Here is a 66302-nt window from a genome sequence, read left to right as displayed (position 1 = left end):
TATCTCGTTTTGTCTAAGCATTTATGCTAATAAATTTAACAGATTCCCCAGTACTGCCTGGTCCTTCGTTTTCTTCAGGGGGTCAAAGTGAGAGGAAAATAAAGCAGCATGCAACTAAAGAAAGAAGAAACTGGCACGACCCATTTAGAACACAAATAAAATTACAACACACATAACATCTCTGATTACAGTTAAGGAGGAGCAACCTTCAAAAAGAAAAAAAAAAGTGCCTAGATCCAGATAGATTTCAGTAATTAAGCCGTTTCTCAAAGGCAGAATCACAAAAGTAACAATATTTAGCAAGCTAATTTACTGAGGAATGTTTTGGTCCTACATAATTAAATCCAACACTGAGGAAAAACTGACAACAATTAAACTGAGTGCACTCGGGAGAGGGAAAGGGGATAAGATAAAATCCAATCTATAAAATATATTCCATTATCTTTTATAGGTTTAAAAAACACAAAAGAAATACTTGGAAAGAATCTTCTAAGATGGGAAGATTTTAAGGTTGTGCGAGGATTTTTTTTTTAACAGGTGCAGAATAAGTTCGTGGGTTTTTTTTTTGTTTTTGGGGGTTTTTTTCCTCTTGGTTCTTTCTTTCCCCCATTTTTTTCTCCTGTTGTTTGCAAAGTTGAATCTGGGGTCAGTAGTTCTAATTGTAACCTCAGACTGGAATTCCAGATGGTGCGCTCAGGACTGGAAGCAACTCTCAGCTCATCAATTTCATGGGCCTGCGTATCTGCTCTGGCCACAGCCCGGCCTCCATCCCCACCGTGGCATTAATGCAGAACAAATTGAGACATATCCTCTATATAATTAGTTCCAGAATTTAAAAAGATTTACGGTATAATAATAGAGGCAGCGCCGCGCAATCCTTTCTTTGGGGACTCTCTCGGAGCTCGGGGACCGTCTCGCGGTGGCATCAGAACAGGCGGTTAACCCTGACCGCTCTAGGCACTGCGAGCTGGGGGAAAGGGGGAGTTTTGCTCTGCGCACCTGCTAGTGCGCACCGGTCCTGGCCCCCAAACCAACTGAGTTTGAACCGTAGATGGGGGATTGGCCAAAAAGTAGAGTTAATTTTCCAACGAACAGAGGAAGCCGGGGGTAGACTATACCAAAAGCCCTTCTCTTACTTTTTTTTTTTTTAGTTTAGATAAATGAAACTGGGATTTCTACCACCTGCGCGGGGATGGAAACCAGCCTAAGCGGCTGCCCAGCGGCCCGAGGTAGGCAGAATGCTAAGAGCTGGAGGCGGTGGGGGGCAGAGGAGCAGCGGTCGGGAGCGTGGAGCTCGGACACTGGCCCCTGCGCGAGGCTCTAATCGAGCGCTGGTTTCTCCCGGGCGGCCCAGCACTCCTTTTTGCTGTCTACGGCCCCGGGCGCGGGCAGGCGGCCCCAGCCCTTGACAGATCACAGCGCTACGGTGTGTTTATTCAGTTGTCGGCGCCCGCGGGGTGACGCCCGGAGCGCGGCTCGGGAGTACGCGCTGGTCCCTGGGGCCGCGGCTGCAGGGCCGGGCTGGGCTCTCGGTCAGATGCAGTTGACGGCGCCGGGGTCAAAGTGGGGGGCGGGGGGTAGAGGACCTCACTGCCCCCTCCCACTCAGCTACCATTTTTAAAGCTTGCAATAATTAAGCTCCTTCCAGGCCAGGATGAACTTTACCAGTGATACAAAGCTACATGGGTTTCCAGCGTCTCTCCTCCTCCTTTCCTTTACTCTCCATTCCATTAGCTCTAAAGAAGCGAGGTGTGGTGGGTTAAGCCCAGAGAGAGACCAGGGTTCAGCTCGGTTTTGCCACTAATTTGTTACGTGTCCTTGAACAATAGTAACAAAAATTGTAACGTACATTGAGGGCATAGGCCAACACTCTCTTCCGTCTAATCCTCAGGACCCCTTGAGGTGGGTACTAATATCCCATTCTTCCATGTGACCAATAAGGAAACTGAGACTCGCAGCGGCTGCGGAGCTCGTCCATGGTTGCACAGCTGCTGGTTACCTGGTGGAGCTGAGATTCCTTTCTCTGGCCACCAATCTCTTGCTCTTAACCAGTGCACTCCACAGCTGCCTTTCCTCCCTCTGCCTGGGCCTCAGTTTCCTTTTCTGTAGAACAAGGAGTTTAATTTCCAGCTCTGCCAATCGGTGATTCAGACCACATCCACTGCCACAGGTCTCAGTACTATCGAGGGTGGGAAGGTGATTGAGAGAAAGGAGCGGCCAGTTCTCCGCAGCCCTCAGATCCCTGGGACCTTGGGCCGGTCTCGAGCCACAGGAGGTGCAGCAGAGCGCGCTCTACCTGCTGGGGCGGGCGGAGGTTGGACCTTCTTCCCGGCCAGACTGTCTCCCCCTCTGCCCAGCTCAGGGCGCCGAGGCCAGCAGAGCGGGCGCGTCCGCCTGGGTAACTGCAGATCTCCCGCAGAGAACGTCACCTAGTGCAGGGACAAGTGGGGAGCGTAGGGCACCCCGTGAGCGCAGTAGTGTGCGGGTTCCCCAGGGTTGGCCCCGGGGCACCTGGGCGCACGGGCTAGGGGCGTTCAAAGACCTCGTCTCGGGTGAGGCCCTCTGGCTTCGGCTTCGGACGCGCAGCACTTACTTCTCTGCCCTGAGGGTTGCAGGGAACTCCTCCCACCGCTTCGGACTACAAGGTCTGGGAGAGGGGGTACCCCCAGGGTTGAAATGGGGATCGCACCACTGCTCTTCCCTCCCTCAAGAGTTCTCAGGCGGGGGCTTCCCTGGTGGCGCAGTGGTTGAGAATCTGCCTGCTAATGCAGGGGACACGGGTTCGAGCCCTGGTCTGGGAGGATCCCACATGCCGCGGAGCAACTAGGCCCGTGAGCTACAACTACTGAGCCTGCGCGTCTGTGCTCCGCAACGAGAGGCCGCGATAGTGAGAGGTCCGCGCACCGCGATGAAGAGTGGCCCCCTGCTTGCCACACTAGAGAAAGCCCTCGCACAGAAACTCAGACCCAACACAGCAAAAATAAATAAATAAATTAATAAACTCCTAACCCCAACATCTCAAAAAAGGAGTTCTCAGGCAACAAATGGCGGGTGAGAGAGGAGTGCTAAATTTGCTAGCCCCCTCCTTTCCTCTCACCCCACCCCCAGGCAAAAAAAAAAACAAATTTTTTTTTTTAACTCAGAGAGTTAAGAGCCCTTGCCCTATCTGGGATTCAAAACCGCAAAAGCTCACAATCAAGCCACCTTCCTCCAAATACCCTCCCCCCCAAAATTGCAAAGAAGGATTAAAAAAGAAACAATCTCGACCTTTTTCACTTAGAAGTGGAAATCCCGGGCTTTCATAAAGGGCTCGCCGCCTTTCCTCGTAGCGCTTGAGTGAGTCCTAGTTAAGAAAAACGACTTCGAAGTAGAAATAAAAGTGAAGGGTGTGAGACAGTGGTCTGGGGCGTCCTAGGGACAACTTGGCCTGAGAAGTTTTATCTCGCTGGGCCTTTCTCCACCGAAAATACAAGAAGCGTCTGTCCTCTGCCCAACCCTGGAGCCCCGTGCAGGTTTAGAGATGGGACATGCGGGCGAGGAGTGGGCGGCCCACAGGGAGTGTAGGGGAGAAGCAGCTGGCCTCGAGTGCCTTTTCACTTCTTTTTTTAAAAAGAAAAAGAAAGAAAAAGTTTCTGAGTGAAGACTTCGCAAAGTCAGGCACCAAAGTAGCGCAGAGAAGTGTCCACCACCGTGAAAGCGGTCCGGCGATCAAACGGGTAGAGCCTGTTCCTGACCTTTGCCCTCACGGTTTCCTGCGCCTCCAAGACAAGCGACCCCAAGAGGAGGGAAATGCACTTAGCGTGTAGGTCTTGAGCTGGCACACGCTTCTGGTCCGCAGCGAGAACTCCTGGCTACCGTTTACTTAGTGGAAATTAACTAAAACCAACGCGTAAGAAATTGTGAGTAAATCAAGGCTTTAAAACTTCCGGCTTCTTTATAAAACTGCAACTACCTCGATTGTTGCTTCACATGGGCTTGGCTGAAAAGCTTCGGGCCCCATCCCCGGCCAGCCTCGTGTCAGAGGCCAGGCGGCCACAGGCCGCTTCCCGCCCGGCGCTCCTGGCAGTCCCAGGCTGCGCCGTCGCCGCTGCCTCCTGGGCGTTTCCACGCGCCCCTGAAGCGCATTCCCATTCAGGTTCACGGCTCTTCTAGCCTAGGGTCTGTTTCCCGATAGAAGCCGACTCTTTTGGAAGAACCAAAAGAAACAAAACAAAACCTCAAGCACCTGCTCTGGGGCGCGGGGCTCCCAAAGAATGAATGGGTGGAGGGAGGAATCTGATTTGGCGATGCCAGGCGCTGGGAGCTCTGAACAGTAAGAACCCTGCCTTGGACCTTGGGCCGCTGGAGGCTCTCTTCCGTCCGCGTACCCTGGCTTGCGCCTCCTGATCTGTCACTACGCATGCAGAATGGTACTCCCGACTGGAGTGAGCGGAGGCAGAGCTCAGCAGGAGCGGCTCCAAGAGCCAACCTCGCCCCAAGGACTTCGTATCTTAAACCTTCCCCACCCGCTAACCTGCAAACTCGGCGCCTGGATTCTCCGACCGGAATCTGGGCATTTCCCTAAGGGTTTTCTTCCCTCCCAAACTAGCCGCCGTTTTGTTTTCCCGGTTTCCCCGTAGAAGACTTAGGTGCTCCTCATGAGAAAGGGAGATTAAGTGCCGCTGACACCGATTTTAGGTAGGCGGCAACCGCCCTTCTCTGGGCGCAAACCTCACCATGTCGCCAACTACCAGACGGTGGATATACGCCCCGTTTATCACAAATGATGCAACCTCCAGATGACCCACGTTCGCCTGAGTCTGGCCTCTGGAATCCACAAAAAGCCACCCCGCTCCCCAGTGACCCCAAGATTATGACCACCGGTCCAGTCTGACGGCTCTAGAAGCAAGAGCCGCCGCCTCTTTGAAGTCCGGTAAAGTTCTCTGCGTTATCCTGAAGTTCCCGCCCTCGTGGAGCCCCCTGCCCCTCCCTCCAACCCGCCCTCCCTGATTAACAACCCCTTCCCTACCCCCATCACACAGGGATGCAGAGGGGACATTCAGTGCTCACCTGGAGAGGCTCGCCAGTGCCCCAAGGCGCCCACACTCGCGAAGGCCGAGAAGGGGAGGTGGGGGGAGGATTGTGTCCCACAGGCCTGCGGAGAGCGCGTGGCGGGTAGGAGAGGAGGGTGTCTCCGAGAGGGACGCTCCCTCGGTCCCGCCCCCCACCCCCACTGCGAGGACGCCCCCAAGGAGTCGCGCGCCCTGCCTAATCTGCTAGGGCTGCGGTGTGAATGGAGCCGCCGAGACTCCTGACTCCTCCTCCTCCCCCGCCGCCGGCCCCTCTTATTTGAGCTTTGGGAAGCTGGGGGTAGCCAGGCAGCTGGGGTAAGGAGTTCAAGGCAGCGCCCACACCCAGGGGCTCTCGCAACTCGACCGCCTATCCGCTCCCCCCTTCCCGCCCTCCCTCCCACTCATTCACCCACCCACCCACCCACCCACCCATAGCCGGGACTGCAGCCCAGGAGCCGGGGCCCCGCCGCCTCCTCGCCGCGATCCTGGACTTCCCCCTGCCGCAAGAGCCGGCATCCACGTGTGCCCCGGAGCCAGCGTCTAAGCACACGCTCCGCTCCGGGCCTGGGTGCCTCCAGCAGACCGAGCAGCCAGGGATCCAGGGCCCGGAAAGCATCTGGGCCAAGTTAGGCGCGGCGGAATCGAGCGCCGAGCGTCTGCAAAGCCGGTGGGGCCGCGGAGCGTCCGGGGCTGAGCCACAGCAAATGGGCTCCGACGTGCGGGACCTGAACGCGCTGCTCCCGGCGGTACCCTCGCTGGGTGGTGGCGGCGGTTGCGCCCTGCCCGTGAGCGGCGCGGCGCAGTGGGCGCCGGTGCTGGACTTTGCGCCCCCGGGCGCCTCGGCTTACGGTTCCTTGGGCGGTCCTGCGCCGCCGCCTGCTCCGCCGCCACCACCTCCGCCGCCGCCGCCTCACTCGTTCATCAAACAGGAGCCGAGCTGGGGTGGCGCGGAGCCGCACGAGGAGCAGTGCTTGAGCGCCTTCACCGTCCACTTCTCGGGCCAGTTCACCGGCACGGCTGGAGCCTGTCGCTACGGACCCTTCGGTCCTCCTCCGCCCAGCCAGGCGTCGTCCGGCCAGGCCAGGATGTTCCCCAACGCGCCCTACCTGCCCAGCTGCCTCGAGAGCCAGCCCGCTATTCGCAACCAGGGTAAGCAGACTGGGGAGCGCCCCCTACATGCGGGGCGGTGGCGACGGGGCTGTGGCTGCGCGCGGGCACTCCCCTGTCCTACCCCTTACCTGGCCACAGCTCTTACTCGGCTGCCTCCCCAAGGACTGTGAGGGTAGAGGAAGCAGCAGCTGGGGGAGAGGAGGGCAAGACGAGGGAGTCCAGGGCATGGGCCCCTGACATCCTCCAGAGCGGGGAACCGGACTCTTCGCATGAGCCGGGAGGTCATCTGGGGCTCCTCGGACCTCGGGAGATTCTAAGACTATTCCCCGTGGGAGTGGGAAGCGGGAACCGGTGCAATGCCTGGCTCTGCCTCGGGAAGAGGTTTTGTCGCTCAAGGCACCACCAAACTGTCGCCAGGCATTGGACTTTTTAGACCCTGGATTCAGAGCGGGACCAGCGCAGGGTGAGCAGCCTTTGCTGCCTCTGCCACGGCAAAATGTCCAGGAGCCACTCTAGACCTAAGGGGGGCACAGTAAGCACCTTGGAGCACTAGAATGCGTAAATGAATGAGCTAGAGACAACAGTGGCTTTCCTGGACCCGTGTCCGTGTTCGCTTGTGGCTCCAGCGCATGGTAGTGTATAAGTGGATCTCTCCTGGGTTTCAGCTCAGGTGGCGGCCACGCGGGCTCCAGGGCTGGAAGAGAACCCCGTTTATCTGATTCCAATCTCTGCGGGACCGGGTCCTACCACAGGCGGTGGAATGAGGCCCGAGTGTCGGCCTTCCTTCCAGCCCGCCTCTGGTGCCTCCTTGTCGTTGAACACGGGACTTAGCTGGAGAAAGATTTTTGCAAGACTTGGAGGTTAGAACAAGGACAGGTTTATTTTCCCTTTTCAGTCATTGTACATCGACGGACACAGCCGGTGGTTTTCTCATCCCGCGCCGGCGCCCTCTCACTTCTCTTTCTCAGGGACCAGCGCGGAACCAATCATGCCGAACCTTTGTATTTTCATTTCTAAGTTTATTCTAATTAGACTTGTGCGCTGTTGGGAACCTAAACCAATTCGGGTTGATTTGATATTTTAGGAAATGCTTTAAAAAAGGCGTGGATGCTTTTCCTAGAGCAAAAATTCCCTCGGGCCTAGGGACTGGGATGTTTCTAGAATGCGTGGGCTAGGAGGAGCAGAGTGTGTACTGTTTGCAGGAGGTGCTGCGGCTCCCGAGGCTCAGAAGAAGGGCCCTGTTCTTCCCGCCTTCTCACGCACATTCTAAAACCGTATTTCTAGGCTGTTCGTATCTTACCCCAGCCCCGAGCACCTAGCCCACCCGAAGCCCTGGCAAAACCGAAACCGCCCTCCTCTTTTCGTTCGGGGAACCTGGGATCCATGTTCTGTGGAAGAACCTCAAGCCCATCCATGGGGTCCCTCCACTCTAGGTCTTTCCTAAAGGAAATTCGTGTTTCAAACTCAGGGAGTATTGGAACAGCTCAGTGACTATTACAGATTCTTTTCCTCTGATCGTACCACCTCTAATTAGCAGGCTGGTGTTACCTCTGGCAAATCTCCGGGTCTCAGTTTCCCCATCTGTAAGAGGAGAGCCAAGATGGGCAACCTGGTGTTTGGCTCAGGTTTGAAGTTCTATGCCACAGAAGCAGAAGTCCGACCCTCCCCCCGCAGGGGTTCTAAACACCGAAGGCAGCAGCCACGTAAACTTGGTTGGACCAGAAACGGCAAGACTGGCAGGCAGGTGTGTGACATGAGTGAGTCTCTGTATGGATGCTTGCTATTTGAAGACACCTGAGAAGCTATTTGATCTAAGTACCCCCTGTGCAAAATACTACCATTATCATTTATTTGAAACCATCTAGGTTCTGTCGGGGGTTTTGGAACCTGGACTCTGTGGCTTTGATTGGATCCCTGGGTCCATCCTTCTACAGGGTGCTGGTGCCCAGAATTTCATCAACTCAGCCTCAGGAGTGAGACTGTGGGCGTCCTAGCCAGTGGGCAATATGCTTAAAGGAAAAAATCCCAATTCTTTTCTAGAGGATAGGCCCAGGATGTTAAAGAGAAAAGGGGCTTGGGAGCTGGAGACCGACTAGCAGGTAAAGGAGTCCCATCCTGGGAAATAGCCCAGTAGAGAGGCAGCCCCAGATCCAGGCCACAGCCTGTAAGCGGGTTCCTGTCTTCTTCGGGCTTAGGTTCTCTCTTGTAATCAAAACATAAAGGGATCACACTTGACCAGTCCTTGGGACTCAGTCAGCAGCTGGGAGCTGGGGTCGGATGTCAGAAGCCACTTGTGCCTCAACCCTGGCATTGGCAACCAGAGTGGGCCCTGGGGCCCTGAGATTTCAGATTTATTCTCTCGACTTCTGGGCTTCCTGCAGCTCTCCCAGCAATGTAGAGTCTTGGCAGGAGGCTTAACCAGGGGAAAGCAAGGGCATCAATTCCTTCCCCAAAGTGTGGGAATGGCCATCAGCAGGCCGAGTCAGAGAGGAATCAAGCTTTGAGATCCCTGTCCCCAGGCAGGGCAACCTAGCAATGGCCCAGGGGTGGGGACAATTGCTGGCACTCTTGAACCTCCCCCCACCCCAAGGTATCACACCTCGTTTTTTTCCAATTGCTTAAATATTATAGCTGGTATTCTAATCTTGCTTCTAAATATTAATTCAGGAAACATTTATTGAGCACCTACTCTGTGCCAGGCACTGGGGATTGAATGTTAAGACAATTAAAGTGCCTCAACCTTTGCAGGAAGCTCACAGCCTGACACTGGAGGAGCCTCTTATTTTTGGATGAGGAAATCTAGGCTCTAAGAGATAATGTGTGCAGGAGATCTCTCTGTTGGCAGAACTTGGACTCAAACCCAGACCATTCTAGGTTATTTCTACCTCCTTTCCCAGGGATCTAGGCCCCGCTGTTGAGATGGATTTTCTCTTGCCTGCTGGATGGGCACCCAACCCACTGTAGTCTGTGTGAGGGGTGGGGAATTTGCCGGGGCAGAAGAAGGGCGAGGACTTCGATAGCCCTAGACTAAGTGTAGGGTTTGGGAAGGGAAGACAAAGACTGCTTGACAGTCTGCCTGATTCCCCCAGACCGGCTGGCGCGCAGCACCCTATACCTACAGGAGGCCTTGTTATCACCGGGCCACCCTAGTGTCACGTGGGGACACCAGCTCAGCCCTAGGGCCAAGGGCGCCCCCCTTGGGTCGCATTGAAGAGGGTATTTCGTTGCGGGACAAATTTCCCCGTATGCTGCGGCAGCTGCGGAGTCATGATTTTCAGCCTTGGGACCACCTTCCTGACTGAGCCTACTGTCCACTTCATCCCTCAGCTCCCGCGGGGCCTGGCCCGGCCAGGCGGTTCCCGGGCTCCTCCTCTGCGTCGGGCGGGGGAGAGAGGCGCACAGCGTGTCTCGCCTCTCCCCGCGGTCAAGGTTGCATTCCCTTCCCCGGCCGAGACTAATCGTGGGAAAGGCGCTACCTTGGCCCCTCGAGCCTCTCCCTCTAAGGCCTGTACAAGGAGCCTTTGAACACGCTACCCCTTTCTGCCGGCAGCTGTCCCTCCCCCGGCCTCCGCCCCCGCGCCCTCCGCGCCTGGCTCAGCGCTAGGCCCCGGGACAGCACGCTCTGATCAGTTCCGCATCCGATAAGTTTCTAATTTAAAGAGCTCTCCCTCCTCTCTGAGGGCCCTTTCACCGAAGCCCATCCCCTCTCTGGGGAGGGGGACTGCGAGAGGGGGTTGGAGGCCAGCCTCTGCCCAGCGGTCCGGTGTCCGGTCTGGGACGGGTCCTTGGGAGCCTCGCGGGGCGCGGAGGCGACGCGGCCGGCGCAGGAGCTGCAGCCCGCAACCCGTGGCCTTAGCCGCGCACCGAAGGTTGCGGAGCCCGCCTCCGAGGACAGCACGGTGCCCGGGCCACTGCCTTCGCATCGGCTCAGGAATGGAGAAGGGTTCGTCTAGAGACAACTCCTTTATTGCTTCTGTTTCTCCTCTTTATTTAAAAAATGGTCTTTGAAAATTCGGCCTTCCCTCTGCAAAACTGGGTGCTTGGAGCCAAATTTCGTTTGTCAGCGGACTGGTAGGCCTTAAACACAGCCTGGCCTCCGCTCCCAAAGTGAAGTGCCTGGAAGCCCAAGCGCGCTCCCCCACTCCTGACAGCTAACGGGGCGGGGGTTATCTTTGCCCACTTAGCAGGCCAGAAATGGAGGCCTCTGGGGTCATGTAAATTATAAAAGCTGGTGGCTTCTTAAGTTGTCAACCTGTGGCGCCAATTGGTGCGTGAGACTTGGACTCCCCTGTACAATCCGGTAATGAAGACCTGTTCAAACCCTCCCTCCCACACTGACACACCACATTCCCCGAAGTGGACTGTAGAAGGTCGGTTTTTGTTTTTTTTTTGGGAGATGTGTATTTGAAAGATGTGGGTAATGGCCACCTTTCACTGTTCAATCTGACTCTTCACTGGACACCTGTTGTAGAGTCTTGACCATGTCTGGGGCGAGAGTGGGGGAATGGGGTTCATTTGACTTATCCCACTCCCAAGAATCGAGCGGGGTTTGGAGACTCAGCTCAGTGCCCAGAGGTGGGGCTGAGGGTGGGGGGACTGGGTCCGGCCCAGTAGCCCTGCAGGGAGCCGATGTGAGCGTCTGGACCAATCTGATTCGTCACTTGGTCAGGACCTCAGGCCAGAGACTACTGAGCCTGCGCATAGTCAGGGACCCCACCATTGGGTTCAGGGCTCAGAACTGATCTTTATCTTAGCTGGAGGATACTTTTTCCCCAGAGGCAGCTACAGTTTTGCGGAAGCTAGTGGGGTAAATGTTTAAAGTAATTTAGTGACAATAGTCACAGAAGGAGACTACGTTTCTCAACCAACACGTTTTTGGGGTTTTTTTCCCCCTCACTTTCGGAGAGCTGGGGAAGAATACGGGCGGTATTGCCCTCGGTTTCTCGGCAGGGAAACTGAGGCAGAGGACCAGTGCATACCATGGAGGGAAAGGGAGGTAGAGTCTCAGGCACACTGAAACAAACAGGCTTCCTGGACTGGTGCGCGAGGAAGTCCGCCCCGGCAATGGTGGTCACAGTCCGACCCGCTGGGCGCGAGGTGGGTCCGAGGTAGGAAGGAGGAGGGCGCAGAGTCGAGGCCCGTGGGCCCAACTTGAAAGGCCCCTTCTTTTTCCCCCTCACCAGCTTTCCCGAGGGCCTTGGGTGTCAATGGTGTCGGGTCGCTCGCGCAGCCTCAGACAGATAACATTACTCTGTAATTACTCTCCCCATTTAAAGCCCATGCCGTTTAACTGGCCCCGAGTAATTAATGAAAGTTGGTGCGCGGGCCTCTGATTTACGGCTGCGAGTCAGCGCCGGGTCAGGCGAGCAGATTCATTTCGGTCGCCCGCGCTGCCCAGTTTTGGGGGGAGAACAACTTTCTCCGCCGAGCGGTTGTCGGCTTTCATACTTGCGAGGTGTTCGGTGCAGAAGCGGCGGACACCGTGAAAGACAAGGGCGTAAATAAATTGGGAAATAGTGGGGAGGCCTGGGTTTTACTCGGGAAAGGACAGGGAGCCTGTCGCGAGGTCACATTGGGCCCGGCTTCTCTCTGCAAGCCCTGGGGGCTGAGGCAGCGGGATCCGAATGAGGGGCTGGGCGCTCCTCGCCCGGGTTCTGGTTCAGACACACGGTCCCTGACTCCCCGCCGACGCTGTTTCTCTCTCGGCCGCGCCCGCAGGATACAGCACGGTCACCTTCGACGGGACGCCCAGCTACGGTCACACGCCCTCGCACCACGCGGCACAGTTCCCCAATCACTCCTTCAAGCACGAGGATCCCATGGGCCAGCAGGGCTCGCTGGGTAAGAGGAGGGAATGATGTGGGGTCTTTCTCCTCTTCTTCCATGCTACCCCTCACTCCCCAGGAATTTCCAACCCACAGCAAATTGGGGAAGGGAGGAGAGGATAGCTAAAAGAATTTTAGAAATAATTAGCCTAATCTCACTCAAAAGAAAAGATTGTTTCCCCCCACCCCAAGTATGTTAGCTCCGCTCAGCCGAGACCGCGAATGTCCAGAGGGTCTTTTCGGTGCTCTGTGCCGTGACTGCTAAGGGAATGTGAAGTGAGAGGCTTAGCTCGCTGTGACCTGTAGGCCGTCTCTCTGCACGCCCCGGCATCCAGGCCCCAGGGCCCCCAGCGCAGCCTGGGAGCCCAGCTCAGGACGCTCTGCCCCAGCCCTTGACCGCGGCCTCGCACCCCCAGCCCTTGGTGTGCTGCTCTCACCCCGCTCTCCTGGCTCTCTGCAGGTGAACAGCAGTACTCCGTGCCGCCCCCAGTCTACGGCTGCCACACGCCCACCGACAGCTGCACAGGCAGCCAGGCCCTGCTGCTGAGGACGCCCTACAGCAGGTAGGAAGGCGCTCGGCACCTCATCTAGGTCCTCGCGACCTCGGAGGGGGCGCTCGAGCCAGCGGGCACGGGAACGTCCGACGCGGGGCAGCCCGGATGCGACCGTGCAGGGTCCTGGAGGCAAAGTACGCCTCTAGCCCACTCGTCTCCATAAAGCAAGTGAAAGCCTCTCTCCTGGCTCCTATTTGAAAGAAGTAGCTTTCCCCGTCTCCCGGCGTTCTTACTTTGTGTGTGTACGTTGGTTTTTGGTTTGGGTCGCGCCGCGCGGTATGCGCGATCTTAGCTCCGCGACTAGGGCTCGAACCCGCGCCCCCTGCAGCGGAAGCGCGGAGTCTTAATCACTGGACCGCCAGGGAAGTCCCCCCCCCCCCACCGTGTTCTTACTTGGAATATAAATGAGGGCGATTACTGTTTGGAGATGAAGAAGAAAGAGCGGCGCTTTGAGGAGTATTTTTTTTAAACATCTTTATTGGGGTATAATTGCTTTACAATGGTGTGTTAGTTTCTGCTTTATAACAAAGTGAATCAGTTATACATATACATATGTTCCCATATCTCTTCCCTCTTGCGTCTCCCTCCCTCCCACCCTCCCTATCCCACCCCTCCAGGCGGTCACAAAGCACCGAGCCGATATTGAGGAGTATTTTTTAAAAGGGCTCTTTGCTGGGAGGACTTCAGCTTCCTCGGGATCAAAGATTAAACACGGGGTCCACTCCCACTCGTTTCTTCTCACTCCTCAAGCCTCTCCTCGCGCACTGGCCACACCCGCCAGCCTTCTCTGGGACGAATTCGAGGGCGCGTACACTCGGGCCACAGCCTTCTCCCCACCCCTGTCCCCCAGAGTCTCGGGCTGCAGCACCACTCTGTGGGCGTCGTCCCCAGCGCCCAGCTACCCCGGACTGTGTGCGGGACTGTGGTCGGGCGGCAGCGGTACCTGCGGGGAGACCGCTCCAGCCCGCGCCCGCCCTTCTTCCTGTTCCCGTGAGGCCGAAGACCAGCTTCTTTTCCTTGCAGACTCTTTTCCAGCTCCTCGTGCCTTCTCTAGGTTCTTGCTCCACCCTCCACCTTCTCTCCCCCAAATTACTCTTCAACTTTGGGTGAACTTGGCCGGCATCCCGCGTCACCGATAGGGTTGCCTAGTAACTATACCGGCTGGAGCTGGGCGGGATGGTGGGGCGGAGGGAGGGAAGTGGCAGATCGCGGCCTTGGATGCCGGGGATTGGGCGCGCATTACCTCATATTCCATCCCTACCCCCCACCCAGTGCTGCGGGGATCCTGATACCGACTGCCCCAGACCCATCTCCATCCTCCTCCCCTCTGTTGGAAGACCCGGGGCTGACGTCAAGGGAAGGAGGTAGTGAGGTAATAAAGGAAGGAAAAGCGTCTGCCCTGGGAGATTGGTGGAAGGAATGGCCGCGCCTGGGGGACCTGCAGCCCCACAGGTGGAGGAGGGGAAGGAATGTTCGCTCCTGAGCCCGCAGGCGGCTCATGCCAATGTTCCGACGTGTTTATGAAACCGAGCCTAGGACTGGTCTGATTCTCCCATCCCGGGGAGGGACAGGGTGGAGCCCGTCTACTTCTGTACGCCTACAGTACACAGATTTTGGAAACCTTTCCTTTTGATCGGGAAATCCGGCATATCTAATCTGATCTTGGATTCAAGATAACTTTTTTTCCTCCCTACTCCCCCCGCCTTTTTTTTTTTTTTTTTTTTTTAATTTTAGAGAGGAGGTGGGGGAAAAGACATGCATTTTGCCCAGATAGAGGTATTGAATGGTCACACCTTCTCACTCTCCTTTTCTCCCTCTCTAGTTAGAACCCAGTTCTGTTCTTTGGCACCTCAGGCCCAGTGATCTGTCCCGAGCAGCCATCTTTGCACCATCCCTTGGTGGGTCAACTCACTGGAATAGGTACAGGATCTGAAATCTCTGTTGTGAACCCCCTCTCCAAGCAAAACTGAGGTGGTAGGGTCATTGCCATCCTTTTTAAGGAGCTGCTCCTGCCTGTTGCCAGAGTAGCATTGCTCTTATTCTAGCCATTGGGGGAACAGATGGAATGGTTCCCAGTGAGATGACCTTGACCCAGTCATTCTCCCTTGGCTCCTGGCTGATGCCTCACCCCAAGCAGAGAGGAAGACCTTGATGCTGGAATGGGTGCTGTTTAGATGGATCTGGCTACCTGCTTGGATGTTGGGGACTGGGAGCCTTTGGAGTCTGGTTCAGGAGTGACACAGTTACACACATTCCTTACTCTCCCCTCTTCAAGCCTAGATCCACCCTGTGGGTCCCTAAGAAGGGACTGAACAGCCTAAAAATGAGTAGGGGATAAAGTGATCACGACTTCTGTCTTAGCAGCAGTTCTCCAAACTGAGTCCCTGTGGTGGATTTTGACTTAGGGCTGAATGAGTGGTTGCTATGGAAGCAGGAAAAATCACTTGGATTGCATTTTATACATAAAAAGTTCACATTTTCTAATTCATCTTCTAACTGGCCACTGTATAAAGCAATTTTGTCAGGTTCATCTTTCAGAGATATTTGCTTATCCCTTTCTTCTTTCTACATAATTGGAACTTCTTTGCTCATTTTTATATGAATGTCATAAAAATACCATTTTCTCTTGTTACAGGAAAATCTCTAAGTAGTATCTCCTGAAACAAAATTTGTGACCCCGTAGGAAAAGTTTGCTTCCTTGAAGTTTGTGCTGAGTCTTTGAAGCTCCATCCACTCTAAATTGACAGCATTTCTAATCACTTTTCAGAGATCAGGTACTTGCCCTGCAGTAATGATGGATGGACATTTGTAGGGATGTTTTAAAATTGGATCTGTGCATTAACATTACTACCATTATGGTTATGTCATTTCCTTCTTCCCTACTCCTAAAAATGTTTGAAGGATATTTACATGCTTTTGTGAACACAGTGTTTGAAAAAGCATAGGAAGTACAACTAAACTTTAATCACTTAACGGCTAAACTTTTCGATTTTAGATATTCAGTGGTTCCTCTGATCCCTGGCTCTGGTCCCTTTTCTGTCTAAACCTGGGACCTCCTGTGAAAGGCTTGCCTGTATTTTGTTTGACTTGTTGCACTTGACCCCCTAAGGCAGCCTGCCCAGCTTCTTTGCCCTGCCCGCTTCCAAAGCTTCTGTCTCCCCATTCTTGGATTTAGTCTCCCTTCCCACATGACCTAAAGGTAATGGTACATACACTGACATTAAATAAGCACTGCACAATGTGAATTTGCTTTGAGGAAATTCTCAAAATTCTCTCCCTATTCTGAGAGAACTGTAAAGTGATTCTCTCCTCTCTTTCAGGTTACAGATCGGAGGAGTTACAGCTATACACAGATGTGATTAGTAGTGAATAGAAAATGACACCCCAATCAACTTACGGGAAGTGTTAGGAGATAGTTTTCTCCATACTCTCTCCCCACCGTATTGAGAGTGGGTAGAATTTTGTCTAAAGAATTCTGGAACAGATTCCAGCCCTTCTGGAGCCCAGCAATCATAGCCCTTATTACGTAATCACCAGGCTTTACTGCATATTGCGTGCTGCGGGGCACTGCGCTGCGTGCTTCCCTCAGTTTACTCATTTAGTTCTTCTGATTACCCACGAGGTTGGTACGGTAAGCCGCACTCTACTGAAGAGGAGGTAGGTTCAGAGACTCCAAGTAACCTGCTCAAGTTACACAGCGAGTGAGAATCAGAACCAAGATTTGATTCTTAGTCTCTCTGCCTTCAAAGCTCATGTGTGCTCTGAATCGCTGAGGGATTCCAAGCCACTCAGTGTCCTCCACCTGGAATATTCCCCTTATATAGTCTGTGCCAGCACCTTTGCTAATAAATAGTAATCACTTTTAAGTAAGTATATAAACTTACTACTTCCAGAAACCATTCTGAGCGCTTCACAAGTATTGACTTACTTACATTTAATCTGAAACTCTTTGAGGTAGGCAATAGGTTATCACCCCCATTTGACAGAGGAGGAAACTGAAGCCCTTGGAGGTGAATTTGCCCAGTGTGACACAGTAAGGGACAGAGCAAGTGCGAGGCTCCAGAATCCATCTTCCCACCCTCTGCACCCTGCTGCCTCTCCTGATGGTTAAGTGCCATTCCTTTCCAAACGTGGCGTCTGCCTTAGGTCTTGCTAGAGGAAGGTCTTTATTCCTCACATTTGTGAAAGAAACCCCGTTATCCATTAGTTTTACCCATAGTTTTCCATTGAAATCGCTCAGTGGATCCGAGGCGGTATTTTCGTTGGCGAGTATTGTAGGAGCCAACTGGAACTTTCTCCTGAAGTCTTAACTCACAAAGCAGCTGTCTGTCAAGCTCCAGACTCCTCCAGCTTTCCCTTTACCACTCACTGGGCGTGAACTACTGAAGTTCAGTCCAGGCTCCTAAAGAAACAGGCAGAAGTGGCAGAGACCTTTCTCCCTTCCATCCAGACCCAGGGGGAGCGACAGCTTCCAGGGCCCCCTCGTCTGTGCTTGCTCAGAGGCAAGGTCCCAGGGAAGGAGGGACCCCATGCTACCCTGAGGGGAAAAAGTGGTGAAGTCCAACCGTACTAAGCACAGTTTTCCCCTGATTTTGACCTAGAACAGGCAGCTAGCTGGGCCTTCCCTGCTCACTTCCCTTGAATCCTCTTCCACAAGTCCCCCTCTCTCCGTCAGCTTGCTGAGCTCCTTGGAGCCCCCAGTCCCTGACCATGCCCATTTCACGGGTTGATTCTCACAGCTACTTTGAAAAGGAGTTCTGTGCCCTGTGTTTGAAAAATATTCCCCCATACACTTTTTTTTAGACATTCTAGTTTCCTTTTCTTTTTGCACGCTTATTAAGTTTACACATTCATTTTTAGCAACTGTGCTACTAATTTAAATGAGAATGCATGTTTCCTTTGGCCCCCTAGCAGGTAACACTATTCCAATTCAGAAGCAGTCATTGCTAATTTGAATATTTTTAATTGAATGTTGACAATTCAATCCAATGATGAAGTTGACAGTGGAGCCTGTTACCGGTAGACTGTCTTCCATGTGAGAGAAGCTTCCTTAGCAGCCATAGAGCTTCTGGGGAATCCGGTCAGTGGGAAGTACATGATCTACCATTTAGGTTAGCCTTCAATGTAGAAGTAAATCAGAGGACATCTGTCACCGAAGAAATAAAATCATAATCAATAATGCCTCTTCCTACGTGTCGTCTACAAACACTGTACGTGGTGTCCAAGTTTCGTTTAAGACAATACTGATGTTTGTTTCCCATATAGGTAGGCATGAAGGCAGAAAGTCTGAAATGGTTTCCAGGGTGGTGGGCAGTGTTATCAAAGCCAAAGAAAGGCTTGAATTGGACTTGTCTCCAGGGAGCGGGGAAAATCTAGTTTCAATTATTCCTGCAACATTTGTGCTGACCAAGTGTTTATTAATAGAAGTGGAATCCCCTGTGGGTTTTTCTTTGGTTAACTGGTGAGCTAGAGAGAAATTACAATACCAAGAGATTGACTGTAAAATGATTATTCACCATGGCCTGCTGAGCAGAAATTTCTGAACAGGCAGCCTCCGTGGCGCCTTGGAGGGAAGAACGCAGGAAAGAGTCTGCGTGGAAGTTTGGCTGCAGCCTCTGTGCACGAGCGTTGGGTTGTCAGGTAGAGGCGTGGGGCAGAGCTATTACAGCAAACCCTGGAAACATCATGAATTCTGATCACAGATGCCAGTTACATGTGCCTTTTTCTTATTAGGAATTTTTTTCCTTGATCTCGGGAAATACTTTTCTTCTACCAAGATGCTGGTTTGCCAGCCAGCAACCATCTGGCAGAGGTAACTCCAGTCTTAATCAGGTTCAACAGTTCCATTCCAGTGGTAATAAGGACTTTTCTACTTTGTTCTGCTGGATATACTTAAACACACTTAAAGATGAAAATGTACTTGAATTACACATGCATTTGAAGAGTGGGGGAGTTCTGGTCCAGATAATAGCCGAGAGCTTTTCTCTTCCTTTCTTTTTGTGCAGAGGTCAAGAACTCAGTAATACTGCAGTCCAGGCCAAAGCAAACTCTATATGATCTACTACTGATTTCCTTTTAAGTTCCCCTTTTTGCTAGGACTGACTTCCTTTTATTTCACTCCAACTTGCATTAATCCCAGTTATAGAAGTTTCTTTCCTCTCTCCCTTGCTTCCAAGTTCAAACATTTCTTACATAGGAAACCAGTGACTTTTTCTGTTTAAAGATCTACTTAAAAATATAAAAGACGCCATGACTTTTGGAATATATTTTGGCAGCCAGCAATTTCAGAGTTCACTTCCAAACAGACAGAGTTAGATGGGGAGCAGAAATGCCTACATGACCACTGTGGCCACTGTGAGCCAAACCACCTGCTTATCTGATCTCCTCTGGGAATGAGGTGGTCGACACCTACAGTGGTTATTTAGTAATTAGATGCTTTATTTGCCAGGGGTCATATTTTCCTCTACTGGTGCTGCCTCTTTTCGTGGGTTTTCATGATGAGAGCTGGGTGTTGACCAACTGCCCAGAGAGATCATATTTTGGGCATGCTTGGGACCAGTCATTTTAGTTCAAATTCGCATTTTGTCCTCTCCCAGCAGCAGCTATTGTCATTACTGTCATTGTCATCCAGCTGAAAGATGGTGCCAGCCGAGCCGACTGACTGAGCCGCTGAGGAGTTGCAGCCAACAGAAGGCAGGATGTGGTTAAGGCTGTGCTCTGATCCTATGGCCAGCCTCAGGAAACCTATTTGGTGGTGGTGGTTGTTTGTTTGGTTTTTGCTTGGGGATTTTCTGAAAGTCCTTCCCCACTGGCCCTTTCCACCTTCTCTCCCCTTATGAGGATTTGCAAGCTGAGCTATCAGGACCACTGAAATCGAAGTGAGGGTCCTACTGGGATCTTGGCACACTGTTCTTAATCAGGTGAAGAGGATGTGGTTGGGCGCCACATCTTGGAGACAGAGAAGGTCATGATGCTCCCTTGAGTATGTTCTGTTTCACCTCCAGACTCCTGTTTGTATTATTATATTATTTTTACTATCATTTAAAAGGTAGTGAGAGGACAAGGTTCAGAGGTCAAATAATGCCAGGAAGCCTTTAAAGGGGCCTAGCAGGGTAGAGGTGGGGGCATCAGGCAAGTCAGCACTAGGCACTTCTCTGAGCCCCCGTCCTCCTCCGATAAATGGGGATCATAATTACACCTGCCTCACAGAATTGTTGTGAGGAGTATTGGTGATGTGTGAATGTACTATACAAAATCTGATGGATTAGAAAAAGTTAAAATATATTATCTGTATAGTCTTGAAAGAGCCAGTATTAGAGCTTCACAACATCCTGGTAAAGTTAGACTGATTGAGATTAATATTCCCATTTAACAGATGAGAAAACTGAGGTGCAGAGAGCTGAACTGACATGCTCAAGGTCTTAACATTTACCGAGTAGCACTGTTCGATAGAAACATAATGCAAGTCATCTATGTAATTTGACGTTTTCTAATAGCCACATTAAAAAAAAAAAAGAAACAGGAAATTAATTTTTAAAATATTCTATCTAACCTCAAAAGCCCAAATCTTATTTCAACGTGTGGTACTCTCCATATTTCAAGTGCTCAATAGCCATGTCTGACTAGTGGCTACCGTATTGGGCGGTGTGGTAGAGAGTATTTATCAAGCACCCACTAGGAAGATACATATATAAGACATAGATTCTGTAGTTTAGAAGGTTTTCTTTCTGGGGGCCAAGAAAATGTCCTTAAAATTATTTTCTCTTTAGGAATCTGCTGGACTATTCTTTAAGTCTGTGAGAAAATTCCTAAATCATAAAGTTAGATATTTGGGACTCGTTGACCTATGTGTGTAAACTTCTGTCACTCATCTTGCTTCTCAGACCTCTTGAAAATTACAGTGTTCTTAGTCTTATGCAAGGAGGAAATAATTTCAGAAAGATCCCACATCCCAATAGGACCTAGGAAAATTGTCAACTGGGGCTGAGTGATTTTAGTTGGTGAACAATTTTTTAAAAATCAGTGACAAAAATAGAGAGCTGCCTGGGGAATACAATGCCTGTTGGCTGAGATTAATGGCAAGATTAATAAATGGATTGCCTGATGAAAAGGCGCAGGAGAACAAAAACCAGTAGAGATTGTGGAGGAGGCCGCTTATTAATGAACTGTCAGCCCAAAGAAAGTTCAAGAAACTCTCCCATGTTAAATGCAGCAGGCTGGCACTTCTAATAAAAATTGGGGTCCTTCAGGAATTAATTACACTGGCCTTACAGCAAGAATTCGTGGAATTGTGAAACGTAGTGGCACAGACCAGCACCGGCCGCTGCTGTGAACAGGGAAGCTGCAGGAGAAACTAATCATTTTTTTTTCATTGATATGTAGGATATTGTGGTAGCATAATAGCCAGTCAGACACAGGGATGAATGATGGGGTCCAGATATGCACTGACTAATGAAACTACACGTACTTCGAGTTTGAAGTCACTTCACATTTCATATGTAAAATTCCCTCCTGGAATCTGATTTCCTCCTTATCCTGGGTACCCACCACTAAGGAGTTCCAAATAATTTTCAGTGATTATATGAGAGGCAGATGGACTCCACCATGATTTATCAAGCTATGCTGAGAGAGAGCATGGTGTTCATTTATTCCAAGGGATAAATACTGTAATTTCCCTCACCCCTCCACAAGTCCCCAGTTTGGCTGGCCTTACAAAACCTTCTCTTAATTAAACTTTGGTGTTACCTCTGCCCGATGGATGAAGCAGTCCAAAGGAATGCCGTGACAAGGTGGATATTGTCCAGAATTTGCAGTCTGGTATCATACATTACATACTGAAAGCTTCTTACCTTCTTTCCCTTCTGCCATGAAGGTGGAGTGGAAATGTTCTTCTGTAATGTGTTTAGACCAAGCGTTCCCAGACAAACCATTAATCTCTTGGGTCTCAAATTTCATAATTAACCATTTCAGTTCAGAACTACATTTATTCCTAGTTGAGCTTGGTTACTTAGGAGATTTCTGGCAATTGAGTTATGTGCTAGTTTTTTAGGAAGGAGATAAATATAAAATTAATAAATTAATAAACATAAAAGCATATAATAAAGATGTTCATGAGTTGTGCCTGCGGGATACTTTGAGAAGGATGTTGTTTCGGGAAATAGATGTGATAGCTCTTCTATAATGCATTTAGAGATGTGTTTTAAAGCATATGTAATAATGATATTTTTAAGAGTTGTATGTGCAAAAAAAAGGGAGAGAAAAACTTTTGGTTGTTTTATATGGTGGGATATTTTTCCTTTGGGGTCTTAATGTAAATGATCAGCCATTGTTTTCCCTCATATAATCTAGAACTGAGTTGGGGGCTTTAGAAAAACACTCCGTGACTATACAATTTATAGAGAATGATTCCTTCAGTTGTATCTAGAGTTTATCATCCTCTTTCTTTCGCTTGTCACATCCTTGAGTATTAGACCATCCATCACCCATCACTCTTTGACTTTTCAGGCCCTCATAATCCACATGATACTTATCCTTTTGATTAAAACAACTTAATGGCCTTTTCACGAATAATTAATCTGCTGTCTTTTTACTTTCAGCTCCAGGCTTTTAACTTTAATGTTGAGCTATCCAGCCTGTGTTGCCTTTCAAAGTTTCACTCCCTTCAGCCTCTTCCCTTCAGAGGTTTAATACCTCTTTAGAAACTTCAGTGTTTGCTCTACTAAGGTTTTTTAAAGGCTTCCAAATTATTCTCACATCCTTTCTGCTGTGTGTGAAGTGAATGACGTGCAGAGATCAGTGGGATGAAATGAAAATCATTTCAGACTCCTGAATTCTGTCATTCTGGAAAGTGTGGAGGCTTTCATTGTAAAGAAAAGTTAAAAGTGGATTGCTTTTTGGAGAAACAGTTGCAAGTGTATGTGTCTTTTGTATTATGCATTTCTAACTCTGAATGTTTTTCTCTAACAGTGACAATTTATACCAAATGACCTCCCAACTTGAATGCATGACCTGGAATCAGATGAACTTAGGAGCCACATTAAAGGGGTAAGGTCTTCTCTGCTCCATTTCCCTTAAACAGTAACTTACACTTGTTTGAACCATTTTAAAGGTCCTTATACCATATGAAGAGAGTACAGTTTTAGAAGAATAGGCATGGCCGTCTGTAGAATTAAGATGCTTTCCTCCCTCTCCCAGTTGGTCAGTGGTGTTCAGTATTAAACTTTTAGGAATATAAACAGGGGATGTTCTTGTCTAGAACAAGGGGGTTGAGAATACTGGAGAAATTTAATATGGCCTTTCCTTATTGAATGTTTTAGAGTTCTTCGAACTTTTGTCCATTCAAACTTGTTTAATGTTTGTGTTTTGCTAGTGATATCACAGAGGTTAATCATTACATTATCTTATCAAGAAATGTTTAGAGTTTACAAAGTCCAGGATCCAAACTTCTATTTGAGTGAAGATGATTTGGACCATCCAAAGTCAGATGTGTTCACACCTGGTTGCCTGAACAGGCTTTTATCACACTTGATACACAACCAGAATAGGGAGAACGTAGCAATCAAACATAGGTAGGGGCAATGCTTTGCACCTGGAACTGAAAAAACAAAGCAGGTGGGACTTGCTTTAAACCGTAAAAGAACTCACTTTTAGTTTCGAATCTGAGTTGGTGGGCAGTAGGATGTGGCAGTCATGAAGCGCCTGTGGTGTATCAGGTACTCGTCTAGGTCACCTCATCTAATCTTCCTGATGGCATTATGATGCCTAGGGACTGTTATCCTGTTTTCCAAATAAGTCAGTCAAGCTCAGAGAATTAAGTAACTTCCCAGGTTCACATCATACTATGTGGTAGAGCTGGGATTCCAAGTCCAGATCTGATTCCAAAGCAAAGGCTCTTTCCAGCCTCCCTGTGAGGCCTTCCACACCCCCACTCTATCAGCCCCAGTGGGACCAAGTCCTCAGTTCAGCACTCTTGACTAGACAGCTGGCTTTACATCTCTGTGTATTTAGTGGCTTCTCATTGGACTGTGGGATCTGGGGGGCTTGCTAGAGCCACGCATGCTCCAGTCCCCATTCCCCACCTCTTCTTCTCTTCTAGAGTTGCTGCTGGGAGCTCCAGCTCAGTGAAATGGACAGAAGGGCAGAGCAAGTGAGTGGACAATGCGATGATGGCAAAGCAAATGACATAGGCCTTGTTGACTGGCACCTGGGGTGATGCAGGAGTTAGGACTGATGATGGGTAATCAGGGTAGCAGTTGGTGCACAGGGATGGGAAGAATCTATTCATTTTTTCCCTCTGTCTCTCTCTGCCTGCTCTTATTTATTGTAGATATACTGTGGGTAAAAATGGAGGTGGTGACATTTCTCATCAACATCCTCCTGAAAAAAATTTTTAAAAATGATGCTGTAGCAACCCTGCTCATTTCCTGGTGAACGTTTCAAAAAAATATTAAATTTGTGGCATTACACATATTCCTGTTAGATCGGTCAAATCTTTCAGCCATACTTAACTTGCCTTTTCTCTATTTACCTTTAAATCTCTCAGGGAGAACTTAATTTTTACCCCAAGTCTATGGCCAGACTTTCTGCAAAAACTTTTTAAAATTCCTAAACATCTGTGTTTTCCCCAGCCTTAGCGCCTGCACCCTAGGACATTTCTGTAACTGTTTCTTTTGATTTTATTTTCTCTGCTTGAACACCAAAACCAGCCTTCCTCTTCTCGTCTTTCTTTTGCTGGTTCAGTCCTGTTTGTTGGATCATCCTTCAGTGATTAGTGAAGTTGTTTTTCATCTTCTTAGACTCACTATTAGATCCTTCTTTCCACCCCCAGCCCCCAAATTTTTCTATTTTAACCAAATCTCCACTTCGTCTCTCTAGACCCAAAAGTAAAAAAGCCTGCTATGGACTTGGATTTTTTTCTCTCCCCACTTCCATCCAAGGGGCTGCTGACAGTTTTAGGACTGTATCTTTACACCTACTCAAAACTTGTCCTATGTTTCGTGGTCCCAGCCTTTCTTTCTGGATCCCTTGCTTTTCTTCTCTCTACTGTAATCAGAATTCAGTAACTCTCCCCAAACTACATGCCAAGAATAGATAGAACATGATTGTGAAGTGAGCGGTGTGTTTTCAGTTTTTTAAATTTCTTCACGCTGGAGTACAGGGTTAGTTTATTTGCTTAGTTACAAAAATTACATATAAGGAATCTTGGCATGTATTTGAATCTGGGTCTTTCCATAGGTGAGATAATTTTGGTACCTTTTAAGATCTTTAGACACATGATATTAGTCACTTGCTAGGGAGTCAGAAGCTATATTATAAAGATGAAGCACAAAATGCAAATAATTTGTTTTGTTCAATCCTGTGTAAGAAACAAAACCTAGAAGTGTTTTCATTGATTTGGTGCTTACATTTTGGAAAAGGATTCCTGAAATTAAAATGTATTTCTTGAATACTCTCTTCAGAGAGTTGTATAAAAAGCATCAAGGACTCCTCCTATAGAAGAGTAACTCTTTGGAGAGCAAAACATTACAATTGTCTAATTTCCTAATATCTTCTCTCACACTGTGTTTTTCTCTCTTTTGTAAGTCAACTAAATGTTTGCTTCTGAGTGTGAGCTGGACATTTACCTGAAGATGGATGTTAACATTATTGGGCAGGGTGTGAAGGGCTTTATATACCTCTCCTCTTTTGATCTCACGACAATCCTAGGGTATTATGTTCACACCCATCTTTCACATGAGGAGGCTGAGAGGTTAAGCCACCTAACCAAGTTCACTTAGCAAGTAAGGGTCAGAGCCACGTTGGAACCCACTTCTGTCTGACTCCAGTATCTGGGCCCTAGATTCGAGTTTCTTAAACTTTCTAGACTGTGACCACAGTTAGCAATACCTTTTACACTGAGATCAGATGTACACACACACATAGAAGTTTTCACAAAACAATACTTACTACATGCTGTGCATACTGATGCTTTCTACTTTATTCCATATCATTTAAAAAAATGCTGGTTGAGATGTGTAGATTGATTTTACAGCTCACTAATACATCATTACCCACAGTTTGCCTCTCCTAGCCCTAAAAATAGCAACTCCTTAGCTCTTTCCTCCAAGCCCATGAACAGCTGAGAACTGGATTCAATTGAAGCTGATATCTCAGTAGAAAGTGGTTTTTCCCCAGGGGGTACATAATCTGGGTAGGTGTCTTTATTCTCTGTACCAAATTTGCTTTCCTTTGCCATGGTATGAAAATGCTGTTAATACGGAAAATACATTTGCGAAAAGATATTCCATGAAGAAAGACAAAGAGAAATAACTGTGTTTTTGCATGTATCTGTTGCTAGTGTCTGGACACTATCTGAAATCAGTAGTAAGAAAAATCATGGTGACAAGGTAGATCTGTAACATGAATACTGGAGGTTTGAGTCATGTTTTGGAGAAAAAGGATATAGTTTCTAAATCACTCATAAAAAAGAGGCATTATAACGTTTTTATTAAAAGATCATGTGCCTCCCACTAACGCCCACTAAATATTTGTTCACGTCGTCTTTCCTTGAGAATTTTACTTTTTACAAAAAGAGTGAGCTTGTTTCCTTGCTTAAGCAAGTCCACAGAGACATCTTTCATTAGATGTTGGGGAGCAGTGTTATTATACTGGTTGGGGATAGGATTGTAGGGGGGACATGGGCAAGACGAGATGAAAACATGAAACGGGGTGGCGAGGAGGGAATCTTACCACTGATTTACTCCTCTCTCCTCCTCCCTTTACTCATTTTCTAATCTCTGCGTGCCCATAGGGATCAGAGCTACTTTTATTATCTCAAATGGGAGAATATTGTGTTTCAATTTAAGTCAAAGAGAAGGTCCTTTATGAAGCCACTTTCTTAACTCTGACCCTTTTCCTTACCAACAAATGAAATTATATTTTCTAAGTGGGCCATTGGGAGAAAAAATTGCAGGGGAATCTAAGCACTCGTCCACCTTTATGAATAATTCTGTGTACGGTGCCTCGCATTGCTGTCTGCTTTGTATTTCTTTAGAATCATTTTCTGTGTGTTCCTAACGCCTGCTGATTTCCTAACGCTGCTCCCAAGCCCGGCTACTCTGTCAGCCTCTGTTTTGTCTCTTCTGAAGAAAATATCCTGCAAAATGGAGAAACACATCAACCTTGACTGCGGTCCAGGTTATTAAAACAAGGAAGAAGTTATTCTCTGGGGACTTGGGTAGGGGGAGTGGGAAATCGAACACAATAGAAATGTGAAAGGAGTGCTGAGCAAAATGAATGTCCCTTTGCTGGTCCAAGAAGTTCAGACCATTGGGAACACACAGTATTTGACCTGTGGATGCTTGAAAGGAAAAACGAAAGACTCAGGTTGAGTGATGTATGGTGAAAACAAAGCTGCGTGTTTTGGTAGGGCCAAGGCTGTCGAATCTGGAGAAAATCCCCACTAGACATGGTCTCATCCCTGAGAACCTGTGCCAGAAGCGATAGCTGGAGTTCCAATACACAGCCCAGCACCTTTCCTCTCCAGCTAGTGAACAGAAGGTATTCGTCCAAGAGATTTACTTCTTGAAAATGGATAGCTTGCTTTTCAGGGGCTCCTGGAGCTTGTGATGCAAACACAAAGGTGGAGAGAGGCAGCTCTGGGAATATACTAGCATTCCTGAGGGTACTCCTCCACTCCCAGGATGAAGCTGTTAATTTCTTCTTTTATATGGTTACATTTATGCATTGCAACTGTGTTGGACTTGGCTAGAGTCTGTTAGCCATACTTACGAGAACAAAGCAGGGGACTCTCCTGGGTTTGCAGGATAAAGATGGGGACTGTGATTTAGAGCTGTCTGCCCCGTGCCTCTCAACGTGGACCAATTCAGCGGTTTCTTTGCCACTTCCCTGCTGCTACTTTCCCCTCCCTAGCCTTTTGTCTTTCCCCTTCTTTTCTCTTCGGGCTTATATTCAATTCGTGTATTTAATTTTTTTTATGATGTAAGTAATATGTATAAATTATAGAACAGTTAGAAAATACAACTTTATAGGAAAGGAAATTAACACTCCCCCCACTAGCCCAGATGAAACTACTATTACCATTATGCTGCATACACTTTCAGACCTTTTTCCATGCATGGGTATACGTTTGTGTCCTTTTCTTTTTTATAACAAATGATTGGCTTCGGCTTAGATCTAATTCAGCACATGCACTTCTATAGGCCATTGCAGAGTTCTGTGTTTCGACCTTCATGGGAGTGTTTTTGAAAATATTCTCAACCTCTTAAAAATACTTGACTTTAAAAAGTATTTTGGGCTTTATAGACGTACCATCTCCACACTGTGTTTCTAACTGTTCTGTTTTAAAGCAAGGAATTAGTTTTATCTCATAAACGGGAGGGTGAATAACAGGTTTGTTCAGGTCAGGAGAAGAAAGAAGCCAAGCAGGAAAGATAGCAAAGGAAGGTGGTGATGAAGGGGGTCAAGCTGGGAATGAGGATCAGGGTGGATTCGGTGCAGGGAGGGGTTAATGAGGGCTCCAGTCTGTTGATAAAGGGGTGTGTGTGTGTGTGTGTGTGTGTGTGTGTGTGTGTGTGTTTTGGAGGGCGAGAAGGTATATCAGATGAGTGGAGGATCTCTTTCATGACCTCAAGGTGCCTTTTGGACCTCTCATGTCTGTGATCCCATCCTAGGCCCTTCTGAGACCCTCTGCTCACCATTTATCCTTCTCCCTGTCATCTAGCCAAGGAAAAAAATCATAACCTCCAGCTAGAAAGACGTCAATATAGAAGCTGCTCTCATAAAAAGTCATTCAAATAAATGCATCTCTGGAATGAGGGGTTACTGCTTATTTTTAGTAGGGTTTTTTTCCCTCTTAAAAGTGAACAATTTCATTTATTCTAGTTTTATTTCTAACTCTTCATTTTAAAAGCAAAGCCACAGATGTAGTGTTCTTAAGGCTAAGATAGTGACTTTATCAAAATGAAAACAACTTTTTTCCCCTTGATTATAAAAGTAACACAGGCTTATTATATACTGAAAAAATTCAGACAGTACCAAAACTTTATAAAGGAAAAAAAGAAAAGTCATCTGTTATCTCACCACACAGAGATAACTAGTTTTTAAATGTATCGGGGTATATTTGTATCTGCAGAGAAGAAATTCTGCAAACATTTACTGAACTATTAACTGTAGTTGCCTCTGAAAAGATTAGAGGGAAAGGGCAAAAGCCTAATAGAGATGCGTTTAAGAGATCATAGGAGGAGATAAGCTGGAGACATCGTATTAAGTTAACACACTTCCATGGAGTTTTGCAGCAAAAGGGAGCAAAGAAATGGGGTTCTAGCTCAATGGGGAAAGAGGGTCAGGAGAAGGTGGTTTTTTATTGCTTTGATTTATTTATATTTAGATGGAAGTACCTGCATGTTTGCTGTTGAGAATGTTCAACAGAGGGAAAAAAATTAATGATGGGAGGGGATAGAATTGCTGGAACAGGGTCCTTGAGAGAGAAGAGGCTCCGTGTGCAACTGGGTTTGGTTAGCTAGGAGCTGGGATAGTTCATCTATTAGTAAATTTGTTTACAAGAGATCTTTGTTTCTAAGGATATTAACCCTTTGCTTGTCATATGTACTGCAAATGTTTTATCTGGTTTGTATTTTAACTATTAATGTTTTTTTTCTGTCAGAAATTTTTATTTTCATAGTAAAAATTATCAGTTTATGTTTCATAGTTACAAGTTTTTGGCTTTTATATAGAAAAGATTTCTCCAATCCCATTTTTTTTTAATTTTATTTTTGGCTGCGTTGGGTCTTCGTTAGTGCGTGCATGCTTTCTCTAGTTGCAGCGAGCGAGGGCTACTCTTCGTTGTGGTGCGCGGTCTTCTCATTGCGGTGGCTTCTCTTGTTGTGGAGTATAGGCTCTACGCACGCGGGCTTCAGTAGTTGTGGCACACAGGCTCAGTAGTTGTGTCTCGCGGGCTCAGTAGTTGTGGCTCAGGGGCTCTAGAGGGCAGACTTAGTAGTTGTGGTTCATGGGCTTCATTGCTCCGCGTCATGTGGGATCTTCCCGGACCAGGGATGGAATCCATGTCCCCTGCATTGGCAGGCGGATTCTTAACCACTGCACCACCAGGGGAGTCCCCTCATTTTTAAAAAATTTACTTATTGTATTTTGGTATATTTTTTGATTGACTTCTTAACACTTAAACATTTAATTTATTCTGAATTTATTTTGCAATTGGATTCCACCTTGATTTGTTTCTAGATGACTAGCCAGTATCCCCAAACTGCTTTGAATAATCCATCCTTTTCTCATTAACTTCGTATATTACCTTTATCAATTCTTGAATCCTATCAGATTCCTTGGATCCATTTCTAGACTCGTTATTCTCTTCTTTTGATCAGTCCGGCTCTTTTTGTCAAGCATCAGACTGTTTTCTTTGCTATAATTTTATAGTCTGTTTAAATACCTGATAGGAAATTTCTCTAGCATTGTATTTCTTTTTTCAACCTATTTCTGGCTATTATCTCTTGTTTATTCTTCAAGATGAACTTTAGATTCATTTTGTTAATTTCAAAGAAAGTCTTTATCAATATTGGTTCATTAATTGTGACAAATACACCATACTAATGTGAGATGTTAAGAACAGAGGAAACAGGGCTTCCCTGGTGACAGCAGTGGTTGAGAGTCCGCCTGCCGATGCAGGGGACACGGGTTCGTGTCCCGGTCTGGGAGGATCCCACATGTCGCGGAGCAGCTGGGCCCGTGAGCCATGGCCGCTGAGTCTGCGCGTCCGGAGCCTGTGCTCCGCAACTGGAGAGGCCACGGCAGTGAGAGGCCCGCATACCGCAAAAAAAAAAAAAAAAAAAAGAATAGAGGAAACAGTGCAGAGTACATGACAGCTGTCTATATTATCTTTAGAAATAAAGACCCATTCTAAAGTAACAAGTTTAGTTTTTAAAACTCTTAATTGGAATTTTGAATGAATTGCATCAGGTTTAAAAATTAATTTTGGAGAATTTTGACCTTTAAAAAATTGCTAGTCCTTTCTTCAAGAACATGAATGGCATTTCTCAACTCTTTTTCAAGTCTTATATGTCAGATGTGTCTATTTTGAATTTCTCCTTTTCAGGAATTTTAACAGTAATGCCTCTGGCTTCATAAATCTCTTTGAGAATGCCTGTGATTCCTGTGAATGTATTACAAGGTATTTCTTTTGTTTCTTCACCTTGAAATACTTCGTTGTGTTACTAATGTCAGCTGAAAGGTTGTGCCTTTGGTAGAGATGATTATGCACGTGCCCTTCACCTGTACAAACCTCCATTTCAACTGGAGAAGCAGAGAAGGGCTTAGTCTTAAGAGCACTGTGCTTGATTCTGGGGTTTTAGGGAGGACTTTTTTTTTTTTTTTTTTAAGTAACTGAGAATGGTTGAGTAGAATTTTTCAGATTTAGGAGTGTGTGAGCAAGCTGGGTGGGCGCCTTTGAGAACCCAGGCTGAAAAGATCCTGCTCATTTTCCCTGTGTAGAATTTGTCTATCGTGAATTTGGGACAGCTGTTCTTGGGGTGAATCTAGCAGCAGCCTCTGGCCATAGAGCCAAAGCATTGATATTATAGAACCCAGTGAGTTAGATGAAACTGGGATTCTGATGAAGTAGCACTTCAATACCAGATGCATGTAAGGGGAGATCCAGATATTTCATATGGTCTGATGAGGTGATCTATGAGGACGTGCGTTCCTATGTTTGTATGTGTTGAAGGAAGGAAAGTCATGCCTAAAAATATTCTTCCCAGCAGTAGGAGCCAGTAAATAGTGTGGAGTTTTATTTTTGGAGGGGAGCTGTATTCTCCCCAAACTGTTATGGGAAACTAGATTTAAAATAGCTTCTAGCTCTGCTCTGAGTGTGAAATAAGAGAAAAAAGTCAGTTGGAGGAGGTTTGTGTACCATTTCAAGTGGTGAGGAAAGCTTGATGGTTCATAATGGCTGATTTATACAAGCGTTGTTATCAGGTTATTAACCACTCAGCCTGTATTTCCTATTAAATAGTGGCTAATGACTAGGCTGCATGAAAGTGAAAACATATGAGCTGTGACCATAAAGAAACTTTCAAAAGAGGAATACAAACAAGTTTTAGCAATAATAGCTAGCACGGTTGGAACAAGTGAGCATCTTCCAAAAGGTAATACATTTTTTAAATGAATACATTAATTTTTATTTTTTACCTTTTTCTTGATGTCGTTTCACTGAGTTTTGTGTCTATCATGAAATGTGGATGGAGGGCTATTATTTTTATTTATTTACTTTTTTAACTTTTAATTTTTATTGGAGTATAGCCAATTAACAATGTTGTGATAGTTTCAGGTGCACAGCAAAGGGACTCAGCCATACATATGCATGTATCCATTCTCCCCCAGACTCCCCTCCCATCCAGGCTGCCACCTAACATTGAGCAGAGTACCCAAAAGGTAATACTTTGAAGGGACCTTTGGCAGTACTCACTTATAGGTATTGTGTTTTGATATATTTGCTGAAAAATAAATCCAGTTGCTTCTAGGTAACTGTTAGATTATGTATTATCAGGACTTTTTCTACAGCAAGTGGCAGAACCCTAGTTGTAACTGGCATAGGTCAAAGAGGGAATTTAAATTTAGCGGCTTATTGTATTGTGTTTTAAAACCCCATGTGTGGATTCAGGGGCTGAGACAGTGTCTTTAGAACACTATTTCATTGTCCCTTGTCTTTGCTCTCCTCTGTGCTGGCTGTCCTCTCAGAAAGGCTCTATTCACTGTGGCAAAAATAGCTATCTTTTGGAACCTACAGCTTCACAAGAAGACTGCCTCCCTATTGGTTCTTCTCCACCAAAAGACCCAGGGAAGCCTCTGATTGGCCTGGATTGGGTAGCTAGAGAATGCAGTCGTCTGATTGGCCAGGCCATAGGCATGTACTCACCCCTGGAGCCTGAGGGTGGGATTAGAGAGAGGTGGTTCCCTGAAAGGAGAAGAGGCTGTGTTACCAGAGGATGGTGAGCAAAAAGAAAAAAAGATACTCAATAGAGAATTTAAAAAGTCAGAGTTAGTGAAAGTGGGGTGAGTCCTCTTCCCCTCCAGATATGATGCGGAGCTGGATGTTGCAGGGATGTACAAGACCTGGACAGAAAATAAATGAAGGATGGAGTGGGCGGGAGGAGCCTTCTTTCTAGTGCTCATGGGAAAAGTGTTCATTAAAAAGTACAATAGTTAGAATTATTACCATAGTATAATTTTTAATGAAAAGTGACATAAAATATATTTAAATTAAAAGTAAAAAACGTGTCTTTTTCTTGAGGTCTGAACTGAAATGAAACACCTGAGGGCAGGAGGAAAGTAAATATTTCAAGTAAAAATATTGCTGATTGTTTTCTGTAGACTACTGAGGAAATTTTATACTCATAAGCTATCAGATTACAGATATTACTTGTGTTTTTTTTAAACTCAGTCAAATTTAACTTGGCCCTTTCATTTTTAGATTCTACTCTCTATGCTGGATTAGTAAAAGAAATTGCATCTTTCAGCCTTTCCCTTTATGTTCTCAGTAGCAGAGTAATCCTTTGTTTTTTGTATTGATATATACTTTATATGTATTATCTTATGTATTTATTGTTATATTATGCATACATATATGTATACATTATATATCACATATATTTATATACATTGAGTTGTTATGCTTCCACTATAAAAGATTAAATCACACAAAGAAAAGAGGATGGCTCGATGGCATTGCTGATAATATTTGTGCAGAATTTTATTTAAATATTGCCTGTAGACCATAACACTCAGGCAAGAGAATAACATAGCATTTGTATTGAACTAGAGGTAGTTGTGCTAGGTCGACACCAGCTCTGAATATGTACAAAAAGATAATTCTCTATCTATTCATTTTCCCAAGTCAGATTTTATAAATGGATGTGAAAGCGAGTTTTGAAATTACTCTGGCTGTAGGGAAATTACATTTGCTTTAAAGTAAAGCTTTAAACCCAAGCATTCTGATGTGACCACTGAGGCTTCCGCGGGGACTTCTTGACTCTAAGGCCTCTAGAACTGAACGGTTCAAGTCTGGCTGTCTCTGGCTCATCCTTGTGCGCGGTGAGCATTTGTGCAGGGGCTTATTGTTTTGTTGGTTTTTATTTTGTTGATTGTCCTCTCTTAAGTCTCTTTTATGCTGTAACTGCCCTCCCCGCCTCCACGTCCTCTTTTTTTCCTCATGTTATGATTTGTTGAAGATGGCAGGTCAATTGGTCAGTAGAATATCTCACAGTCAGGATTTGGCAGATCACTTCCTCTTATAGTCTTTTAACTTTGGATGTCCATGCCCTGTACTTCCTATAAGTAAGTAGTTAGATCTGCAGGCTTGATTAGATTTTGGGTTCCTTTTTTTTTTTTTTTTGGCAAGAATAATTGAGGAGTGGTGGTGTGTTCAGTCTCATCTCTTGTGTTTAAACTTTAAGGAAGCACACTTTTTAAACATGGTTCCATTGATCTTTTCCCTCAAAACTGGCACACTAGACAGGGATGATGGTTCTCAAGGCAGGCAGCAAAGTGTATTTTCTTTTTTTTTTTGCAAAGTGTATTTTCAACACCAAAAGGAATCAGGCACCTAAGCATCTCATATATAAGCCTGGTGGAGCAAAGGTGGAGAGAGAAGAAGGGTTGATGGGTAAATTCCATTTTCTGGATACACAAGAGTATGAAGTTTTCCCATGTGCTTCTGTTTAAATCTGATTAATTCTGCAGAGGTGAGAAGACAGAGGTGAAGATGGGGGGATGCCCACCTGGCCAAGGGTTAGAGGTGGGAGAGAGAAATCACAGGTGGTGGTTTCCCCTTTTTGAATATTCTTATCAAATGCTAGTTGCCCTCAAAAGGCTTTTTTTTAAAAAAAAAAAAAAACCTCTTCTGTTGATAAGGGATTTCAGGGCAGCTCTGGTTTTCCTCACGTGTAAAACCTCAATTCCTTTTTATTAATCTTCTCGTGCCTGTGAAATCTCAAAATTAATCATTTCTAAAGAAGCTACTCTTTAAACATTAAGTTTTTTCTGGGCCGAGCCTCAATGTACAAGTTTTTAGCATGAATAGGGCTCATAATTTGTGTTAGATGAGGGACATTTTTCTCTTTTTACAAACTTTCTAAGGTCACATGTTTAGGTATTTTAAAGCTGTCTAGGAAGAGCACACTTTCTCAAGATACATTTTAATGCGTTTTCAAGCTGTTTAGGAAAATGTACCGTCCATGCCACCGCCAGAAATGACGTGGCGAGATGTACGCTCTTCTGATAACTGCTTCTGCTTAGTTTATTATCCCAGTTAGGTAGAAAGAAATTTTCTTGTAAAAATTGTCCTCAGTTTCAACTGCTCTATCGCACATAAGCAGGCCACTTCCTGCAGTTTACCTGGCGCTCTCTTATACCAAATAAATATTGTGCCTCTGAGCAGAAGCTGAAGTGTGCTGAGTGCATATTTTGAACTTGCTCCTCCTCCCGGCCCCCATCCTCCTGTCCTACCCACTCCTACTGCATTTTTCAAACCTTCACATGTAGCTAATTTCATTCACACTCCTGGAGAAAAGAGCTGGGAATTATTCAAGTGTCATGCTGGTAGAAGTGAACCCAGGATGGGCTTGCACCACCAGAATTGTCTAGCTGGTTTCAAAGGAAGAAGAGCTACACTGACCTGGACGCAAACCCCATTTCTGCCACTTGCCATCTCTCTGACTTTAGGCAAATAACTCAATCTCTCCTTAAACCTCAGTATTCTTTGCTGTAAAATGGGGATAATACTATTGAGTAACATTTATTGAGGGCATACCATGTAACAAGCATTGTGCTTTACTTACCTAACCTCATTTGACCTTATAACAGTCTAATGGCTGGAGTACTGTTTTTCTCATTTTACGTGAAGCTGAGGCCAGGGAGGCTAAGTCATTTGCCTAGAGTGATACCCTTAATGACTTCTAGTGTTGTGATAAGGATAAAAGTATATGTTTTATAGATCTCAATCAGCAGGCTTATAAGAAGCATACAAGAAATAATTTCTGTGGTTGTTAGTCACCTAATGCGTATAACCATAGACCTGAACTTTCTTTGTTTTTTGCGGTACGCGGGCCTCTCACTGTTGTGACCTCTCCCGTTGCGGAGCACAGGCTCCGGATGCGCAGGCTCAGCAGCCATGGCTCACGGGACCAGCCGCTCCACGGCATGTGGGATCTTCCCGGACCGGGGCACGAACCCGCGTCCCCTGCATCGGCAGGCGGACTCTCAACCACTGCACCACCAGGGAAGCCCGACCTGAACATTTTGTTAGGATAAAGTTACTGAGTGATATTTAACTTTTGCTCCCCATATAGCTTAGCTCTTTGGTTTTCAAACAAGTGTATAAAATAGGTCATTGCTTCATTTTGTAGAGGATGAATCTCAGTCACAGAGGGTTTAGATGACTCACCCATGACCACAGAGCAAATAAATGATGGAAGTGGGCCTGGAACACATGCCTTCAGATGCAGAACCCATGTTCTTTCAGACTAGTTTTGCAGATTAATCTGGAGATAAAGGATCCAGGTTAATTTAGCTCTGGCAAGTGTATCTGGAAGAAACCAAATAAATCCAGTTCCTTTGGTGGCTGGATAATGACCCCCCAGGATATCCAAGTCCTCATCCTTGGAAGCTGCGAATGTTGCCTTATATGGCAAAAAGGAACTTTGCAAGTGTGACTAAGTTAAGGACCTTGAGATGGGGAGATATACTAAATATCTGAGTGGGTCCTAAGTATAATAAGTGTCCTTATAAAAGGAAGGCAGGGCTTCCCTGGTGGCGCAGTGGTTGAGAGTCCGTCTGCCGATGCAGGGGACACGGGTTCGTGCCCCGGTCCGGGAAGATCCCACATGCGGCGGAGAGGCTGGGCCCGTGAGCCATGGCCGCTGAGCCTGCGCGTCCGGAGCCTGTGCTCCACAACGGGAGAGGCCACCGCAGTGAGAGGCCCGCGTACCACAAAAAAAAAAAAAAAAAAAAAAAGGAAGGCAGAGGGAGATTTGACCCTAGAAGACAAGTAGGAGATGTGATGCAGGGAGCAAGAGGTCAGAGTGATGTAGTGAAGTGAGGAAGGGGCCAAGGAATGCAGGTGAGTTCTAGAAACTGAAAAAGGCAATGAAAGAGATTCTCCCCTCGGCCTCCAGAAGCAAATAGCCCCGCCAACACCTGGACTTTAGAGCAGTGAGGCTGACTTTAGACTTCTGGTCTCCAGAATTGTAAGAGCATAAATTTGTGTCCTATTAAGCCACCAAATCTGTGGTAATTTGTTACAGTAACTGTAGGAAATAGATACACTTCAACGTACTGCACAGCAACTGCATTTTTCTATCTGTAACCTCAGTGCTTAAGCCTACTTTCAAATGGACCAGTGACATTTTAGAGGTAAACCGCTGACCCCTGTAGATGGTAACTTATGGATTTTGCTCTAGCAACACTGGCCATTCCTGCTGTTCAAGTACAGCATCCTTTCAAGCTTTCAAGGGCTTGGAAGATTCTAATACTCAGTTCTCAAAGAATCAGGCACATCCCCACCTCCTCTTTGTTGTCATGTCGGAGGAAGCAACAGAATCCAGGTGGAATTTTCCAGTTTGCGGCTTAAACTTCACTGCTCAACCTTTAAAGCAGAGGTTGCAAATTGGTGGCCTTTAGGCCAGGGGTACGTTTTGTTTGACCTGACAGTGATTCTTTAAAATTTCAATAATTTGCCAGAATTTAAAACTCAGGTGATCTCATATAAAAGTCCTGATTTCTGACTTTTCTGGAGACTGGAAAGATCTGACAACACTGAGTTTATGTGATCGACAGCACTTGGCTGGTAGAGTGGGGTCCTGGCTGCCTCCTTTGAGCAGGGGGTGGGGTGGCTGTCCCTGCCAGTTCGGTGCCGTCTTTCTCTCCAGGGCCTTTGTCATTTATTTTTCTCACTTACTTGGTCCCTGTAGGTACCTGAGTTTGTGACTTTGCTTTAAGGAAAAAAACCCAAATCTGTATTCTGACCAGTTTAGCAAAATTATTGACCCTTGGCCAATAATCTGGAAATTCATGGAGAATTAGACTTTTGTCTTAGTTTTAGTCTTAAATGAGGCAAATATCTTAAAGTAGGGGAAAAAAAAAAAACTCCAGTGGATTCTGGAACCCATAGAGCAGTGAGATTAGCATGAGTTGTTGGTAAAGCTATTAAGCTGGATTTTGGAAAGCACATGGGGAAGAAAAGAGAGATTAAGAACATATAAAAGAAATGAAATTGAGCTATTTGTAATGAGGTGGATAGACCTAGAGTCTGTCATACAGAGCGAAGTAAGTCAGAAAGAGAAAGACAAATACCGTATGCTAACACATATATATGGAATTTAAGGAAAAAAAATGTCATGAAGAACCTAGGGGTAAGACAGGAATAAAGACACAGACCTACTAGAGAATGGACTTGAGGATATGGGGAGGGGGAAGGGTAAGCTGTGACAAAGCGAGAGAGAGGCATGGACATATATACACTACCGAACGTAGGGTAGATAGCTAGTGGGAAGCAGCTGCATAGCACAGGGTGATCAGCTAGGTGCTTTGTGACCACCTGGAGGGGTGGGATAGGGAGGGAGGGAGGGAGGGAGGGAGGGAGACGCCAGAGGGAAGAGATATGGGAACATATGTATATGTATAACTGATTCACTTTGTTATAAAGCAGAAACTAACACACCATTGTAAAGCAATTATACTCCAATAAAGATGTAAAAAAAAAAAAAGAACGAAGGTATGTTAATCGTATGCAAGGCAGTGCTCAAGTCTATTCTAGAATTAGTCTCAGTGGAAGGTCAATAATGTAATGGATCTTTATTGCAAAAAGACATCTGAAAGTTAACTTTTGCTCCCCATATAGCTTAGTTATTTTTTGATGTCCTTGTGGATAAGATCATTATGGGCCAAGTGCTTAAATGAACGATTTGTGCCTAGTTGAACAATAAAACCAAAGGATCTGTCTTAAGTGTCTTTATCGAGCTGGTGAGTGGTTTCTCATGCAGTGCTCCGGGGCACGAAGGAAGAAGCAGTTGCATTACTCAGCCTCCTCACGTTACCACTGGCTCTTCTCCCCACCTGCTGGACCCATGGCTGCCCTCATTACACCTAACTGTACCCCATTGTGCTCTCCCTGATTATCTTGGCCAAAGAGTCAACAAATCCATTTCCCCTGTCATTCAGCCAAGTCCAGTATCTTATCTGTCAAAGAGAAATTTATGAGGCAACAGAACAGAAAAACATGAAAACTTTTTATAAAGCACCAATTATTTTCCCTAAGAAATTCCAGCCTCACTCAGGCTTGGTGCATGTGCCTTTCTGTGTGTAGTGCCAAGGTTCCTTTACTTTCCCCTCATTACCTGGCTTGGAAGGTAGACCCAGTCACTGCATGCATTTCTACCCTAAGGGAGATACGGGGTCTCTCAACTGCTTGGTCTGGTGGGATTCATGCTGTGCTCTAGAACCTGCTTTCTGATATCAGCTTCATGAATGATAACACCCTTGTCTCTGGGTCATGACCAATTTTTACCCCACAGCTATCCGGGGCTCTGTGATTCCTTTATTTGAAGGGTGTATCATTGGCCCCAGAAATCTCTTCTCTAGGCTGATAGCTCCTTGCCCTTTAATGGTTTCAGACCTCTAGGAATCCTACCTTCATTCCTGTTTGGTTCATCCACAGCATACTTATTGGAACTTTTAAAGTCTGATCTCTTTGGGGGTAAAGCTTTGTTTCACTTCACCATTTAAGCTCGCAGCTGGGTCTTAACAATAGCTATTGACCCAACGGCAACTGCCACGTTCCTGAGCTTTTCTGTCTCAGATTAATTCCTGCTTATGCTCTGTTGGACTGGACCCCATCTAAATGACCAGATTCTTTATGATGGCTTCCCTCAGGCTGCCCTATGGCGAGACCTTCTAGGATCTTGTCACTGCCTTGGATACCAGAGAATAACTATACATACTGTTAATATAATAGTTCCCAACAACAGCAAGGAAGAGTTTTTCCTCTTACGAAAACAGAAAAGGTGCTTTTCAAATGTTGAGATAACATGAAATGGGATGGAAAGCAAATGCTTTGGAAGCCAAATCAAAAAGATTTCAATAGTTGAGGATAGCTTGCTAAAAGAAATAGAATGGGATTTGAAGGATAAATGTGTAGTCCTGAATTGCAGTTAAAAAAAAAAATCACGCCTTCAAGTTCAAGGTTGGAATACCTGCCTTAATTGTGGTTTGTGCTAGGGTGGGCGTTGGAGATTTTATTTGACTAAGGAAGACCACTCTGACCTGAGTGCTAAGACGGCGTGTGCTCTTCGATGTGTTAGCAGTACTCTGTCCAGGTTGAGAAGGGAAGCCCCAGACCCTCTGCCCAGGGGTTGAGCTCTGGCAGCCTGTGGGCACAACACATTGTATTGACTAGCATACTGATCTTGAAAAATTCGGAATGGAATCTCTTTGGGTAAGGCATATACTCTCCAGTGTTAGGTATTTATGTTATTTCCCTGTTTCTAAAGACTTTTTAAAAAATTTTATTTTTGGCTGCTTTGGGTCTTTGTTGCTGCGTGTGGGCTTTCTTAGTTGCAGCGAGCAGGGGCTGCTCTTCGTTGCAGTGCGCGGGCTTCTCATTGTGGTGGCTTCTCTTGTTGCAGAGCATGGGCTCTAGGGCGCTCGGGCTTCAGTAGTTGTGGCCCACGGGCTTTAGAGTGCAGGCTCAGTAGTTGTGGCTCACGGGCTTAGTTGCTCTGTGACATGTGGGATCTTCCCGGACCAGCGATGGAACCCGTGTCCCCTGCATTGGCGGGCGGGTTCTTAACCACTGCGCCACTGGCGAAGTCCCTCTAAAGACTCTTGTGATCCTCCTTTCTCAGTCCCTTATTTAAATACTGTTCACGGGTACCGGGGTCCATCCTAAGCCTACACTTTGAGAGGGACTTCATAAAATGAAGGGGATGAAGAAGAGGATGATCTGGAAAGCACGGAAATTAGACGCCAGTTCACATTGTAGTTGTGAGAGCCACAGCTCTGTAGTCTGGAGAGCTGTCTTCAGGTACCTGAAGGGTTGTCATGTGGAAGAGGAGTTAGATTCAGTCCATCTCTGGGAAGTTTTCAGGACTACGCACCTCACTTCAGTCACAAAGTTGAGAGGATACAGACGGGAGCAAGTCAGTCTGTCTGTCTTCAAGGCCAAGTTTACCATACAGTGGAGGAGACACACAGAGACGGCTGTAAATTAGTAATACTCTCTGGTTCTCCAGAAGACAGAAATGAGGAGGCAGATTTCTGCTCAGTTTAGAAAGCCCTTTCCTAACAATTAGAGCTCTCCCCAAGTGGAGTGGGCTGCCTTCAAAACTAGTCACCAGTCCTGTTGTCCAGCTCATGAGGATGAGCTGGAGAAGCTTTGAATGGGGGTCAGAGTAGATGATTTTTCTGCCTTTATTAATCTATGGTTTCGAGTCCCCTGACTTGCTTTCCTTTACTTACCCAAAGGGAGTTATTACCATACTGAATGCCCACGGGTTGTACTCAGTGTTTTAGGCAGACCACGCTGGGAAGAGTGTGCGGTTGCAGGGTTTCTACTGGGTGGAATTGCACTGGTGAGTTTGTCTTATGGAGACACGAGAGCCGGTAAGCAGGGACCTGGCTGGTTTTCTTGTTCACGTACCTGGTAGAAGAATCTAGTGGCGTATTTGGCAGGTACAGTCTTGTTGCTTCTTTTGTTTGTTGGTTGCATCTGGCTGTGAGGATTATGACATCCCCTTTGAGTGGTGCAACACTTCATTTACTGGGACAAGTATCCTGAGAGAAGTCTATTTCCTATGTCCCGTCCCCACCCCGCTCCAGGAATCCAGATAACATCCAGAGATTAGCTCCCAAGACAGGAGATTCCAAGTTCTTCCTCTTTGATGGTGGAACTTTAAAATAAGTCAGACTTCTATCGTCGGGTCCCTAAAAATCCCTCAGCCCTAAAAACATGTAAGTCACGTTTTGGCTCCATGCAGAAGGCTAAACGAAGCAAAGGCAGCATCTCTTCACAGCCTTTGAGGCAAAATCTGGCAGCACCATTCTTTATTTTTTTTGCGGTACGCGGACCTCCCACTGTTGTGGCCTCTCCCGTTGCCGGAGCACAGGCTCCGGACGCGCAGGCTCAGCGGCCATGGCTCACGGGCCCAGCCGCTCCGCGGCATGTGGGATCCTCCCGGACCGGGGCACGAACCCGCGTCCCCTGTGTCGGCAGGCGGACTCCCAACCACTGCGCCACCAGGGAAGCCCTAGAGTATAGTTGATTTACAACGTTGCATTACTTTCTGCTGTACAGCAAAGTGTATCAGTTATGCATACACGTATATACTCCTTTTTAGATTCTTTTCCCATACAGGTCATTACAGAGAATTGGGAAGAGTTTGCTGTGTTACACTGTAGGTCCTTATTAGTTATCCATTTTATATATAGTAGTGTGTATATGTCAGTCTCAGTCTCTCAATTTATCCCTCCCCACCCCCCAAGGTAATTTTTTAAGCAGATTTATATATTTCACATACTATACCATTCACCCATTTGCAGCGTACAGTTCAATGGTTTTAGTATATTCACACAGTTGTATGACTAGTACCACAATTTAAGGACATTTTTACCAGTCACTCTCCATTTCCCCTCAAAATCCTCAGTCCTAGGCAACCAGCCACCCATCTCCTTTCTGTCTCTATAAATTTGCCTGTTCTGTACGCTTCTTATAAAGAGTCACACAACAGGCGGTCCTTTGTGACGGACTTCTTTTTCTTAGCATAATGTTTTCAAGGTTTGTCCCTTGTTGTGTACCAGTACTTCGTTCCTTTTATTGTCAAATAATATTCCATTTTCGGCATATACGATATTTTCTTTATCCACCGTCAGCCAATGGACGTTTGGGTTGATTCCACTTTTTAGCTGTTGTGAATAATGCCACCAATAAACAATGTATACACGTTTTTGTGGAGAAATATGTCTTCATTTCTTCTGGGAATATACCTAGAAGTGGAATTTCTGGGCCATATGATAACTTTATGTCTAACCTTTTGAGGAGTGGCCAGACATTGTCCAAGCAGCTGTACCATTTTACAGAGGCGTTTCATAAAAGCTCCCCGTGGTGAGTCTAGATACGATTATACTGTGCTGCCCGTGTGGGCTGGAACCCTCTCTCTGCCTCATCTGGAAGTAAGATAACTGCAGAACAGAGATCAGCTTGTACCCGAAGGGGAGAATACTTTCAGAGCAGAACATCCACCCCTTCCAAGGTGTTCTTTTCAACCTTCTCCATCCCTCAGCTCTTGATAGTAGTCCAAGGTCAACTGAGCTCTGACTAGAGGACTGGTCAGAGGAAGGAAGGAGAAAGATTACCTATGCAGTGTCCACCTAGGGTACGGGTTGGCTGCAAAGAGTTAAGCTGATCTGGAAAACTGATCTGTGGGTTAAGTGGAGCAGAGCCACAGATGTGTAATCCCCACTTCTGAGGATGTGACTTCTCTTCTTGTAAGTGTCATCACTTAGTTGGTGCTATCTGGTAAAAACTGAGTCATGAGGTGCTGAGAAAAATTCCTTGCACTCAATGTGAAACTTGAGGCATCTGCTCATTCCTGAGATACTCACAGCTGTCAGCCCCGTTTTGATGGTAAACAATTTGCTGCGGATGAAATCCTGCACTGTGACTTTCCCCCGCTTGTCTGAGAGAGGCATAGACCCAGGTGGTGTGCCCTTGAGAATCTGAGCGTGAGGGTGACCCGAGGATTGAGCAACCCCGCCTTTCACAGAGCCCTGTTTCCAAAGCAGCCCCAGTGGAGGAAGACAGAAACCAACCGTATCGTCCCAGGAGCTTTTAAAGAACATTCCTTCCGCTGCAGATGTGCGTTTCCAAAGGGTGCCTGTGAACCAGCCTGAGTCTTGTTCTCCCTTCTTTGTGTTTGCAGCCACGGCACGGGCTACGATAGTGATAACCACACCACTCCCATCCTCTGTGGTGCCCAGTACAGGATACACACCCACGGCGTCTTCAGGGGCATTCAGGTGAGTATGCAGGGGTCCCAGATGCCTCTTTCCTTCCCAACAGTCTTTCACTTCCTTGCTGAAGGCCGTTTGGCCCTGGCAAGTCTGTTCCTACTTGTAGGCTCCTGTGACAGCAGGGACCCCTCCTCTTCCACTGGGGCAGGTTGGGGGCCTCCTCCTCTCCAGAGGCCAGTGTGGATGTGGCCGCCTCCCCGACTCAGACCAGGAGGCTTCCTGCAGAACCCCTTCCCTTCCTCCTTCACTGCCTAACTCACCTTCTCCCGGGTGGGCCGCGCACATCTTGTATTGGGGGGTAAATGAGCTTGAATTAATGACCTGGACTCTTGACTTGTAAGGAGACTTGGTCTGCAAGGTAAAGTGCCCAAAGTTAGAGTCTATCATTGCTAATAATAACAATAACAATAATAACAGCACCACGTATGGCTGGACACTTTCTATATGCCAGGCATTGTGCTAAGTTTTATACATGGACTTTCTTTTAAAGATAGAGTTCATTTTTTTCGAGCAGTTTTTAGGTTTAAGGAAAAACAGAAAGTACAGAGAGTTCCCATATCCACCCCTCACCCCATCCCTTGGTCTCCCCTGTTATTAACATCTTGTATTGGTGGTACATTTGTTACAATGATGAGCCAATATTGATCCATTATTAACTGAAGTCCATAGTTTACATTAGGGTTCACTTTGTGTGTTGTGCAGTTCTAAGGGAGAGTAAAGAAAGTAAAGTAAAAAGGCTGACGTTTTCCGAGAATTTGGGAAACTCGATGGAAGGCCACCTCCAGGGAGCCTCTTTTCGTTGCTCAGAACCATGCGCAGCTACCAAGGGTTTGTGTTTGTGACTGTGGCATGTGACTCAGTGTCTGCAACATGGGGAACGGCTGAGATACTTTCACCGGCCTAGTCAGCACACTAGAAACAAATTGTGTGCGGGCCAAGTCCTCACGTGATGTGTGGGGCGAGTGCTCTGAGATGTCCTGATTAATGTTTCCAGAAGCATCATGGTGATAGAACAGCGTGCTCCGTCATCTCAGGCCTTCCAATGGTGGGAATAAAGGCAAGGGTTACAGAACTATGATGGAAATCAGATGGAAATTAGACAAGTACCGTCAGACTCTTTTCCACCAGGACGGACATTGACAACTCAGATTTATAGCCTATTGCCGTGTGTGCTGCCTTCAGGATGAATTAAAGGAAATGTAAAAAGCTCCTTTTGCCTTCCTTTCCACCAAGCGCAGTTTGTCAGACGCGCTGTCATGGCCTCTGATACACTCCAGACCAGTCGGGTGTTCATCTTCTGCTAGAGTAGGCCAATCGGACACAGCTGGCTCACCATTTCAACTTATGCCACATTTTGCCTTGAGGCACTGTGTATGAGACTACTGTACGTTTTCTTCAAAGAGATATCACGGTGCAAGGCAGTGTGAAATAGGAGCGCAAACAGGAGCTTGGGGGCGGTGTGGGAGGTGCACAGGGCAGGAGTGCGTTAAGCTCAGAAGTTTCCAGGTCTTAACACCAACTGTGGCCGTGCTCTTGGGCCTTGACTGCACATCTGTGAGAGCACAAGGGATGCAGTGGTCCCTCAGGCACTCCCGCTGTTCCTGTCTGTGACTCTTTGGCTCCAGGAGCCTAAGGGGCTTTTGCCCCACTGTCTCCCCGTAGCTCCTTTTCACGGAGGACCGGCCATGCACACACTCACTCGCACAAGGTAAGGGGGATCAGAAGAATGCCCTGAGATGGACAGTGAAGTGGATGGAAGGCGGACACAGTGTTTCTGAGTGTCTCTAGTAAAGGATTCGCTACACCATGGCCCTCCTGGAGTTTCAGCTCCCTTCGCAGACAGAACCTCCATATCCCAGGAGCTCCTTCTTCCTTGTCATTTACTCGTATGTGGAAGGTCTGCTCAGTTGGGGGTTCATTCAACATCCTTTGTTTTTCTCTACTAAGGACTTCCCAGCCCATTGCAGATTGGGCCCAAGGTCATGTGGCTGGGTGTCCCGAGTGGGAGGGAATAGAATAGAACCTGGAGCTTTGGACTTCCAGACCTCACTGCCTCAAGAGAAGCTGAGAGACAGGATGGATGGGGAGCTCTTCCAGTCACCAGCGTTTCTTTTCCAGATGCTCCAGATCAACAGCACCAAACAAACCTTATTTCAAACCCCCGTTCTGGTTGATAGCCATGATGCTGTTAGAGCACTGCGTTCTAGAATATTCTGCTCTGTCACCCCTTAGTGACATCTGCTGCGGGCGCCTCGGGTGTGGTGGGGAGTGGCTTAGGCCTCACATCCGCCATCCCTTCTTTGGGAATACTTCAACGCTCACTTTCCTTGGGACCAACGTGAATGTTCACATGTGCCTTAAAACCTCCGTTTCTCTTACACTCTGCTTGCAGGACGTGCGGCGAGTGCCCGGAGTAGCCCCGACTCTTGTTCGGTCGGCATCTGAGACCAGTGAGAAACGCCCCTTCATGTGTGCTTATCCGGGCTGCAATAAGAGATATTTTAAGCTGTCTCACTTACAGATGCACAGCCGGAAGCACACTGGTAAGTGCATCCACTGTCCAGCCTTGGCTCTGGTGGCCTTTGGGCAGCGGTGGCCCAGGAGCCCCCTGCTCCTGGCTCCTGTGCTGCCAGGACACAGGTGATTTCTGGGATGGAAAGTAGGTGCTGCTTTCAAAGATCTGGCCCAGGTGATGGGAAAAGGATGCCAGGTCATTTTGTATCCTGATTGTCCATCCTTTATTAAAGGACGGCAGAGCAGAGTAGGTGGAGAGAGAATCCCACAGAATTAAAGAGACCTGTGTTTGAATTCTGGCTTCACCACCAGGTGGTGTGACCGTGAGCAAGTTACCTAACTGCTCCTCAAATTTCACTTACCTCACCTACCTTATACAATGGTTGAGACTAGATTAACTTCTAAAATCAAATTGAATTACAGGAGTTAGAGATATGAAACATACAGTTCCTGTGTTAATAGGTCTGAATAGATGATAGTGTTACTTTTATAATTCTATTAGTATCTCTTAAGGGAGAGGAGCTGGCCTGGGAGCTTGGTAATCAGATGATTCTGAGAGCTTGATATGCAAGGTCATCATAAGACTTAGGAAAAGATGGTCCAAAGAAGAACTTAACTGCTTGGGTTAGTAATAACCAACCAGATAGGAACGGGAAAATGGCTTGTAGGTTTAGTTTTTGATTTCAATCTTTAAAAAAAGGGATGATGATTTTTGATGATGTTTTAAAGAAAACTGGATTTTCCCACAGGTCAAGGGGTCTGCCTTTGGGAAAGAGAGAATTGGCCATGTGCTGTTGTTGGCTGCCTTGAATGTGAACAGCCATTTCACAAATGTCTGCTCCTGGCCTTGTGGGCACTAGATAGGAGTGTGGCTAGGTCTTCCCTACAGAAAAGCCGGGCAAAGCACAGGCTTTCCTGCTGGGGAGTTGGTACCATTCTTTCCACGACAGAAGGGAAGACACATTGTTATGATTACCATTATTATTTTATTGTTACTGTGGACTTTGCTTCGGAGAAGCTGGAGAAGAAAGTGAGCTGCATTCAGATCTCTTTAGACCATTGGTCTTTGCTAAGCCATTGCGTCTGGAGGATGCAATTCTGGCATAGACCTGAGTTTGCACTCAGTAAACCACTTGCTTTGAAGCTGAAGATGAGAGAACCAGTTGCATGTTATATTTTTACATATTTCCCCAAATGGGATCATTTGAAAACTATCTGTTAAGATTATAAGGAAAATGATAAGGTAAAGTTCTGCCTAGACAGATGTAATACATTGAAGGCAATGTGGTTGTAGAAATTTTAATGGGAAAGAGGCACTTAGAAAACAGTGAGGGTTAGATGTCTGTGGGAAGGGAAGGCAGTGGGCAAGATAGTCATGACCCCCAGACCCGCTGGAACCTTTAAGAAACGCTTCCTTGGGCTTCCCTGGTGGCGCAGTGGTTGAGAGTCCGCCTGCCGTTGCAGGGGATGCAGGTTCGTGCCCTGGTCCGGGAAGATTCCCACATGCCGCAGAGCGGCTGGGCCCGTGAGCCATGGCCGCTGAGCCTGCGCGTCCGGAGCCTGTGCTCCGCAACGGGAGAGGCCACAACAGTGAGAGGCCCGCGTACCGCAAAAAGGGCGGGGTATTTAACAACGCTGAAGTCCCCTTCTTAAAAGAGTGCCATCTTTTTGTATTTATTTATAATAATAGTACAGGCTATTATGTTAAGTATTTTTATATTAAATACTTTCTATGTGCCAGATTCTCTACATGCATTATTTCATTTAATCCTCACGCACAATTATCTGGTGGTAGGATATAGGGAAGCGGGACTTAAACTCATGACTTTCAACTCCAAGTCACAGGCCCCCTTCTCAAAGAGTCTGTGGTCTGTTTTGGAGCCAAGACATACACAAATGAAAAGGGACAGAGAGTGTGTGAATCTGGAGGTGCTGAGAAGACTTGCTCGAGTGAGCGTCGTTCGTTTCTTGGAGGAGGAAGGGCTTGGGTTAACCATCAAAGGGTTGGCAATGTTGGGCAGAGGAAGTAAAGGATGAGCAGAAGCAGAAAGGCAGAGAAAAGACATGAGACTGAACAGGAGTGTTGCTTTTCTCAGGTTGAAGAGGTGAAGCTTAAGTTGCTGGGCTGGATATCAATAGAAAGTTAAGGAAAGGCTCCTGCCCTCAGGATTTTCCAGTTTGCGGCAGAACTAGACCTGGACACAGCCCCATGTTAGACGTTCTGTAATAAGTTCTGTAATGAGGGAAGGAAGGGCTTTCTGTGTGAACATGAAGTTTCCAAGAAGGCATCGCAGAGGAAGCGGCGTTTATGAGGGACGTGCAGTAGAGTTTTGGATGGGTTAGGAATCCGGAGATAGGGATGGAGGATGTTTAGTGTGAGCAAAGTACAAGGCAGTTTTTGGGAATGGTGAGCTCTGTATAGCAGGAATATAGATTAATCAGGGAAACAGAGGGGGTCATGAGGCTGGAAGGGTAACCAGGCACTGCCCAGAAACAGAAAGAGCCGGCTGATCCTGGGAGGGCTTGCTCTCCATCCCAGAATTCTGGTGACTCAGAATTCTCATAAGAAGGTGGGACGGCCCAGGGTCGCTCAGTGCACTCAGAGGGCGCGGTTCCCAGGATTTGACTGAACTTTCTCCAGTGAGGACAGGGGTGAGGCTTCGCCGTTCTGAGGCAGGAGGTTGTGTAATCCCACTCCTGACTTCTCTTGGGTAAAGGGATACCAAAAACTCTAAAGGCTCTGGCTCCTGGTTTAACTTGAGCACCTCACAACCATGCAGCTGTGTATGCCTGACTCAGGAATGGGAAGTCAGTAGCAGAGAACACCACACCTTCAGGCCGTAAAACATAAAACACTTCCTTCACGGGGCTGGCTCCGAGGCACATCCGTCCCAGAATTCTGCCTCAGACTCAGCCTAGGACTTAAGACTGCTTTGGTTTATTATTTGTTTAAATATTCTCTGCCAGTACTTTTTGAGCACTCTCTCTGTGCTAGGCACTGGACTAAGACCCTCATGTGGATGGTCTGTTGTAATCTGCTTATAAATCCTTGGAAGTTGTCGGATTATTGGCTCCATTTCACAGTGAGGAAATGATACCTCAACCAGCCCTTTAAGTGGAAGAGCTGGATGTGACCCCAGCGTCAGACTCCAGAACCTGAATTCCCTTCACTTCTTTTTTTAAAATTTATTTATTTTTGGCTGCGTTGGGTCTTGTGTTGCTGTGCGCGGGCTTTCTCTAGCTGCAGCGAGCGGGGGCTACTCTTCGTTGCGGTACGCGGGCTTCTCACTGCCATGGCTTCTCTTGTTGCGGAGCACGGGCTCTAGGTGCTCAGGCTTCAGTAGTTGTAGCACGCGAGCTCAGTAGTTGTAGCGCCCGGGCTTAGTTGCTCCGCGGCATGTGGGATTTTCCCGAACCAGGGATCGAACCCGTGTCCCCTGCATTGGCAGGTGGATTCTTAACCACTGCGCCACCAGGGAAGTCCCCCTCCATTCACTTCTAACGCATCCTTGTTCACGCAACCCCCTTCTATGCCTCCTGCCCATGAGTGTATGTGTAGGCGGGTCTTTAACCTCACACTGCGGTTGGCAGCCCATCCCTGAAACCTTCCACCCAAGTGCCTTCAGCATTTTGGGATCCCTTCAGTCCCAGTAAGAGAAGTTGCCTCTAATGAGATCCTCATTTCCAGTATCATTTTCAAACGGAATATGTGTCTTCCCCAAGGTGAGAAGCCATACCAGTGTGACTTCAAGGACTGTGAGCGAAGGTTTTCTCGTTCAGACCAGCTCAAAAGACACCAAAGGAGACACACAGGTTTGTAGGCTCCCTTCTCGTTGCTGGCAGTGTGTTCCCTCGGGTCATGGTTGATTTTTGTGATTCTCTTTATTGTTCAATATGGATGTGAGAGGGTCAGCCATTTGTTTGTTTAGTTTCTCCAATAATTTTTTTCTCCCTAATCTCTGGGGATTTACCTTCCCTTAAAGGGGGGAAAAAAAAAGAAGAAGAAGAATGGAAAGAAAAAGAAACATCCCATATTTCCCCTGAAAACCACAGAGCCATGATATTCCCATTAGCAATTTGCTGTTGATACACTGAGTGTCAGTAAAGAACATGGGTGGTGGAGAGCAAAATCCCATTTGTAGTGTGGGATTCACTCTTTCAGTCTCAGACACAGCTGAGAACTTGGTGAGAAGCTGGACATTTGTGGTTAAGCAGTAGTTGTCCCCAAGACCACAGGTCTTCAAGGATTTCTGTGTAGAATCAGGTGGTTCCTGCTGGGCCTGGGGTACTGGGGAAATCTGAGGGCGAGGCAGATACTGTAGGCATGGCTGGAGATGCCTGGCTCCTCGGGCCGCTGGGAAGCAGGCCTCGTGGGCCTTGCTTTGCCCCACATGGTTAGGGCCACGGCTAGACCTTCTCTGTCCGTTTAGGTGTGAAACCATTCCAGTGTAAAACTTGTCAGCGAAAGTTCTCCCGGTCTGACCATCTGAAGACCCACACCAGGACTCATACAGGTAAAACAAGTGCGTAAACTTTTCTTCACATTTATTTTTCATTATTTTTTTAAACTACTGTTGAATGGAGTTGCTTGTGATGAGAGAGACTGGAAAAAACAAGTGTAAAAGTGCTAAGCAGGTTTAGATTCAGTGGAGAGAAAGCACAGTGCATGGCTATCTTTAAATAACAACATTGTTTAAGAAGGAATGAGGGTGGGGGACACAGAGCATAAGAGATGTGACAAGAACTCTTTTCATGAGTGTCCAGAATGAAGTGAAGAGATAAGCTGTTCCCAATTTGTTGCTTCACATTTTTATCAACTCAGTTTGATAGGATAATCAACCTTACAGAAAAACAGCAAAAATTCTAGCAAGCCCAACACTTATTTTCCTGAAAGTTTGCGTTTCACAACACTATTTTCAGAGGACTGAATCTTTGCTCTGCTAAAACTTAGTGTTGCAGGAGCAGTCATGGTTTCTGCCAGACCCATATCAGCGTGTGGGTATTATTTCCTTCGTACTAGAATAGAGAGGAGAATAGGACATCAATTCACTGGCTGCTGCAAGTTTTTGCTTCTCCACAAGGCTGGTGTGATTCATAATGAAAATAGCACCATCTTTGTTGTGTGTTTTCTAGCTTTGGAGGGAGGGCCAATGCTTAGGTTATCTCATTTTATCTTCGCAACATCCTTGGAAGAAGAGGAGGTAGGCACGTCTTATCCCCATTTTACAGACGAGGAGGCTGAGGCACGTGATAAAATGACTTTGTCTAAAGTCCCAAAGCTAGTAAGTAGCAAACCCAGTTCTGTCTTCTCCCAGCCCACCTACCCACTGCCTTCTTTGTTGGTGAAAGAGCCTGGGTTCACCTTGCAGCCCAGGGAGGATAGAGAATAAAGAAGAGACCCAAGGTCAGCAGAGTTGAATTCCACTGAGAGACTGAGGAGAATGATGACTGACAGGAGGAGAGGTTGGGATTTGTCCATCAGGAGGTGTTCTTTGACAGCATGGCTGGCGGTTGGCGGGGGTGGGGACAGGAACCAGATCAGAAAGAGCAGAGGAACAGTGAGTAGGAGGTGAGGGAAATGGGAGGTCATGAGCCCCTGTGAAGTCCTGGATTCTCAGCCCCAACAGGCTGTACGTACTGACAGTCAAGGCACCTGTGCCCCAGAGTTGGTGGGATGGGCATCTCATTCCCTTACTCACGTGCCTTTGGCGTTACTTCTTTGCCTTCGTCCTGAGCTCATAACTTGGTGGGAAAGAGTTATCATCGCTTGTACCCTGCCCCCTACCCGGTGCATATCTGTATATGTACAAAGTGACCTATGTCACCAGCAGATTGTTTAATGCTGTATTTGACTGGCCTCCAGTTCTGACCCTGGAACAGCACCTCTCCTGGGACATTTCTCAGTGCTTGCCCCATCCACTAGTTCTCAGAGAAAGCAATATGGGACTAGCCATATCCTGAGAACATCCCCAGGTGGTACGGGAATAGGCTCTCTTAGGATTAAGCTATGGCTGTATTTCCATTATGTCGAGGTCCAATGCCTCGAGGTATGATGCAGCAACATGTGTGGGCTTTGGAATCAGACCTGGATTTAAGTCTTGCCTGGGTCTGCCCTCACCAGAGGTCCAGCTTCATCTGTAGAGTGGGGATAATAATGCTGGCCTTACAGGCTGCTGTAAGGAGTACACGAAATTATATATATATGTGTGTGTGTGTGTGTATATATGTATGCATATATATATTTGAATATATATGTATGTATATATGTGTGTGTGTGCATATATGTATGTATATATATATTTGAATATATGTGTATGTATATATGCGTGTGTGTGTATATATGTATGTATATATATATTTGAATATATGTGTATGCATATATGTGTGTGTGTGTGTGATATCCCAGCACAAGGCTCGGCACGTACGAGGCATTCATAAATGCTGATTATCTTCCAAAATGAGGCTTGGGAGGATCTTCTGAGGCCTCCTTAGGTGGAGAAGCCTCGATTTTTTTTGGCAAGCTTGTTAAAAATCTCAAAACCATGCCTCAGTTAGAATCTTCTGTATAATGGGTATTATGCTGAGTAACCCTTTAAGGTGAAAGAAGCAAATACCATGTGCACTGATGTCAGTGATTTATTTAAAAAACACCCAGCCCATCCAGAATATCTATACAGACAGAGATATTAAAGCTACAGTCACAGCCCCGCTACTGGGTGGCTATCAATCAACAATATCCAGGGTGGTGATCCTGAGGCCCTTGCCTCCCAACTAAGCTCAATTCCCTCCTTAAACAGCAAAGGGGAGACATTGACACAGTTCACAAAACGGTCTAATGGCAGGGGTTTTACCAAATGTTTTTCCCCCTTGATTAAATATGAATCGCCCAGACATTTCCATCAACTAGACTCCTTCTTTCTCTCCCATTTCCCAAGTCTTCTGACTCAATAACACTTTATAATTGTCACAGTATTTTAATCCTTAAGGCCCCAGAGGTGCTGCCACTTCAAGGCTGCTTGTGAGATGGGCCCGATTTGTTAGCTTAGGGAAAGAGTTAGAGAGAATCTGGAGTGGGTGTCTCGTGATGATTTAATTTGGGCCTTTGATGCTTGAACTTGTGCCCCATCTCTCCACCGCAAGTGTCTCTGACTGGCCATTGTGTCAACAGGTGAAAAGCCCTTCAGCTGTCGGTGGCCCAGTTGTCAGAAAAAGTTTGCCCGGTCAGACGAATTAGTCCGCCATCACAACATGCACCAGAGAAACATAAGCAAACTCCAGCTGGCGCTTTGAGGGGTCCACGCCAGGCACCGTTCTGTGTCTCGGGCAGGACAGTGTGTGAACTACTTTCAAAGCTGACTTTAACATTCCTCCTCACTCGCCTCTCTAAGAAGGAAACGGAGGTTGATCTTCTTCATCCAGCTTCTGAGAAAGATGCCTGTACTACTGGATCCTACCAGGTTTGCCCAGAGGAGTTGGTCTCTACTTAGCCGACTTTTAGTTGACTCATAAGGCTCTGGAGAAGTGGCTGTCAGTGTCCAGTTAGTTAAAAGCCCATTGCCATTTGGTCTGGATTTTCCACTGTTAAGAAGAGCCGTTGATGGTAATGGTCCCCCCTGCCCCTTCTCCCTTTACGCTCATTTTCACGGGGAATGGAGTCATTGTACCTTTTTCCATCATAGAATATTTATAGGCCAGGGCATGTGGATGTGTCTGCTAATGTAAACTTTGTCATGGTTTCCATTTACTAACAGCAACAGCAAGAAATAAATCAGAGGGCAAGGCACTGGGGGTGAGTCCCGTCCGACATTCCGGAGCTTAGGCAGGCCACTAACCTGGAAAGCAGGATGCCAGGCAACTTTTAAAACTCAAGCATTTCAAGCCGCTGAAAAAAGAATCAGAGCTAACCAGTACCTCTGCAGAGATATCTAAAAGAATCTTTTATCATTCAGTTAATTCAATGTAACATTAGCACAATGCTCTTAAGAAACCGTGCTTGAGGATCTGCGATTTTGTTTTCGTGTTTCTTTTTGACTTTTCTGAGTTGTAATCATATGCATCTTCAGAGATGTACATATCTCCTCACACAAAGGAAGTGGAATTCATTTTTATCATTTGGGGTGTCCTTAAGAGTATACAGACCACACTGGTTATGTGGCTTCAAGTTGTAAAAAATTAAAGTGACTCTAAAAGAAAATAAGGGCTGGTCCGGGATCTCCACTGATAAGACTGTTCTTTAGTAACTTAAGTAACTTTGGGTCTACAAGTATATGTGAAAAAAAATGAGACTTACTAGTGTGAGGAAATCCATTGTTTAAAGGTGGTTGGGTGTATGTGTGTGTTTTGTTTCTGTTTTTTAAGGGAGGGAGTTTATTATTTACTGTTGCTTGAAATTATTGTGTAAATATATATATCTGATAATGATTTGCTCTTTGACAACTAAAGTTAGGAAATGTATAAATGTTAGATGCATCACTGTTTTGGTGTTGATCTTCCAACATATAACACTAAGTAACACTAAAAATGTAACCTGCATTTTTCACTTCGCTCTCAATTAAAGTCTATTCAAAAGGAAAGTGGTAAGATTCTATCAGCTGTATTGTGTACAAATCTTGAGGACAGTTGAGCCTCTTTTAAACAGGTAAGATGCTGACGCTGACATCAATGACCGCTAAGTCTATCCAGGTCCTGACCACTCGTTATTCCTCTCCGTTGAACCTCAGGTGGTAATTACTGGTCATAGAAGCAGCCAGAGAGCACCGCCTTCAGCTGTCATCATGCCACGTGGATGGCATGGGGGGAATTGTATTTTCAGAGTCATTTTCATCGGGCTCTCATTGCATCACTGCTTACTCCAGGTCAGCAAAAGAGAGTAGAGAGATGCAAATGATAACTGGTCTTTTTTAGAAAAGTTCACTGCTATACACTGCAATCAGGAGAGTATAAACTGAACACCTAGTACAACCCAATTTACAATCGTAGTTGCTATAAATTAGCTCAGCAGGTTGGAAACTGCTTAAGACTTTCCAGGGCAGCCGAGTGTGAAAGGCAAAGATCTACGTTATCTATAAACTATAAACTCTCTTTCTGGTTCTGGTGGATGGTTTTTCAGTTGTAAATAAGGAGATTAATTTGGTGCCGCCCCTCTCAACTCCGTTATCTGGGGGCTTGCGTGCATTCCAGGCTTCATTTCTTCATTTAAAATGTATCTTGAGCAGACAGCAGCTCACAACAGAGACTTTTCTGCGCTGAAGTGCAGCTCACAGTTTGGGCTGCCTAGAAGTCAGGTCCTGAGGCCCCTCTCGGTTAGCATCTGGCTCTTGCATCACTGTTAATTATAGCCAGTGTAGTGACTCATTTGTATCAGCAGTTTTTATCTTTTCCTGCCAGAAGACGGCATTTCTCTGGAGAAGCTCAGGACGAGCATGGCAAACGTCAGCGAGTCAGAGCGAGCCAGGTTTCACAACAAAAGCAGTCACATTGTTTCATCTGCGCTAGGAAGCCCGGAGATTCTCACACTACTTTAGCAGGTTAGCTTGCAGTTAAGGTCATGGGCTTTGGAAAGCAGACCAACCTGGATTCAGATCCTAAGTCCTCAGTTTCCTTATCTGTGAAGTGGGGCCTTTTTGTCCCTATCTGTCTGATAGGGTCGTAGTGAGGATTAAATGGGGGGGGGGGGAAAAGCATGAAAGCATCTAGTACATCGCCAAGGCTTCATAGCATCATCTAGGAAAATGATTACCTGAGAACTCATGCTAATTTCCTTTACCTGCCCCCTCCCCCCCTGCATCCTCTTGCAGTGTCCAGACATCTTCATGCAGAATGACAAACAAATCCGTTTCCATATACTACAAACCAGGGTTAAGGTTTGCAGCAATAGGGCTCTTGTCAGCCTCCCCACAGAGACCACATCTATTTGCTTTGTGCCTTTTGTAACACACCCAGTGGCATTGAGTGTGTGTTTTGAGACCCGTGGAGTTGACCACGAGCAGATTGTCAGGATTAAAGCTGGTCAGAGGGAGCTCTCTGTAGCTCAGGCTAGAGTCTATATGAGGTGCAAAGGTCAAAATGTACATTTTTCCATCTTGCTTTAGTAAAGTGTGATGGTCCAATATCTTTAAAAGGCCACCCTCAGCCCCCCAGTTGATCTTCCCAGACTGTCTCATCCCGGCACCTCTGTAGCACTTAGAGTACATAACATTTAATAGTATTTTTTATGGGTATCATGCTTTCCCACCTAGGACCATCTACCTATAAGGTAGACAGGACAAGTATTATTCCCACTGTACAGATGAGGAAGCTGAGGCTCAGTGAAAGTAGTGGCTGAGGCAGGACTTGGTCTAGGGGTTCTGTATCCAAGTTTTCTTCCAAAACGTGCTCGATGATATAGACATGCACTCTGCTCCATGGTTTCATATCTACAAGTCATATCTTCCTAACCATGTGTGAGCTTCTAGAGGAGTGGATCGTCTCCCTTCCTGTGTTACTTCCCTGAGGACTTCTCAACCTTTAATATCGATGGACACTCCCTGAGGAATTTGTTGAATCACAGACTCCTATTCGGAAGTTCTGGGCTGGGGCCTGAGACTGCATTCCTAACACGCTCCCAGGCGATGCCCACCCTGCTGGTCTGTGGACGACACTTTACAGAGACCTAACGGCTGCGCTCGAGAAATACTTGCTATAAGGTGACTGATGAGTTTTGCACCTAACACTCCTGAGACTGTCCCGAACCTTTTTAGCCTGTAGAGAGCGGCCGTGAAGATGGCCCGGGGCCCACTGCGATGAGCCCCGGGGCTGTGGGACAGGACATTGGTGCTGAATGCAGTCAGAAGAGCTGTATGCAGGAGAGTCCATCCGTGAGGAGCTTTGTTTCCAAAACAGCCTGACCGTCCTCTGTCAGTGACTTTCCCCCAGGTAAGGAGAAGGTGGTACACGGTCCCACCTGCATATCCAATCCTCACACCTCACTCAGGTCACATCTCCACAGCAGGCCTCTCCCTCCCTGATGTGTGTCTTCCACAAACTGAAACCTCGTGGCTTTGGAGCGGATTTACTCCCTGTGAGCCAGGCAGGAATTCCCCACGTCTTGTCCCTACGAGGAGCCACTTGCTTAGCTCTTTGGGTACCAAAGGGAAAAGGAAAAAGGCAATGTCTTCCAGAGCCCTGTCCTCCCTGCAGGGTGTTTGCATCACTGATTTTGGACTAACAGGTGTGTCAGGAACAGGTGTAGGGGTGTGTGTGTGTGTGTGTGTGTGTGTGTGTGTGTGTGTGTGTGTGTGTAAATAGAACAGTGGTTCCCAGCTTGGGGCACTTCTCTTCAAAAGCTTGCAGCAGGCAGAGTGGCTCATAGGAACTTCTCACAGGTGAATGTATAAGAACTACAGTAAGGGAAACAAATCCCCAAGAAAATATGAAGGTCTCGGCCCTTTTTATTCAGGTCTTTGCTTCTAGTGACTATTTTATTGTATTTCAAATGATTGAAATCCACACAAAACTTAATAAATAAATGTAAATGATACAATGTCGATGACCACATGGTCTGATTTCTCACACTGAGAAAGCAGCTGCTTCAGTGGAGGGCTCTGGGCTTTTCTCCATTTTTCAAGCAGCCTTGAGAAGGAAAGAGCGAGCCAGGCAGCATGGGAAGGGTCATCTCTCAGAGGGCTGGAGATCCACCCGACCAGCCAGCAGACAGCCATACGCAGTCAGGACCTCCTGAATAAAGTTTTGTTTCAGAGACTCGTGAGGGGATGAGGACCAACTCCTGAGGATGCAGATGCAGGGAAGTCAGTGCCTTTAAGCAGACTGTGAAAATCAGCTAGCTATGAGCGGGAGTCTCAGACAGATCTCAGATACAAGCAGCTAAGGCAGACCAAATTGGCAAATGTGAGTTTAGGAGTTAACAAGATATTTTTATGGAGCAGGGATGATTGAGAGATGGTCCAGGAGGAGGGGCTAAGATTAGGGTAGAAGGTGGGTTGGCTGAAACAGGTGGCTTCTCCCCTTCTCGGCATCCTGGGAGCATTGATGTTGACACTGGGCGAGAAGGATTGCCTGACACGGCAGGGATTCTGAGGGCCACTGAGGAGGCAGTTGGACTCCAGGAGAAAGAAAGGAGGGGTAGAAAGACAACTCTGCGAAGAAAGATGAGACAGATGAGGGATGGAGTGCAGATATCAGGGAGGTCTGTCAGGAAGAGGGGGCTTCTGTCTGACAGGGCCCGACACCCCATGTGAACCCACCCCAGCTCTGTTAAGGGCCTTCCCAAATGGGAGATGCTCAAGGGCTAACATGCAAATGATAATAATGGGGCCATTTATCGGACCTTTATGTACAGACCAGTGCCATTGTACATGCATTCTCTTATTGAGAATGTTCCCAGTTTACAGATAAAGAAACTGAGACCCTATGCAGTAGCTCACACAGGGTCTCACAGCTCACGTATGGCAGAGATTCAAACCCAACTCTGACTCAGAGCCCACACTCTCAACGCCTTCATTTTACAGTATTTATCCCCCTCGTCTCAGGGCATGTTGGCCTGGAGGAGGAACAGGAATGCCAAGAGAAGGCAACAGTGGCGCCTTCTTGCCCACCGGCTTGTTCGGATACTAGGAGTGTTTGCCAGGTGTCCAGAGGAAGAATAGGCATGATTGGCAAAATGTTCCCTCCTCCCGTTTCCAGTTGCAGAGCCTGTTCGTAAAGTATGGTTTTATTTTTTTTTTTTTGCGGTTCGCGGGCCTCTCACTGTTGCGGCCTCTCCCGTTGTGGAGAACAGGCTCCGGACGCGCAGGCTCAGTGGCCATGGCTCACGGGCCCAGCCGCTCCGCGGCACGTGGGATCTTCCCGGACTGGGGCACGAACCCGTGTCCCCTGCATCGGCAGGCGGACTCCCAACCACTGCGCCACCAGGGAAGCCCGTAAAGTATGTTTTCATTCAATATTTTATATTAAACACCAGAACTTAAATGACCTAGCATAATGTTAGCCGGACAGTGATAAAAGGGGAAAATTGAGAAACACATCTAAAAGTTCAAGGTCAACGAATACTTTTTAAAAGCAGCATCCTGCTTTCCCCAGGAGCTCGGTGTCAGAGGGAGCGGGTGCAGGAGGAAGCTACTGGTGTCTAGTGACGGTGGAGGTGAGGGAAGCTCCTGACGGGTCCCATGGGTAGGATTATCCCCTTGTCTCTGCGGGCAGCCTCCATATTTCTAAGATGTCTCTGGGCCCTCACCATCCAAAGGAAGAAGGCCAGGGAGCCTGTCACAGATGTCTCTTGTCCTCATTTTTCTGAGGTCTAAAAATATAATGATCCATCTCAGTGGCCTTTATCACTCACCGTGGGCACAGCCTTCCTTCCAGTCCCCACTGCAGCAGACCTTCTCCCCTGGCAGGGGAGAAGGGGCACAGTGATCCTTGGTAAGGGCTTACAAAGGTCTCATGGGGGAAAGAAGTCCAGGGAGGCCGCACCTGCCCTCCTCCTAGCACCAGGCCGAGCGAGGCAGAGTTCATCCCTTCTCGTAGACTCCTGATGAAGATGCCTTTTGAGTTCGCTGGGTGGGCAGCACAAGGCACCTTCTGAGGAAGATTTCCTGATGCCGTCACATGGAGACAAGCTGCCACTGTTTTTAGACAGAGACTCCTGGGCCCTGGGAGAAGCAGCTGAGGAGCTGTGACTCTTGGAAGACCCTCCCCGCACCTGTAAGTGTCTAGTAAATTCCAACCGCTAGTGGCAAGATACAATGTTCAGCTGGCTGATCCCGCCCCTGGCGAGTCCCTCCATTCACCTCTAACAGGAGCGGTCCTGTTAAGCAAAGCATGAGGATTGTTGAAAGAGGCCTTGGGGTGGGCATGCCCTCCAGGAGGCAAGAGCATCCCAGCAATGGGATACAGGCTCAGACCATGAGGCCTGAAACACTTGGACCTCAGCTTTTGCTCAGATTAACAACACTGTTCACCTCCACGGAAGGGGATGCCACAGGGGCTTAGTCCACACGCTCAGGCAGGGTAGCCAGTTGTGCATCGAGCAGGGCAAAGCCATTCAAGGAGGACTGAGGCAGAGCCTGTCCCTGGGTTCTCGCCTGCACTGGCCCTGGGCCACCCCACCAGCAAGCCGTGGCCCGCTGCACTGCAGAGAGGAGACACGGGCCGCGCTGGGCAAAGCCAGGAGGGTCAGGTAGTCAGCAACTGCCCAGCTGCACTTGTCCCACAGTTGTCTCTGTGATCCTCCAGGAGACTGAAGGGACTGGGACACAAGGTCACCTCGCCACCTGTCAGTCACCCTGGCCAGCTGGTGGCTATCAGACAGAGATAGCTGGGACCCACCCTCATCAGATGTCAGGCCCATGCCCAGGTGTCGTGAGGCATCTTTCGTATAAAGGTCCTCTCTGAACCCATCAAAATGCCTGCTGCTGGTTTCAACTTCCCAAGTGAGAGGAGAGGAAGAAAGTATTCAGAGGCCTTGGCTCAGGTAGGAAACATGGAGTGTGTCAGCAAGACGTACAGTATCGAGGAACCGGGAGAGCTGTGGGTCTCAGTCTGGGGGCCAGTTCGGGTCTTCGGAAACAGCTTGCTGGCTCCGCACTCCTTGGTTGGTATACTGAACGAGAAGAACAATAGCTCAAAAAACCAAAAGCAGCAGCAATTAAAAGCTCCTGGTTCTGAGACGAATTTATAGTGTGTGGGTTTTTTCAAACCCCAATGATAGATTCATATTTTATCAATATTTTACTGCGGTCATCACGGTGCTACTAACCCTGGATGAAAAAGGACAGGTTTATCTGACCTGCTGTTGCAGAATCTCCAGGTATTTGTTTCATTTTGCCTATTTTCCTCCACACTAGTCCTTTTAGGATTACAGACTGTGTGGATAGATGAAACTCAGTTTCATTCCCCAGATCTGCCACTTAACCAGCCCCATGACTCTGGACGGCTGGACTGAAACCTCAGTTTGCTCATCTCTAAGGTGGGAGTGTAACACTGACCTCATGGGACAGTCGTACAGGATAAATGTGGCAAAGCGCCTCGCTGTGGGGCTCGGCACATAATGGGAAGTTAGTTAATAAACAGCAGCTTGTTCTTATAATTTTGTCTTTGATACTGTGGGCACCCACTGGGTGTCTGGCTTGGCATGCCCTGGGCAGCCTCTTGGCCTTTCCTGGGCACCCCCCTGCCCACTGGAAGTCAGTGAGGGGAGCCCAGGATAGTGGCAGGACGGCTGGTTTAGGCAGGGCATTCAGTCCTGGTGAATCTGACAGCTCTTTCCCCGTGGCAGGCATTCCTTGCCAACTCCATGAGGCGGAATGCAAACACCAGGCGAGTTCCGTACCACGCCCCAGCCTGCCAGGATGCAGTCCTAGAAGCAGATACGTGCAGGCTCCAGCCCGTCAGAAGAATTCATTAGGACAGCCTGTGATATGGTGCTGAAACCGGAGGCTCGTTCAGGCAGGCCGGGGATGGGGAAGTCTCGTCCCTGCTGAACCTGTCCAGCTGATAAAGGCAGCCTCCGCTGGCAGACTTCATTTTTCACTGGGCCATCTGCAACCAGTCAAGGATAACTTGTCTTTCCCAAAAAGCTCCTCGTCAGCATCAACCCCACACAACTTCCCCCCTCCGTGAGTCAGGCACCACTCCTGGTGCCTGGGGTCATGGGGACGGGTGTGGTGTCAACAAACCAGTGTCATCATAATACAGACAGAAGCATTGAAGTGGCCGGGTGTTTATGTGGTTGATGCCCTGTTGCTTTTTATCAGCCCGAGTTATTGCCTATTTAGTTCTGTGTTAGCTGGTCTAAAATTTTGACAGCAGTGTTTTTATTTTCTTAATGTTGTCATTGCTGTTATCCGCTCTTATCACCTGTGTATATAGGGAATGTTACTACTCTCTGTGGTCGTTCTTATTCTTTATCCTTCCCCTCTCACTCTCTCCCTTTTCATTCCCTCCCTCCACTTCTCTCTTGCAGGTTGGAAACTCCCAGTTTGAGAGGGTTGGTCTAGCTCTTCCTTCTGACTCTGGGGTTCTTGTGTCAGTCCTGAGGGGACATCTTAGAGGACACAGTCCATCCTTGTGGAAGGCTTATAGGTTTGGGGGGAGCTTAAGAGGAGGATCAAGCTCTTGCCTTCACATCTACCTCATCCGCCGCCTTTTTGTGATTGCCGAAAAGTTTAAGGCCAACTGTAGTGGCTTGGGTCTTCCCAGAACATCCCTTCGGAGCTGAGATTGGCCAGAAGGAGCTCTTACCCTGCAGTGGACACTTCCTGCCCACAGCTAGAGAAAAGACATACCCTGCTAGCCACTGTTGTCCAACCACTACCAGTAGAAGTGCTTTTATGGGCCTTCCGGAGACAGGGACATTTCAACTAGGTTAAGGAGTGATGTCATTCACTGCCTAACTTAAAATCAGAGATGAGTTTGTAACTTCATTCATTTAGCAGTCATATATTGTGAGCCTCCTATGTGTCTGGCTCCTAGTTCAGAGATGAAGCAAGCATGGCCCTCTCCCCAAGGGACCTCACAATCTAGTAGGAGAAGCAGAAATTTAAGCAGATAATACAGGTGTGGGCAAAGGATCGAGAATGAGCTTTGCCTAAAGAGGCTAGGGAAGGCTTACCAGACAATATTTTTCAGCCTGGACGTGAAGGATGCATTCCTTCCTTTCTTAGAAGGAAAAGAAGGGGAAGAACACCCCAGGCAGAAGGAACTGTAAGAATTAAAAGGACTGGGAATATCTTGGTACACCTGGACCATAGTGGGGAAGGAAGGCAGTGGGCCATGTCCAAAAAGACTCCTGCTTTTTCAAGATGGTATATCCTCAGAGCTGGCTACCCAGTGGTGCATGGCGCTAGCTTCCACTGCCTTGTGAGAGCCAGCTGTTACATATGTAGGACTTTTGCAAGCTGGTTGTCAAAACATTAGTAGCTTGCATTGGGAGTGTTTATACCGTGGAAATTGGCAAGTGCTGCAAAGCAGGACTGCTCTTGTTAGTTTGTTTTTTAGAGAGCCAGTTTATACACACTGCTGTAGGCTACTCTGGGTGGTAGGTGTGTAGTTACATCCCAGTAGAGTCTGGGCAACATGTCTCTCTGTACTCAGAGTCAGTTATTCCCTTCTCCCAGGAAGACCCTGCTGTGTGGTTCTTCTTCAACAGCTGCTCCTAAAGGATGAGGTCAAAGAGAAGTAGAACAACAATCTGATTCTTTCTGTTTTGAAGATGGCTTGGTTTGCGAGACCTGTGTCCCTGCCTGTGTTCTTGTACTTCCTCCCATGTGCCTATTCTAAAGCCTCTGTCACTTTAGAACCTAGGGTCAGTCCCCCCTGTGATCACTTCCATGCCCTTGATCTCCTCTCTCGTCGGTGGGACAGCACTCGTCCAGAAAGAGGTTCTGCAGGGCAGGGGCTGGGCCTCAGACCCTGGAGATCCCAGTGCAGCCAGAGTCAAGAAAGGACTGACTTTTTAAAGAAATATGTTTTTCTTCCTTTCACGGAATTGACCAGTTATTTCATTGTCAGTTGCCATAGCCTTGGCCTTGATAACGGTGGGTATAGTTGCTCAGGCTCTGAAATCTGTGGCCACAAACAGTCGTCCCAGTGCAGTGTGATAGAAGGAGTCAAACAAAACACGTTCAGACTGTGGCTTTGCTGCTGACCAGTGCTGGCAAATGCACACGGGTTATTTGACTTCTCTGAACCTCATTTTCTTCATCTGTGTCGTGGAAGTAGAATAACGAGCTCACTTCATAGGGTCGTTGTAAAGATTAAACTAGACTATGTGTACAAAGTACCTGGCTCTGCTAGTTAATGTCTTTTTCCCTCCCCTATTGCCCTGACTACTCCCACCCCTGCCTTATCGTCATTTAGAGAATTGAGGCTGATGCTAACTTTAAAAAAAAAAAATCAATGACCGATCTACCTACATTTCTTCTACTGGACCCCATTGGTTAGGTTAGGGGAGCAGTCAGTGACCCACCTGGGGAGAGACCTCACAGCTGTGGCTGTATTATCACTATGCTCTAATCTCTCTGAATCTGTAACATGTGTATAATAAGAGGTTTGCTGTGAGTATCATAAGAGATGGTGCATTTAAGGTACTTGGCAATTTGCCTGGCACATTGAGAGCCCTCAATGATGGAAGCCACTATGATCTAAATTGCTGTGATGAAATAGGCTTGAAAGGATTCTGAGTCAAAGGACCATAGAACTGGAAGGGAGCTTAGAATCCAATCTTCTTGTTTGCAGACAAACAAAGGGCCACATAATGAGTGGCAGAGGCAGGACTCAGATCCAGGTATCCTAACTCATAGTCTAGAGTTCCCTGCATCTAATCAGCAGGAAATGGTTAATCCTTGCACAGGACTTTTTTTTTTTCCTACCAAAGCTGGAAGACCAGAACAGCCTTCAAGGAAGATCATTAGTACTGGGGTTTGTTATTTTGAGGCTAATTGGGACTCACATTGCTGTGTTCCCCAAGGGAGAAACTGTAAGGGAAGGCTGGGGCTTCATTTCCAGGAATATGGAAGCTGTTACACGCTGCCTCTGAGCACAACCCCAGTGGGGACCAGAGTCCCTGAGAGCTTATGGGACATACATCATCCAGAAATCTGGCTGCCTTGAGCCAAATACAAATACAAACGAGACCCGAAACTGAGGTTTCAGCTCTCTTTAGCAAAATGAGGCATTTTAGCAGATAAGACAAAGCTGGGGAAATTGGCAAAAATCAAATAGCCTCAAAACAAATGTATTTGGAGAAGAATATTGACCATATGTAAAGTGTGTAAAAGTGATTTTTAAGTAGATTTTTTTCCCTTTTCTATTCTTGTGTGTTTATTTTGGCCATTAGCTCGAGATGACATTCTTGACTCTTGAAAATCTTCCTCTAGGAGCTGGTCTCATTTTTGCATTTTTTGCCCTTGTTTTAATCTGAAACACCCAGGACATATAAGCCTGGGAGAGGAGGGGGTGAGGGGAGGGGAGCCCATCGCTCTGTCTCATGTGGTGTCTTTACACTGACTCCTAGTTAGTGGAGCGGAGTGGTGAAAATCCAAGGCTTTAGAGCCCACAGTCCCGAGTTTGTATCCAGCTCTGCCGCCGTACTCCTCATGTGATCCTGAGCAGTCATGCAGCTTCTCTCAATCTCATCCTCTTATCTTCCAAAAGGAAATAATAATAGAACTGGCCTGTATCAGTCTGGGTCCAGTCAGGAGACAGAAACCACATAGTGATTTGAACAGGGGTGGTTTAATCTAAAGACGTATTAAACTCAGATAGGTGCTTAATTACAAAGATATAAAGAGAATCCTAAAGGGGACCCCAGGGTTGAGGGCAAACACGGCCTTCCTGGGGCTGAGGTTCAGACTCCGTTGGAGGAGGTATGAGTGGAGCCCACCTGGTCTGCTGGGTTGTTTGGCCCAGAGCTGTTCCAGTGCCCAGGCAGTAGGAAACAGCACACGTACAGGTGAGCCAAGGTGGGTGGGCAAAGAGAAGTAGGGTGTTGGGAGTCTACTTCCTGGCAGGTGACACTTGGCCTGGAATTCATGGTGTTGATGTTGGGAGGCCATGGTAAACAGTTGTCCGGGGCACAGGCCAGCAGAGGCTGGTGGGCAGATGTACAGGGGATTGGGGAGCCTGGGGAACACTTGGAGTGCTTGCATCAGGAAGGCCAGAGCAAGGTGGTCACTGGGGTCTGGACAGGGCTCAAGGTTGCTGAGGAACTAGGCACCCTGGGTGGGCTAGAACACCACTAGACGTCTCCACACGTGCATGGGCAGATGCACAGAGCAGTAGAAACAAGCAAGGCAAAACAGCACATCAAAACCAGGAAAACTTCTTCCTCCCGTAATGTCTCTCCATTGCCCTCTACTGACAAAGCTTAACACTGTGCTTAGTGTGAAGAAGAAATACATCAAGAATCCCGTCTATCATTGCAAAGCAGGTACTGAAGGGTGAATTTGGAGCTGAGAGGAAGTAAATTGGAACAAGACTTCAAAGAGTTGTTTGAGAAATTAAATGAAAGAGACCATGGAAGGACAATGGTCTCACAATGCCTGGTAACTTTCTCACAATGCCTGGTAACTTTCAGTAAATGGAATCTGTCCTCTTGATTCCTGTTGATTCATCAATAGGAGAAGGGATAAATAAATAAATTGTGGTACATTCATACAGTGGAATGCTATTTGGTAATAAAA

General features: G+C 47.1%; 1 protein-coding gene across 3 annotated transcripts; it reads left to right on the top strand.

The window, feature by feature from the left end:
• Positions 1-5755: 5755 nt before the first annotated feature.
• On the top strand, positions 5756-53415 carry WT1 (WT1 transcription factor; the record flags this gene model as incomplete). 3 transcript variants are annotated; one of them, XM_082845778.1, is made up of 10 exons in its annotated part: positions 5756-6200; positions 11880-12002; positions 12447-12549; positions 22507-22584; positions 23636-23686; positions 43521-43617; positions 46004-46154; positions 49849-49938; positions 50556-50639; positions 53294-53415. In XM_082845778.1, the coding sequence occupies 10 exons, from the start codon at positions 5756-5758 to the stop codon at positions 53413-53415; spliced, it is 1344 nt and encodes a 447-aa protein (XP_082701904.1). The 3 variants fall into 3 exon arrangements, with proteins under 3 accessions (XP_082701904.1, XP_082701905.1, XP_082701906.1); XM_082845779.1 differs by having other exon boundaries at positions 50556-50648; XM_082845780.1 differs by lacking the exon at positions 23636-23686 and having other exon boundaries at positions 50556-50648.
• Between the last annotated feature and the right edge of the window lie 12887 nt (positions 53416-66302).

The sequence above is a fragment of the Leucopleurus acutus genome, assembly GCF_964270905.1.
Source record: "Leucopleurus acutus genome assembly, chromosome: 8".
Taxonomy (NCBI): Eukaryota; Metazoa; Chordata; class Mammalia; order Artiodactyla; family Delphinidae; genus Leucopleurus; species Leucopleurus acutus.
The sequence above is the reverse complement of the archived record's forward strand: the minus strand, read 5'-3'. Positions and strand labels throughout refer to the sequence as shown.